The 72,089-nt window shown below is 32.5% G+C and overlaps 2 protein-coding genes across 2 annotated transcripts; both read right to left on the bottom strand.

Annotated features, from left to right (window-relative positions):
* Positions 1–10,951: 10,951 nt before the first annotated feature.
* Positions 10,952–26,323, bottom strand: LOC134680975 (ryncolin-2-like). The gene is made up of 7 exons (XM_063540300.1): positions 26,050–26,323; positions 24,617–24,700; positions 20,933–21,013; positions 17,756–17,889; positions 15,222–15,318; positions 13,680–13,841; positions 10,952–12,346 (listed from the first exon to the last, which is right to left on the bottom strand). The coding sequence occupies exons 1-7, from the start codon at positions 26,192–26,194 to the stop codon at positions 12,090–12,092; spliced, it is 960 nt and encodes a 319-aa protein (XP_063396370.1). The 5' UTR covers positions 26,195–26,323; the 3' UTR covers positions 10,952–12,089.
* Positions 26,324–36,186: 9,863 nt separating this feature from the next.
* Positions 36,187–67,864, bottom strand: LOC134727687 (uncharacterized). Its single transcript, XM_063592069.1, has 10 exons — positions 67,389–67,864; positions 50,078–50,170; positions 48,832–49,062; positions 42,554–42,661; positions 41,874–41,936; positions 40,117–40,221; positions 38,975–39,176; positions 38,510–38,602; positions 37,369–37,464; positions 36,187–36,624 (listed from the first exon to the last, which is right to left on the bottom strand). Exons 1-10 carry the CDS (start codon positions 67,862–67,864, stop codon positions 36,346–36,348), a joined length of 1,746 nt encoding a protein of 581 aa, XP_063448139.1. The 3' UTR covers positions 36,187–36,345.
* Between the last annotated feature and the right edge of the window lie 4,225 nt (positions 67,865–72,089).

The following is a 72,089-nucleotide window of genomic DNA, read 5'->3' as shown; positions in this document are numbered from 1 at the left end:
CTTACGATTTTGATCATGATTCAACTTTATTCTAGTATAGCATACGTTATACCTCTAGCAAACTTTATATATTATTAATGTGTCAATCATTTGCTTCAGTTCGATCCACTTTGCCCCTCGTCGTGAATATGCGTGATATATTTGCCACTGGACATAACGGGAGCAATCAATATATCAGCTTCATTTAGTGATGAATACTCATTAGTTCTCAGTTAATAATTGTCTACAACAGTTTTCCATTTTTTTGTGTATTTAATTTTTATTTATATTTGATTTTTTAAGCGTAAATTTTAGAATTTCTTTCCGCATTTTTCTCTTTGAATTTATTTTTTTGTTAACATTTAGTAACCGGCGTAGTCCACATCAGGGGTTACATTGTAGCCAGTCAAACTAGGAGGAAGGGAGAAGAACAGAAAAATCTCCACTGAGTACATAAAATAACTCATTTATTGAAACGTAAAATAACGGCAGTCTCGTAAAGGTGGCAACATTTGCTGTGTCAATATTTTTATTATATATATATATCTGGTATTGTTGTCATAAAAACAAAATCGAATGAAAAAAAGTTGGCAACAATTTATAATAAGATTCAAATTATTTTGGCCGTTTCGTTTATTCTATACTTATTGTCTTCCTGATCGGCTTTGTCATTTAAAATTGTTTATTTCATCTACAATTGTCCTTGCAAAAGGCGCAACAGACGTTTTAACATCAGCCATACGACTTATTTGAAGATTCAGGGTGACCTTTGTTGTTGTTGAGAAATTTCAATCGTAGATCGTATTTCCCCCTCAACGATTTATTCAAATGGCATGAAACTCTCACTATACCAGGCATCAAATATACGTCATTTTTTTCCGACCAAACGAGGCTGCAAATTTTTACATCCGAACAGCTAAACGGCCGCACCCAATTTTCTCAAAGATATACTGTCGGACGGGTGAAGTCCAGAGATGTCAATATTTCTATACCCAATCAATCTTTTGGTTTTGAAAACGAATATAAAGATAAACATCAATACGACAGCAACCCAACGACACACATCAATCAACACATTAAGAGTCAACGTACAGACTTTTGTAATAGCAAGAAGCTATATACAGAATAAAAAAGCCAAAAACCGCAACATGGTCCGAGACCACAATTATTTGTAGTGCATTTCTTTTAGAACATAAATGAAAATAAAAAAAATCCCACCTGCGCTTTCTCAAAGAAACTTTTACAGTGTGTTGTACTACTTTGTGGACAAATTATATCAAAATTATAGAAAACTTAATCGTCTCTAACTCAAAATATGGACAATTTTATTTTTAGAGCGTCTTGAAATCTTCGAAAGCTTCCGAATTGCTATTTTTCAACCTTTTTCACTTGGACCAAATCACTACTTTCCTTTAAAATTCTGGACCCAAATTTTTTTTCCACTGTAATTTCCCCCCCTCCCCCTTACTTGCAATTTGAGGCATTAAACATGGAGAAATACATTTGGAAGGGGTATACAAATTAATGGCAAGTAACCCACTGTCAACACTAGGGACTATATTTGTGGTCTCGGACCACATGACTAAATAATACGGAGTTGAGATTTTGGACAAGTGTTTGGTTGAAAAGTTTCCCATGCCCCTTTTCAATTTCAATCGGTGGAAATTATAGAAATGTAATATAAATCAGTATAAGAAAAACACTTCACTGTAGTTTAGTTTAAACATATTTATTTTGAGTGGATTGGGAAACAAGTTTTTGCAACTTATATTAATCCCTTTCCACTTTGCGGGTGCGGGTGCTGCCTTGTAGCGGCATTAGCCTACTCTTTTTCGAAATCTACAAGGCTGTCTTTAACGTGCAAGAGATATGGCTCTCTCTTAACACGGGTCAGCCATTTATCGTCCCCTTCCGATGGACTATCACTTCACTGTATAGAAGCGGTAAAATAAATAATGATTATGGATGACGTCCAGTGGCAAATTAAATGAATATTCAGGAAAAAACATGGAAACGGAAATATAATATGAAAATTAATCCTGCTTTGTACTAGACCGACAAACTGAGACGGATTTTTAACGTGTAAGTTCACAAGCTATCAGTTGGGAGGAAAAAAGTCACCCTTCGTTTGACCCGGTCGGGATTCGGACCAAAGTCTTCCAGCTCTCGAGGCGAACATACTATCACGAGACCAACCAGGAGAGCGGTCGCATATAGTCCGTCGGACGGGGACGATAAATGGCTGGCCCGTGTTAAGAGAGAGCCACATCTCTTGCACGTTAAAGACACCCTTGTAGATTTCGAAAAAGAGTAGGCTAATGCCGCTACAAGGCAGCACTCGCACCCGCAAAGTGGAAAGGGATTAATATAAGTTGCAAAACTTGTTTCCTAATCCACTATAAATAAATATGTTTAAAACTAAACTAGAGTGGTCGCAAAGAATATCACACCAAAAACTTCAGCATAATAAACAATACAGTTTCACAGAATTCTCATGGTTACTAAAATTTGCGAGCTAAAAGTATCTAACTTAAATTAGATGCGTTAAATGATATTGGAAACTACGCGTAAATAACGATGGTCCACATCAGAGTAGAATTAGAGGATCATCGGTTTCTGCAAATTAAAAACTCTGGCTCTAAGTTTTTTAGTGATCCCACTGTGGCGAGCTGTTGCAAGGCTAAATTTATATCTTTTTAAAATCTACCCTCATTTTCCAGTGGTATTACAAGTTTACGTCCAACCTGACTGTCGACCGACTATTGCAAGTCCTACCTATTGTATTTAAGATTAATGTCTTCTCGTCATGAACATGAACGAAATATTTGCCACTGGACGTGAGGCAAACAACAATGAATCAACTTCAAAAATGATTCCATGTGAATAGTACACGGAGACACGATCTCGTTAAATGCTGTTTTATCCATTTAAATCACTGAATGATAGTTCACACATTTTTATGTTATTTTGTGCAATTTACCACAAAACTGAACAGTTATATTTCTTTTAAATACTTCTTTACTATGGTACTTCAATATCTACCGTTTTGTTATTATTTATAATATACGGTTATGTCAGGCGATTATAAAACTAAGGAAGATAAAAGTTTTTTTCTAACTATGCTTCATCTATAGCCGTGTGAATTACGGACGACTAAAATAAAAGTGTTTGTTCTCATATATACTTTGTAATTCAATTGAAGAATTTTGAAAATTTCTCATTTATGCACGTTTTGATCGAGCCACTCAAACAACATCTCGCTGCTAAAGTTGTTACATTTAAGGTAGTCAATTCAATTGTATTCATTGATATATACAGGCGTAGTTTTTTATTTTAAGAAAATAAATTAATATTTATAAATTAATTGGACTGGACAGACAACACTAATTATTTCGCCTTTGCATGTAACGTAGTGTAGGAAAATTAAAGAATCAAAATACCTGAATATTGTGGAGGACCGTATGCATCTAGGTCTGTTCGATTAGAAGGTGAGAAATTAGCTGTTTAATAACGCATTGTTGGAAGAGTTTACCTACTGTTTTCATTTGGTCTGGTCATTACGAATCTGTTTCATGATTACTGACAAATTAAATACATCAAATATATATAACAAGACATTTTTATATAGAACATTCATTGGTCAGTTGTAAATGAGGTCTGTATAGGGTTTTGATTAATTCATTTATAAAATAAAAAATAGTTATTTAGAAAAGTTGGAATTAAAAAAGATAAATTTACCCCTTAATTGTTTATAAAACTATCCTATGGATTTATTTAAATGCTAAAATAGGATAACAAATAGACAATAAAATGATGTGCTGCCATTTAATCGGTCCGTTTCAAATGCAATTCGTAAACGGTTGTTTGTATATACCATCTGTGAGTACTATTTAAGTTTGATATATTTAGACTGGTCCAATTCAGGGGATAAAGGGTTCTGCAAGTGTTTTATTGCGTACTTTTCTAATGTTTTTGACGGTTTGTAAGTCAGTAAAAGTTCAATGATTAAGTTAATATTGACATTAAAAGACCTCCTCACAAAAAGGGCTGTTCAAATCCCCTCGCCCTTCGGGCTCGTGGATCTGAACACCCCTTTTTGTTCGGAGGTCTTTTAATATCAATATTAACTTATCAATGAGCTTTTACTATTACTTAAATAAATCCATAGGATAGTTTTATAAACAATTAAGGGGTAAATTTATCTTTTTTAATTCCAACTTTTCTAAATAACTATTTTTAATTTTATAAATGAATTAATCAAAACCCTATACAGACCTCATTTACAACTGACCAATGAATGTTCTATATAAAAATGTCTTGTTATATATATTTGATGTATTTAATTTGTCAGTAATCATGAAACAGATTCGCAATGACCAGACCAAATGAAAACAGTAGGTAAACTCTTCCAACAATGCGTTATTAAACAGCTAATTTCTCACCTTCTAATCGAACAGACCTAGATGCATATGGTCCTGCACAATATTCAGGTATTTTGATTCTTTAATTTTCCTACACTACGTTACATGCAAAGGCGAAATAATTAGTGTTGTCTGTCCAGTCCAATTAATTTATAAATATTAATTTATTTTCTTAAAATAAAAAACTACGCCTGTATATATCAATGAATACAATTGAATTGACTACCTTAAATGTAACAACTTTAGCAGCAAGATGTCGGTTTGAGTGGCTCGATCAAAACGTGCATAAATGAGAAATTTTCAAAATTCTTCAATTGAATTACAAATAGATATAGGAAGATGTGGTGTGAGTGCCAATGAGACAACTCTCCATCCAAATAACAATTTAAAAATTAAACCATTATAGGTTAAAGTACGGCCTTCAACACGGAGCCTTGGCTCACACCGAACAACAAGCTATAAAGGGCCATATATGAGAACAAACACTTTTATTTTAGTCGTCCGTAATTCACACGGCTATAGATGAAGCATAGTTAGAAAAAAACTTTTATCTTCCTTAGTTTTATAATCGCCTGACATAACCGTATATTATAAATAATAACAAAACGGTAGATATTGAAGTACCATAGTAAAGAAGTATTTAAAAGAAATATAACTGTTCAGTTTTGTGGTAAATTGCACAAAATAACATAAAAATGTGTGAACTATCATTCAGTGATTTAAATGGATAAAACAGCATTTAACGAGATCGTGTCTCCGTGTACTATTCACATGGAATCATTTTTGAAGTTGATTCATTGTTGTTTGCCTCACGTCCAGTGGCAAATATTTCGTTCATGTTCATGACGAGAAGACATTAATCTTAAATACAATAGGTAGGACTTGCAATAGTCGGTCGACAGTCAGGTTGGACGTAAACTTGTAATACCACTGGAAAATGAGGGTAGATTTTAAAAAGATATAAATTTAGCCTTGCAACAGCTCGCCACAGTGGGATCACTAAAAAACTTAGAGCCAGTGTTTTTAATTTGCAGAAACCGATGATCCTCTAATTCTACTCTGATGTGGACCATCGTTATTTACGCGTAGTTTCCAATATCATTTAACGCATCTAATTTAAGTTAGATACTTTTAGCTCGCAAATTTTAGTAACCATGAGAATTCTGTGAAACTGTATTGTTTATTATGCTGAAGTTTTTGGTGTGATATTCTTTGCGACCGCTCTAGTTTAGTTTTAAACATATTTATTTATAGTGGATTAGGAAACAAGTTTTGCAACTTATATTAATCCCTTTCCACTTTGCGGGTGCGAGTGCTGCCTTGTAGCGGCATAAGCCTACTCTTTTTCGAAATCTACAAGGGTGTCTTTAACGTGCAAGAGATGTGGCTCTCTCTTAACACGGGCCAGCCATTTATCGTCCCCGTCCGACGGACTATATGCGACCGCTCTCCTGGTTGGTCTCGTGATAGTATGTTCGCCTCGAGAGCTGGAGGACTTTGGTCCGAATCCCGACCGGGTCAAACGAAGGGTGACTTTTTTCCTCCCAACTGATAGCTTGTGAACTTACACGTTAAAAATCCGTCTCAGTTTAATTTGTCGGTCTAGTACAAAGCAGGATTAATTTTCATATTATATTTCCGTTTCCATGTTTTTTCCTGAATATTCATTTAATTTGCCACTGGACGTCATCCATAATCATTATTTATTTTACCGCTTCTATACAGTGAAGTGTTTTTCTTATACTGATTTATATTACATTTCTATAATTTCCACCGATTGAAATTGAAAAGGGGCATGGGAAACTTTTCAACCAAACACTTGTCCAAAATCTCAACTCCGTATTATTTAGCCATGTGGTCCGAGACTACAAATATAGTCCCTAGTGTTGACAGTGGGTTACTTGCCATTAATTTGTATACCCCTTCCAAATGTATTTCTCCATGTTTAATGCCTCAAATTGCAAGTAAGGGGGAAGGGGGGGGGGAAATTACAGTGGAAAAAAAATTTGGGTCCAGAAGTTTAAAGGAAAGTAGTAATTTGGTCCAAGTGAAAAAGGTTGAAAAATAGCAATTCGGAAGCTTTCAAAGATTTCAAGACGCCCTAAAAATAAAATTGTCCATATTTTGAGTTAGAGACGATTAAGTTTTCTATAATTTTGATATAATTTGTCCACAAAGTAGTACAACACACTGTAAAAGTTTCTTTGAGAAAGCGCAGGTGGGATTTTTTTTATTTTCATTTATGTTCTAAAAGAAATGCACTACAAATAATTGTGGTCTCGGACCATGTTGCGGTTTTGGCTTTTTTATTCTGTATATAGCTTCTTGCTATTACAAAAGTCTGTACGTTGACTCTTAATGTTTTGATTGATGTGTGTCGTTGGGTTGCTGTCGTATTGATGTTTATCTTTATATTCGTTTTCAAAACCAAAAGATTGATTGGGTATAGAAATATTGACATCTCTGGACTTCACCCGTCCGACAGTATATCTTTGAGAAAATTGGGTGCGGCCGTTTAGCTGTTCGGATGTAAAAATTTGCAGCCTCGTTTGGTCGGAAAAAAATGACGTATATTTGATGCCTGGTATAGTGAGAGTTTCATGCCATTTGAATAAATCGTTCAGGGGGAAATACGATCTACGATTGAAATTTCTCAACAACAACAAAGGTCACTCGAATCTTCAAATAAGTCGTATGGCTGATGTTAAAACGTCTGTTGCGCCTTTTGCAAGGACAATTGTAGATGAAATAAACAATTTTAAATGACAAAGCCGATCAGGAAGACAATAAGTATAGAATAAACGAAACGGCCAAAATAATTTGAATCTTATTATAAATTGTTGCCAACTTTTTTTCATTCGATTTTGTTTTTATGACAACAATACCAGATATATATATATAATAAAAATATTGACACAGCAAATGTTGCCACCTTTACGAGACTGCCGTTATTTTACGTTTCAATAAATGAGTTATTTTATGTACTCAGTGGAGATTTTTCTGTTCTACTCCCTTCCTCCTAGTTTGACTGGCTACAATGTAACCCCTGATGTGGACTACGCCGGTTACTAAATGTTAACAAAAAAATAAATTCAAAGAGAAAAATGCGGAAAGAAATTCTAAAATTTACGCTTAAAAAATCAAATATAAATAAAAATTAAATACACAAAAAAATGGAAAACTGTTGTAGACAATTATTAACTGAGAACTAATGAGTATTCATCACTAAATGAAGCTGATATATTGATTGCTCCCGTTATGTCCAGTGGCAAATATATCACGCATATTCACGACGAGGGGCAAAGTGGATCGACCTGAAGCAAATGATTGACACATTAATAATATATAAAGTTTGCTAGAGGTATAACGTATGCTGTACTAGAATAAAGTTGAATCATGATCAAAATCGTAAGTTAAGCTATTAGCCCGACCCCCCTTTTTTTTCTCCACGGACGACGCACGCCAAAAAAAGAAAACAACATGAATTTACAATCAATAAAACCCACTACAATTTAATGAGATATGGACAAATTTTGTAAATTAATTCCTATTGCAGCCATCATTTCCCTGTTTCGGAAAGGTTTGTGTTTCCACTCAATTATCGTCTAATTATTGACCGAAGATATTTTAAAATCACCCAAAAGCACTTTGATGGTATTTTTTTACCTATCTTATTATTTACCCCTTGATTTTAAGAGGGCGTGTCTAATTAGTCATGAACGATTAACTTTTAGTAAATTGAACCTGCAACTTAAAGACCTACACCGGGTTAAAAAGTTCGATGTACAACAAGTAAACAAAAGAAATGGGATCGTTCCAGGTATCTTAAATAATTATTTTGCGTTGAATAACAATGAAAAATGCACGATCAGGTTTGTAAGTCTTTATAAAATCATGCAATTCGACAATTAAAAGATTATAAACGTAAAACCTATCGAATGTCTTTTGTTGATTTTATAGCAGGTAATATTGTAACATAGTATGTACAAGTGGAAAGATAAATATAGATTAAAACAACTCGGGATATATATATAAAAAAAAGGTAAAACAACATTACAAGATCTATCTGTTTGTTTTCGAAATGTTGAGACACAGACACATCTTCAGGAATCAACCTGATATTATGGAAGGATGAACAAAAAGAAAGTTTTATCAAATTAGAATATGTTATTAATTCATAAAAAGTTGACAGCGTTTATGTCAGACTCAATGCCATGTTCAGCATTAAATATATGTCTTGTCCTCAGATCTTTGTCTTGTGACGTAATGACACTATATAAATAACACATAGATGAGAGGGTGATAGAGCAGATTGTTACCTAGAGAAAACATTTGTCAACCGCGGCGAAGCCAAGCTTGACAATGCTTTTTCGAGGGGTACCAATCTGCTCTATCACCCTCGCAGCTATGTGTTATTCAATGCAATGTCCTATTATACTCATTGCAGTTAAATAAGGACTTCAGAAATATTCCGAAACGGCATATTCAAGAAGTGGTGATAATCAGATGTGGATACTGAAAAATTCAAAAGAGTTATTGGTGAATTTACAATCTCAATCATTTAAACATTGTACCAACATTAAAACCTTTCATTTTTCAATTCTTTATACCACTATTCCACATACTAAACTTAAATCTCGACTGAAAGAACTCGTCAGCTTATGTTTCTTTAACAAAAAGGGCACTAGACGTTTAAAATGTCAGGAATTTAGTTTACGTTGTGTAAAATCATACAAAGTCAAGCAAAAAAATACACCGAAGAAGATATCACTGCCATGCTGGACTTTTTAATTGACAACATATTTGTTTAATTTTCTTCTAACAGACTATTTGAATCCCAATGGGTACCAATTGCGCTTCTCTGCTTGCAGATTTGTTTCTGTATTCCTATGAAGCAGAATTTATCCAAGGGCTTGTACAGAAAGGAGAAAAGAATTAGCCCAGTCTTTTAATTTAACCGTTCGGTATATTGATGATGTACTGTCTCTTAATATTAATAGATTCAGTGATCACTAACATTTAATATATCGAAGTTAACTTGAAATTAATGAGACTACCGATACAGATAAATCTGCTTCATATTTAGACCTCTTTCTCGAAACGACTACTGATGGTAGGTTAAATACCAAAATTTATGACAAACGCGATGATTTTAATTTTCCTATAGTCAACTTTCCATTTCTGTGTAGCAAAATCCCAGCGACACCAGCATATGGAGTATATGCGTCTCAATTGAAACGTTACTCTAGAGCTGGATCAAAGTACGTTGAATCTGTTGAACGAGGAATACTGCTTTCTCAAAAGTTGCTAAGACAGGGCTAAGAATTAATCAAATTAAGGTCATCACTCAAGGTTTACGGTCGCCATCATGACCTGATTGGCCATTATGACAAAAGTGTGTCAGAAATCATATCTGATATTCTTCCTCAGTCATATTAACCTTCCATCATTACCGAACTGTACAAAGAAATAACACGACGAGTGCCGTATGCGGTGCAGTAATTGCTTACCCATTCCGGAGCACCTAATTTCACTCCCGGTTTTTAGTGGAATTCCTGTTGTTTCTTATTTATTATCTATAACTGTTGATGTAAATGTCCTTTGGTTTTGTGAGACTTTGTTTACTCAATGGTTTTGATAGTCCCTATCAATGTTTTACAGATTAATTTAATTTTAAAAGTAATTTCTACGACGTCACATACATAACAACGTTACGAGTATTAGAATAAACAACAAAGGTGAGGGAAGATGTTTTGGTTTTTCTATTCTGACAGTCAAATAATAAAATCTTAACCAAAACGTAGAACTTAAGCATTGTATTTAATTACTTGATGTAAATTCAATTCATTGTCCTTTCAATTATCGACTTTCTGATTTGTCTTGACGAGAGGGTGACATTAAAAAAAAAATGTCACCTGCTCAGCCATGTGATAGAGTAAATTAACACCCACGTATTTGCCAATCAAAATATGGCATTTTAACGTGAAGTATAATATCAACATCTGTGGCCCTTTGTTCAGCATCAAATATGTGTCCGTTTACTGAGATATTTTTCCTGTAACATATTAAAACTCAAGTGGGGCCGCAAGTTTATTCAAATCCGTGTCCATTTCATAAAGTAGGCATTCAGAAATGTGACATTGGACAAGTACATATATAACTGGACAGGTACATATATAATGCGGTAGAGTTAAAGTGCTCAACTCTCGCCTATCTTGATACTGATGTACATAACACCTCAACAGAAGTTTAAACTAAATAAAATCAGTTGGAAAGGACTTTGCTTAACAGATCAGTACAAATCACGAAGTATTAAAGAAACAACAAACCAAAAGCGAAAAAAACATAAAGTAACGACCTATGAGTACTCAAATCTTTTCACTGTTTGCCTTTCAGTGATTTGTTACATATTTGTAGAACCCGAAAAAGCATAAAATAAAATGTTTCTTTTATATTCTAACTGTTATCGCTAATATTTCTTTGATTTAGAAATAATATAGTAGTTTGATAATAAGGTAACAACTGACTGACAAATAACAGATAGATAATGCTTCGATATCATAATTTATTGTAAATAGTTCAAAACGCTGAGGAAAATTCAAAATGGGAAAGTCCCTAAATTGCAAAATCAAAAGCTCAAACACATCAAACAAATTGATAACAACTGACATATTCCTGACTTATTTAGCGTCTTTGTTCTTCATAGCATCCCAAAATATTTTATAGATTCTTGTACAACACAGCTTAACCTCCAAAACTGTGTCTCAGATTTCCAAAAACATCAATAGAACAAATTTTGTACCCAATTAAATTTAGTGGTCTCTTATTTAATGAATGGCTATTATTTATTTTGATTTTATTGAACCATAAAACTAATTTTTGACTCTTCACATTGAATAATCCGCGAAGCGGATTATGTAAAATGTGAAGAGTCAAAAAATAGTTTTATGGTTCAATAAAATCAAAATAAATCATTGTCATTCATTATAAATAAATTTCTATCAAAAATAAGGCTCAAAGAACTTTTTATATTTTTCATATTAACAATAACAAGCGTACACACATGTTGGCGTATGAATACTCAACGTCAGAGTGGGCGTGTCGCCATCAAAATTGACAACATTGAAAATAAAACTAATAATTTTAACCAATCAGAAGACAGTAAAAACACCAAATTTATTTATTAATTGATGTTGCAAACTTCATTGAAGATTTATGAGCGAATCAAATACAATAGGAAAAATTTGAGACACGGTTTTGGAGGTCAAACTGTGTTGTGCAAGAATCTATAAAATATGTTGGGATGCTATGAATAACAAAGAATCTAAATTCATTTAAGTATGGACATCACAATATGGCAACTAATTACATAACAATTAATTATGAAATAATTTTGTGATAATGAAATTATCACAATTTGAAAGATTAATCTTTCTTCTTTCTTTTGGTACCTCATTTATAAAATTTAAAGAAAGATGATTAGAATTACATCAGTTTAAAGATGCCTGATTGGGGATGAAAAATCTTTGTATTGTGCTACCTTAATGCATGTGTTACAAAAGTATTAAATATTAAAGAAATAAAATTCAGTATAAATAATATTCATTATTAAGTTTTCTTTAACACTTTTTTCATTTAAGGCATCCACGAAGTTTGTCTTTACTATAAAAACCAACATGAATGCACAGATCACACTTTCCGGCGAAGCTTCATTGATGCAGTTTTCATGGAGTAGTAGTCACTCCTAAACTTTTCCCAATTGATACCCATGTTCTTTCCCGCGACACCATCGGTTCCTTTGATATATTGGCCATTGAGAGAGGAATGGCTACAATTCTCGTACCACCATGCACCTTTATTTGACCCGGCGCAATCTTTACGCTGTACATCATTATCTTGGTCGCGCGTACTGAACTGCACCTCGTGGTGTAAAGATAGACCATCACCTGCAAGGAAAACAAATAAAATGTATTTACTATTCATATTTTCTTTTATAATAATATAATTCATATTTCCATTTCCATTTCATTAAAATTCAGATCATTATAAATTAAGGATTGTATTTCTCCATCATGCATTGCTCTTTGTAAGGGTTGAACTTTACTTTTGATTCTGTTTGGTTTTATCAATTCTACAATGCATGTATCAGGTAAATATTTTTAATATTTTGGCCCAGAGCATCACTGAAGATATATTGCTTGTCGAAATGCTTATTTGGTGCAGTCAATTTGTATTATCAATTTTGTTAATACTGAATGAATATCCTCCCGTCAAGATTGATCAATCATCACAATACCAGCTATCCATACAAGCGCAACTGTAAGTTACTGCTCACTGATGATAACCCCGCCGGAATATTTCGATAAATAAGAAGTTGTTGAGTGATGAATCTGAAAACGTATTATATGGTATAGCTGACTTATACAAACCCTGAGTCCAAATTTTAGACTTCCTTGTATTGTAGTTCCTGGGGAAAATTTAACGAATATGTCAACTTGGATATCATGTGTGAATTGATAAAAATGTTCGGTAAACAGGAAGTTGTTGAGTGATGAATCTGAAAACACATCACACGGTATAACTGTCTCATATAAACCTCGAAACAAAATTTCAGAAATCCATGTAATGTAGTTCCTGAGAGAGATGCGACGAAAATATTCATGGGACAGACGGAGATAAAACAGTATACCCCACTTTTTTAAAGCGGGGGTATAATAATGAGCATGTACAGTCGGGAACAACACCGAGAAACCGGTACTATAATCACTGGAGTCATTTAGTTTACTGAATTAAACTATAAAGAAACGTTACATCACAATTAAGGATTATAATCCAGTCGATTTACTTTTCTCTTGTAAACAGAATAATATCGTGGTGGGAACCTCAAGTTTGCTCTATGAATACATGTAATATACCCATGCTCATTAATTATATCACAAGTGAAGATGTGAAAGACTGTAAACTAGATGGGTCAAAAGAGTAAGCATCTGCGTTTAAATTAAACGTACAATGATTCGTATTCAGGAAAATTTTGAATAGGAAAGTGAATATTTAGCACATATTCTTACTTTTATATGAACTGAAAAAAGCAATCGTAGTCGATTACATTTGAGTTTGATATTTTATCAAGATGTTAAACTCTCACTGTGTCTATTATTTTGTTACATCTTTAGGATAATGACTCATCAAAGTATATATCACACTTTTATATATATTCATAATTATCCTAAATTGGGATACTTCTTGTGAATTATTCGTAATAAAATCGTTTGATCTTACCAGCGTCTCCACTGTAATCCTCTACATACAGTGTATACTTTGACGAAGCATCACCGAGCCAAAATGTCGAGTATTTAGCGTATCTTTTCTCGTTGTCCCAGGTCATTACATCAACTCGAAGTTCTGTCGCTTCTTGTGTGAGTACATGTAGCTTTTTATTGCCTGGAATGTCAATTAGTAAAATAAATCATGCATATCGATACTGTACATTGATTTGTAACAAAAGCATTGTATAACAAATAATAATCTTCTCATTAAAAGTAATGACGATATATTGTTTATAAGAAGGATTACTCTGTAATTGGACAAAAGAACGAGCACCAGTGTAATAGACAGATATATTGTAACACTGTAATTACTTGACTATAAATATTACATTTACTAGTATATGTTTCAAGTAGAATGACAGCATGTACCATCAATAAATTTAGAACTTAGTTTGAACAAAAATTACGTTAAATATATTTCATTATTATACGTTATTTTTGATTGGCTAACAGCAATCTTGCGTCATTCTTTATTTCAAAATTAATTGTAACATACATGATGACACGTTTCCAAAATAAAGTGCACAGGTAAAAAAAAAACTTGATAGTAATCGTATTTTAATGGTCATAGCGAAAAAATGTAATTAAAAGTATTGAATACTTCTTTTAGTAGTTTTATAGGGTTGTAAATACACTGACCGTGCGTACAATTTTTAGAATGAAGCGCTTCATACAAAATGTACTTCGGTCAACGCTTTTACACCCCAATGCCTTTACAAAAAGAAGCATTTAATTCTTAATTAAAACAGAAGGCGTACACAAAATGGATGAATTCATGAACTGCATTGTAACTAATCGATCTAAAATATTTAGCAGATATTTCAAACGTCATTAACATACAACATAAAATATATATAACTTGCGTTTCGCATTTGCTTATAACCAGGTAATGGGATTTCAATTGTTTGTTATTTATTCATATATATGTAACAACATTCCAGCAGCTTCTTCATATCTAGATAATATTTCTCTCAGTTGATAAGATATTCCGGAGCTTTAGTTTTTTTTTTATTATCATAGATTCATTAACATAATGTTGCAAATATCATGTAAGGAACAAAGATCTAGAGTTCCTCGTTGTAAACTTGATATCAACTTCCGAAAGTTTAACGAATGTCAACACGATTCGGGTGGTCATTATGGAATATCTGGGACACAGATGACAACGAATATGTTCAAATTCTCGTTACCAAAATCCGGTCTTCTTTCCTCTAATGGGTCTCCACCGAATTAGACTTAAATAATATACTTGCATGCAGCCAGACCACGCTGGGTGCCAGAGTAGGAACAGAAACTCCGTACCCTTCTTAAACACAATAAGTCACAATTATAGTACTTACCTAGATACATAAGCTTTAGCTATCCTGTATAAGTATATTATATACATTTGTTGTAATAAATTAATTTAAAAATAGTATCATTATACAGGTTATGTTTTCATTGTAGCATTATAAACAAAGATCTAAAAACAATTCTGAATGTTTAAAAATATTACCTAACCAAAATTCACTATTGATGTCACCAAACCCGTTTTCATACGACACCCAATCTTTAAAAAAATCTATCGTGCCGTCTATTCTTCGTTGAAAAACCTGTAAAAACAGAAACAAAACTGTTTGTCCATATTTAAATTAATCCGTTGTTGTAAAACTCATCACCACAGAAACATATGTTCTCCCAATCTTTGCTTCATTTATTTTTTTTCTTTTTTTATTCATAGTTTGTATAATATCCAATAGGGTTAACCTTGCTACATTATGTCGGGCTTGTCCCAAAACAGGAGCCTGTGTTTGTCGTTGGTTTATATAATTTGATTTTCGTAAATTGTTTTGTACGTGAACTTGGACTTTGGTGTTCTCATTTGAAAAGTTTCATTTTTGATTATTTCGGAGCTTTTCATAGCCAACTATGCGGTGTTGGATTTACTCATTGGAAGGCCATTCCGGTTTCGTAGAGTCGATTGCATCTATGTGGGGTCTGGTTGAAATTTGACTTCATTGGCAATGAAACCACATCTTTTGTTAACCGTGTAATGTTTTTTAATTTTGAAAATTACTTTGTCCACAGTAGTCTCAATGACTTCTAGATTAGGTAGATCTTTATATATATTAAGCTGATCTTATAAGGTAACACAAAATAGGATGGCATTATTGACAACTTGCGCTTTGTAAACAGGAAATTGTTTCAGCAAGTATCAACAGATTGAACACTATTTAAATGCAATGTGTTTCTTCCATTTACCATTAGATATTTCATTTGGTTTTTGTTGCATAATATATTTTCGCATATTTCCCAATATTGCATTCCCTATACGCTTTCCTTCAAGTCATGTGCGAATTAGAAAGGACATGCGTATACTTATATTTGTACACAAGTAGCTGAGAAATGAACAAGTTGATGGAAATGAACATTGCGTTCTTACTTCAAGTATCAGGGAGGCTTTTTACGAAAAATATTACAACGAAATGTGATCACACGTTATACTGAAATGTTTATGACTTACAAAATGTACGATTTTTCGTGGAATTCATTGCTGATTTACATTAGACAAATAATCATCAATGGTCTGAAATATTTGGTAACGTGTTTTTTTTTAGAAAAATTTGTTGCAGTACTAATAAATAATTTTCCCGCACAGAATATCATTTTGCACACGCAATCTCGTGAATATCATATACTGCAGCTATAGTAAAGTTTTGAAGTATCAAAGTGGTTTATACTCGATTCTAATGCAATTTGGATATAACAATTTTTTTCATTGGCTAACAGTTGCCGTCAAATCCACAGTTGACCAGGCGTAACTAAGGAGAGACCCGCCATTTTGAATTGATGAATCAACAAATGTTCGATCACTACTATATAATCAAAAATAAAACAACACCTACCTCGAATTTGCCGTTTTAATGTAATTTTATCCAAATTTGAAGCGTACAGGTAACGAAATAACCTCCAGTTTGTAAGTTTTCGTTTGTATGACGTCACGTTTAGCCATGACGTCTTTGTGCCAAAATTATTCATGAAGTTTCGCGGATTTTTTTTTTATTTGACAAATTTAGACATTTTTTCAAGTTTTATCGATTTTTTTTCTTTTTGTAATGCATTAGAATCGGAATAACAGTACTGAAGTTGAAGAGTTGCCACCGTCAATTTTGATTTGACGGTCGCAAATCTCCGTTTTACTGTCTCCGCTCCGCGTCGCCAGTAAAACTGCATTTGCGACCGTCAAATCTACAATTGACGGTGGCAAATCTTCAACTACAGTACTGTTATTCCTTAAATTAACTTTAAAAAAAAAACCAACATTAGTAATATAGCAATAAGAATTTATGACATTGTAAGGTAAATTCAACATATGTTAAAAACTGTAGCTTTCACATGACCGGTTGTAAGAAACTTACTTGTACCAGTTTGTGTGTAATAATGTGGTTTCGGATGCATGAAATGTATAGAGTAACTCTTTGTGCATTCATGAGTGTTTTATGAATAAAGTAAATATATCATCGACAATAGTTTATTTTTAATCTCCAGAAACTAGAACAAACAAAAATAAAACAAAACATTCAAAAACAAAAACAAAAACAAAAATAATAGACAAATAAAATATAAACAAACTCTTTATATAGTTTTAGTTGGTGTTCCCGTTTGAATGGTTTAGTAATTTTATGGGGCCTTCATAGCTTGCTGTTCGGTGTGAACCAAGGCTCTGTGTTGAAGACCGTACTTTGACTATAATGGTTTACTTTTATAAGTTGTGATTTGGATAGAGAAATGTCATATTGGAACTCATACCACATATTCTTATATCTATCTAATTAATTTAGAGCAAGGAAGAAAGGGATCTAGTTTGGGTTGTAATTGGTTTAAAACATGTACAGAACACAGAAATGTACTGAAAGTAAGAACATAAATTAATAAAAATGTGCGAGGTAAGGGCATAGATGCCCTTCATCTTGCAGTAAATTTGTAGACATCGACTAAAAATCCGATTCGCTACTCATCTACATTCATAATGCATTTATAACTACTAACCAGCCATCCTCCACCATCAGTTGTCATATCACAGTACACATCAAATGGTGTGAATCCTATTGGTGTTATACTGTAAATACCATTTGTTGTCATACCACTCTGTTGCCAGTCAACACAATCTCTCATTACGTCATCTGTATAAAAAGGAATTTTAAAAGTGTGACATAGGACATTATAATGCATTAGTTCAACGTCTTCAAATTTATCCTTGCCAATTAAGGTCTTACTATGATAATGTCAGAGGCTCACACGAGCCTGAGTTGCTCCTTTCAAATAAACACTTGACATCTTCAGAGAAGATAACTTTATGCAAAGATAAGAAGAGTGGTATCGGAGAAAAAAATGAAAATAATGGCTTTCTACAATGTTTAAAATGGAATTATGTGTCACCAATTGTACCCGATCACCATTAATTTAAGATCTTTTAAAAATTTAAAACAATCCCCTTGTAGGAATGTTTCAATTGTCAAATCAAAATCAATGAGCGCAATTAGTGGCCATTTATTTATCCGATCCAAACTAAATGAGAATCGCGCGTAGAATTCTTCATAAATCAGTCTTACATTCTTGAAATTGAATTCTTCATAAATAATTTTTACATTCTTGAAATTGAATTCTTCATAAATTATTCTTACATTCTTGACATTGAATTCTTCATATATCATTCTTTTATTCTTGAAATTGGCCGATAAGTGTGATTTCTCACGGGGTACATTGATATAAACTATATAACCATAGTGTCTTAGTACTGGCAAATGCACTTGTCACTCTGTCAAAATATGACAATCGTTTAGAGATATTCAAATTATCAGCCTCCTAAGAAATTGTGGTTTAAAAGAAGATATGATTAAATCTCCTTATCGGAACCAGAGATTAACTCGTATTTTTCTTGGGAGTTTGAAATGAAAATACCACTTATTGAGAGAGACCATCAGCATATTATCCCTGCTAAGTTTTTTTGGAGGTATACTTGATGACCTCAGAGATAAGACAAATACGTAAGTAGGCTTAAGAAACTGGATAGACAAACAAAGAAGTAGGGTTGTAACAATAGCTAAGGCAAAAATTGGGGGAAAAAAACTCCAGGAAAATGTCTCTTTTCTGTTTATTATTGAGATGTCTTTTGGTCTTCATTGGTGCTCAGTAATTTTGTTACATTTTCGTTTCCTTATTTTTACCTCAAATAAAACAAAATGACAGTCAAGGGTACTAGCAATTTAGGCGAACAAATGTGTTAAGTAAAAAGTTTGGCGATTTTTGCTTCCATTTTAAAAGTCAAAAGTGATTTTGGTATGAAAAAAACAAGTACAAAAGAAAAAGAACCAACGGTTTTTGTTATCTTTCTAAAATAAAATAAAAAAAGGAATCATTTCATAAATGATTGATTGCTTGATTGCTGGTTGCTTAGAGTCCAGGGGAAGATATTTCATGCATGCTCAGGATGAGAATAAATTGATAATAAATATAAAAGGTAGGTTTTGTAATAGAAGTCTTCCGCGAAGAAGCTCGGGGAAATTTAGACTGTCACTTTATAATGTGGGTAGATTGGATAGGGTGAGGCGAAGCCAAATCCGATATAAATTTTATTGACCCTATAAATTCCGTATTAGGACAACTGAACACTGTGTAATGAATTTATCCTAATTTTGTTATATCACATATTATTATATTCAAATTCAATATTAGGACAATGTTAACCAAATATATTTTAAATATTTAAATTAAAACTGTGGAAAATTAAAAATACTAGGACTATAAAGCATCTCAATTTTTTTTTATTAGGTCAATGGTGAAAGGGAGCTAATTCCAATTGACGTAATACACAAGGGAGATAATTCCAATTGACTTAATAAAAAATTGTTCTGAAATTTATAAGGACTATATCAGGTAATCAAATTGCGAGAAATTACTCTAAATCAGGATAAAAAAAATTGTCACACCTTCTATACGAGGCACCGAATTGTAAACTAGTATCCTGCACTGCCAAACGTACGCTTTTTTATATTCACTGTTATAATGAAACTATGTTTACAATACGAAGAAACTTCGAAGAGGTAAAAACATAAATATATTTTTCACTCTGGGGTTTAAGTTCTCTCAAATTTTTCGGGATAAAAAGAATCTTGGAAAAGAATAATAATCACCCGTATGTTAATTTACAATTTTCTTTATTTTTTCCCGTTTTATGAAATTGAACCGCTGAGTAAAATAATTACACACATTCATGCGACTTCAATTTAACCCCTTAGCTAGAGTTTGACAATGCATGAATCGTGTGTGTTCTGTTATTCAAAGGAAAAGAATGTCAACAATGAAAGTGAAACAAAGGTAAATGATTTAATTGACTGTTTCGATCTTCAAAAAATCATTCTTATACAATTAAAAACGACGATAAACATATATTTTTAATCTATAATATGAAATTAAACAGACCTAGAAAAATCCAATTGTACGATTTCGCTTTCTATTAATATCAATATTTATGTTTATATCGCTTATATGATCATCGGAGGTCTTCGGATGTCAACTCGATAGTTTATTAGATGGCGGTAAGACCAGAATACGAACGAAACAAAGATACATGAAATCGAGCTTATGTCCTGTTAATTTATTATTTTATACTTTTTATAATTTAGATTTACATTATTTACATTGTTATAAATCAAATACTAGTATGAGAATTTAAGTCAAATCGGTGAACATGAATTTGACAGTTAGTGACCCTTTAAATTATAAACCTGTGACGTATTTTACAAGAAACTTGAAGAGTAATTTGTGTGCTTCAAACATTACTTTGCAGTGGACAGAAATTGTTCATACAAATTCGAAAATTAGTCTTAAACAACAATTTTCAGAGTTATGCCCCATGGGAAAAAATGTATGGAAACTAACATAATTTATCCCATTGTTGGCGATCTTTAAAAATATGCTACTGTTCTTGAAAGATATTTGTTTAAAAGTTAAAAATATTTTGTTTTTATTGTTGCCATTTGGCAGATAAAGTGGAAATATCTTTTTGACTTTTGTCATTTCGATGACTTTCATAGCTTGTGATGCGGTATGTGTTTAATTCATTTCGAATAGTTGTTTACTTCTATGTCATTTGGTGTCTGGTGGAAAGTGTTTTCATTTGCAATTTTACAACATATTCTATTTTAAATGTTCGTACGGGCTTACCTTTTTCGCTCTCATTTTTGAATTTGTGGAGCAAAGCAATAAGTTCAGCATGATCTTCTTTTGAGTAAAGAATATAATTATCTGAAAAATAAAATATAAGCTAGTTCCTGAAGAATGAATCTGCATGAAATGTCAGGGTGTTGAATACCTCCCTATTTTCATTTCTTTTTTTTTGCTGATCAAGTACATTTTTGTAGACTACCAGATCCAAATCGTCAACAATCCCTTGGTGTAACTAATGCGTCTATTGATTTACTTTGTTTGGTTATATTTTCATATGTTCACAATTAATATATGTGTTCCTGACCTAGGAGAATTAACTGAAGTAATCTATCTTCTTATACATAGCTCTGATTCGTTGTCATATTCTCTTTACCTTTGGTCCTTTTTTATTTTATCAGCTCTTCCATGTTTGTATTAGATATTGGAATTTAAAATAAAATTGCCTCGTGCATCACTGAAGATATATTAATTGTTGAAATGTGCTTCTGTTGCAGTAAAATTTGTACCGTCATTGCTTAAGAAATAATTGATGCAAGCTATACTTTATTGTAGTTTTAACATGGGTAGGCATTATATTCGTGATTATTTTTGCCCGAGCGATAGTGATTATTTCGATTCTGATAAGGACAATTAGGGTTATTTCTATGTCCGATTGTTTTAAGTGTAGCGTGTGTATGTAGGCTCTTCCACGAACCTCACTTTTATGTTTGTAAAACCAGCAAACGACTGGCAATGGGATTTTTCAGAGGGGGAGTTTTGAACAGCCAGCATCAACGGTTGTCCTTTCTAGGCCAAATACAAAATGTATGTCAATTTTCAAATGCAGACACATTACAGTCATAATAAATGATTTAGTAACAACATGGGCATCATTTAAGAGTTTGGACGTCTTTTAAATTAATGAAATATAATAAATGCTTGACTGTTTAATAAAATTCATTATTCTGCAGTAGTCGCAAACGCATGTGCAAACAAATTTTATTGGGTTTATTCACAAAGCGAAATAAGCATGTCATATTAGAATATCAAATACATGTTTCTCGAGAGAAAAAAATGGTATTCATGAATAATTACATTAGATGTATGTTTGATTATAATACTAGATAACACTAGGTCCTACAATAAAGTTTACAGGTGAATTAAATAAAAAAATTGATAAAATTCGTGTTTTCATTTTTCTAGCTAAAAAAAAGTAATTATAAGTATTGAATGCTTCTTTTTGTAATTTCATAGGGTTGCAAAAGCGTTGACCGTGCGCACATTTTTAAAATGTTTCATTCTGAGTTTCATATTTGTTTTTAATTCAACGGAACTTTTAAAAAACAAGGCAGATATCAAATTAACAATTATAAAAAATCTCCACTCGATTTATGAAAAAGAGAGCTAAATCGTGCATATTTTGAAATAAATTGATTACAAGACATCGTGTTTCAGAAAACACAGATGTATCATTGACTTATAACTTTAAAATTGAATGGAACAAAAAAACTGCCTTTTTGGTTCAAATGTATCAAATATTTTGATTTCAGATTTATTTTAACCAAATTATTTCTAGTTCCATCTACCTCGTATTAATTAAATATGTGGTAAAATCGGGGTAACACTATAAGTTATATGGTTCGCTACTGACCCCATACGGATCCATAGAGGGTTAGTAAAATCCATAGGGGGTGAGGCCGGAGGCCGAATCCCCTATGAATTTTATTCACCCTCTATGGATCCGTAGGGGGTCAGTAGTTATCCGTATAACGAATTTATCGGACGCTGGACTTTTTCTGCGTCGTTTTGTTGAAAAATCAACAACGAAACGCAACAATATTAATAGATGACGTCGCCATTAACGCGTCATGAACCCCCTATGAAACCTACTAACCCCCTACGGTCTCATAGGGGGTCACCACGTGACGGCGTTTAACCAATCACAACGTGATATTTCATCTATGGTCCGATAAATGTAATTAAGAACGATGCTATTAAAAAAATATCGAAATTAAGTACTCCTCGGTTGCAGTTTGGTAAAAATCACCCTTTCTTATCGCTTTATAAAATTATACTCTGATAAATGTAGAAATGATCTCACAACTTAAGTTTCAACTATTTCAGTAAATGTTGACAAATAGATTTGACTACTATATGTAGGTCCTGTTTGTTCTATACAATGTAACTACTTCGGTTGTTATGCATCACAGGCCGTGTTCACACCAAACGCCATATACAGTAAATATGTTGACAATTAGTTTAATGTAATGTACACTGGTTTCACATTAAATTTGTTCACATCTATACACCTTGTTTAATTACCTGTACATAAGATTTGTTCACACTTTTAAACTATATGTCATTTAAATGTTCATTACGTGAAACTAGTCCGTCGTAAGAGGACGATAAATGGCTGACCCATGTTAAGAGAGGCCCATATCGTTTGCACGTTAAAGACACCCTTGTAGATTTCAAAAAAGAGTATGCTAATGCCGCTACAAGCTAAGGCAGCACTCGCACCCGCAAAGTGGAAAGGGATTAAAAAAGGTTGCAAAACTTGTTTTCCAATCCACTATAAATAAATATGTTTTTACTACGTAAAACTGAATGCAAATTTTTCGGACAACTTTTCGAGCAGTTAGGGCACGACCATTTGATTTTAAAAAGGGGAGGAATTTTGATTGTTAGCCTAAAAAAACACTGAACTAAAACGTTCGTGCGAAAAAAAACGTTCTGACTCAGAAATCGAAAACATACCCCCCCCCCCCCCCCCCCCCCACACTTTTGTAGTTAAGAGGTTGCTCCTTTATGGAAGCTAGTCATTTTCAATTGATGATTTGCAGTAGTTTACAGACCATAACGATGTCGCGATTACGCATTATAAAATGTAGGCTACAGCAGCGTGCTGACAGACGAAGAAAAAAGGATGGAGATTAGTGTTTAGTTAACCACAGAGTTTTGGTCAATGTGAACACGGCCTCAGTCTTTCAAAGTATTTGACTTTTATCGTTCCTGATAAAGGTAAAATCCAGAAAGGCTCTTCGGGTACATATAATTATTTAGTATTGTTTTCATTTAATTCAGGAGCTTTAGCTTTTTATCAAGTAACAGTTCTGAATCCAGAGTTTCCCCATACATTATAGTGTTAATAAATATTGGAGAAAAAATTTTGAATTCTAGCATAAAAACACTGACAGACGAAGAAAAAAGGATGGAGATGTTAAGGATCACAACATTTCTATCTTTTCTGTTTGTTTCAAATGATATTACTTCTCTGAGTAACGTTTGACAAAGGGAGGTGGTAATGTTGTTTTTTGTGGGTTTTTTTTCTAATTGTAATTTGACAGATCTGAGATACTAGACAAACAATACAATTCACTTCACACCTTTTTTTTAGTGATGGATTTATAAGTGAATCGTTTTTTGAGTAAAGGACAGTGGCAAATATTCCTGTGTACGTCCAATCGATTCGGGAAGACCTTTTCAAATGACTTATGTGTTCCGCAATGATGATGCTTTGAGTTTTGATAAGTTGTTAATAAAGCTATGTAGAGTTTAGGTCAATGTGAACACGTCCATAGACGGTTGCATATTTTAGTAAACGTATAAAGCGTATTTGGATGCAGAATGTTGTTTGGTAAATTATTTGTTGCATTGATCTCTATAAAGGTCGTGAATATAATATTTAATTACAATATTTACCTCTTCCAACATGATCAACTAATGTTTTGTTAACGGAATCTTCAAGAGTGTTAAATCTTTCTTCGATTCGTTTGATGTTTGCTGCTGCAATAGAAATAAGAAATATTTACCTTGATTTTCATTTTGTTGCTTTGAGCTTTAATGGTGATATTAGATCCTGCTTAGTGAATTAACAAAATTCAGTGCCAGAAAATCTCGAACGAACATTCAAAAGTATCAATTTAAACAAGAGCTGACAACTTCTAGCTTACCCCGATACTTGACAAATAGACGAAGAAACAACACATTAATTTTTACAAACGGATTAATAAACTTTAAAAGTTTTACCAAAAAGAACAAAATTGCATCGCAAAATTGGTTTTAGTGCAAATTCATCGTATAGTTGTTTTGTTAAATGGTCTCAAAATGATTTAAGAACTAAAGCAAAATATTAGGGGCCACCGGGACTAACAGTTCACAATAAGTGATACAAATCAATCCGTAGTCATGCATGAAAATGCATGGAAACGAATCTGCCCTAAAAACATATATAATACGTAACGTCATAGTACTCAAATTACACCGAGTACCAATCTACATATTTCAACAAAAATCACTGCAGAAATCTTACAAGTTTTCTGTGAGACTAATACAATAATTTTTATTTTTATGATTAAAACCGTCTTAAAAAGGGTATATCTATGTGAATATACACAAAACGTTCACAGCTAGTTTACATCAACAAAACGTTCACAGTTTATATCAACAAATGAAGAATTCGCTGGAAAAGGTATATTTACGAAAACGTCGCCATACTACGTTCACCAGATGCCATCTTTTAAAAATGAGCAAAATGAATATGTTACAAGCATCCATTTCTTTAATAAAAAAAAATAATAGTAAGCATGAACTAAGGTAAAATACCTCTAAATATTGGAAGAAATAAAACAAGAAATCTGTTATTCGATTTTAAGAATGTGAATCTAAGCATCGATGCAGATTGGATACTTCTCATTAAAAATCATGGCTCGTTTGGAGGTCGGTTCATACTCATTATTATATGATTCAATATAGATTCAAAATTAAATTGGTGGAATCATATAGTTAATAATGACTCATCTACCAAATAAACACAGAACGAAAACTTTTGTCTGCATGACAAAAAAATGTAGCCAAAAAAAACCTGTCAAAATAGGTGCAATTTTGGTACTGTCACATTAAATAATTAGGAAAGTTCCGTTCTTCTGATCGCAATGGGCGAAAGGTTATGGCAAAATTTGAGTTTATATTAAAATTTAACAGAATGAAAAGGATATTTTTCCAACAAATAATATTAAAATCGTGAATTTTAGATGTTATGAAATTCATCTTAACGTTGGTGTTTACTTTCCGTTATTAAACTGTGTCATATCGACTCATTAATTGTTAAAATTTATTTAAATGAAAAACCTTACCATCCTCTTGTTTGAAGATTACTATTGAAACTGATAAGGCTATACCAAACAATACAGATGACACAATCACCACAACGAGGCATATTCTTATCAATCTTCTCAGTGACTGATTATCACTGCGAATCTCTACACTTTCTTGATTCATTACAATGTGTATACTATAATCCCTCAGTGCGATCAACTTTCAAAACCAAGGATCAAATTGTGTATCTTCAGTGCCTTAGCCTTCAAATTTTGTATTAATACAATCAGTAAAGAAGGCGTGAGGAAGGATGTATCCAATTATCACGTTCATCTTGATACGATATATTTAAGTCAGTTTTCCACGAGTAAAACACTATATCATCTTCATGATTTATTCATATACAATATATTAGGTCAATGTCAGAAAAATATAAACTTGTTTGTATGAGGCTGAGAAACTAGGGAAGGGCAAGGTTTTACCGAGACCTTCCCCAGTTTTGTGCCGAATATTTTTCTGACATTGACCTAATATTGTTTTTATACTGCAACTTAAATTAATACAGTGATAGCTTTTTAAATCGTAACACAAATGTCAAACTTAATTTCATCCCTTTATGAACCTCTGATTGTGTTCCATGTTGAAATTAACATTACACAAAATATGGCTATGTTACTATATTAAGGAAATAAACTAGTTGCAGTATAAAATCAAGTAGTCGGTATCCTGTAAGATGAGTGAATTTATAACATCAATTTGAAAGAGTCTTTATGAAAATGTATTATTATATTGTATAAAACTAAATTTAGTAGATGTTTTGCGCATTGAATATTTATAGTGTTTGAAAAGTCAAAAACATATCGATATTTGAGTCATTCAGACATAATGAATATAAGATGCAATAGATAAATAGCAAACAAAACCTATTTCCGATATCAAGGTAGCTTACAGTTTTACCGACCTAAAATTTAATACAAAAAGGTTCGTGTCAAAAATGTTGAAGGTGTCAGTTCATCATATTATAGTACAAAATTAAAAGGCATAATTCTGTTATTCTGACAATAAAAGCTGAAAATTTCAATAGAATTTTCTTCATTTTTAGAATTTATACATTTAAACAGTAAAAAGTAAAATAAAAAAACCATCAACTACGAAGAAAATTCAAAACGGAAAGTCCCTAATCAAATTGCAAAATCAAATGATAAAACACATCAAACGAATGGACAACACATGCTAATTGATAATCTAGTTTTTTTCTTTTCTAATAGTAAAGGTCAGCTGGAGTCGTTATCTCAGAATAAACTGGCTACTAAGATTGATTTTAAAAGTCATGAACAATTCAGTATAACAATTTCCTTGTATTTCATCCAAAAATTCACTGTTTAATGTCCGTTTTTTTCGAGAGCAATTATGAAACCGGACGGGTTATTAAGTAAATTGTCTGGGTTTTTTAACGAAAATTTTATTAAGAAATAGTTTTCTGAAAAGTGTATACTAACCACTTTGAAAAAAAGTATTGCAATACTTCCCTTGAATACAATGTATAATGACATGATTTTAGAATGTGTATTATTTGGGTTTTACCAAATACTTTTAATCCATTTATGGTATTTAATTGAATTCATGGTATTAACTTACCATACGTATAGTTTATAATTGTAATATATTGAATAAAAATATAATATATTCCAAATAAATCAACGAAACATATTACAACGTTGATGAAAATCAACCTTTTTTTCAATTTAATTCTAATTTTCTGTTCGCAAAACATTCTACAAGAATTTTCAAGTACTAAATTAGAAATTATTCGATCCTTTATAAACAGGTCTTTGGAATATAGTGCAGGGCATTGATATTTTCTTTTCTAGTTCACTTAAAGGTTATTTTGTTGCCACAGTTAATGACATTTTTCGGGGTGAACCCCGGAATTTTTATACGGTACGTATTATGGTATACCGTTGTCCGTCAGTCGTCAAAATGTCCTTCTTTTTCAATTTGATAAATGTTAGATTGTACGTTTTTGAGTTTTGAGATTTTATCAAACAAACTAGAGGTTGCGTCGCTCACCTTGCCCACGTCTATGTGCTATAGTGCGACACTCTTTAACATAGACAAACATAGAATTCATGACAAAATTCTCTGTTTTGCAATTTTGGAAACTTGCTTCTAGATCTTTCCTCACTGAACAATATCGCTGTTTACAGTTATCTCTATTTATAATGATCATTGCTAGTAGTTTCAGAGGAGACGATATTTCTCATAATTAAAGAACGACGACGACGGACAACGACGAACGGCAAGTGATGGGAAAACCTCCCTTGACCTTTTTGGTGATTTTACAGTTTTCAAACAATATATTTAAAGTGCTTTGAGGAGTTTTCATGAAACTTTGATGACTGGTTTATATAGATTAAGGTGACCTCCTTTTAGTTTTTCATAAATTTCATGACATTGAGAAAACTAAGGTTTCATAATAAGTGAGAATGGATATCGCTTGATATCAACTCGAGATATCTAATTTAAATATAATAAGTTCGTCTCGTTTATTATTACTATTTTACTATTCGAATTATATAACAAGAGTTGATATCAGGCGATATCTCATTCTAACAAGTTTTAATCCTATTTGTCCTATGGTCTCCACTCACAATGTGCTACATTAAACATTCTGATAATGGTTGGTCTATTATTTTGCACACAAAATGTACATGTCGTAGCCTTTGAAGGTCATCAATGACCCAACGAATAGCCAATGGACATGCTGTAATATCGTCCTATGTGCTTGATAAGAAAATCTTATTACTGCAGATTTTCGTATCACTTTTTCGTATCACGATCCGTGCAGTGTGATACTAGAAATTTCTATTGATGCAAGTTATAGAAAAAAATCCACAACCACAAGAGAATGAACTTTATTCTTTGAAAATGTGACGGGCTTATCATACATCCATGGCGGTTTATTGAAAAAAATGGAATACTGGACAGTAGGGAAAATAAGAAATTTGCTCTTCTATTAAAATAGGTCTGCACCCTGTCTCACAAAAAATTATTATAAACACAGTTAATCTGACCAGTTTTTGTCCCTTTTGACAAGAAAATTTAAATTAAATTGCATATATAGTTACATTTGTAACAATGAAATGAATAATTTATCAGCTTTGCACACTACATGAACAAACGTCTCTATCCAAATTGTCTATGCGTATATTAGATTATTGATCATGAAATCGTAAATATGTCCTGTACTTGTAATTAATTATTATATGTGAAAAACAACAATATATACAAATGAACGATACATCTTTATAAAGTGTCAGTTATAGTACACCATTATCAAACTGATGAGTAAATTGTTTGCGTGCCTTAAAAAGTACATAATTTGAACCATTTCTAATTGTTTTAAAAGTAAATACACTGACACATAACATTGTACTCGTTTGGTTTTATAACTATTTTGATATGAGCGTCTCTGATGAGTCTTATGTAGACGAAACGCGCGTCTGGCGTACTAAATTATAATCCTGGTACTATTGATAACTATTTAAGCTATATGATATTTGTATAATCACTCGATAAAACACAGCCGTGTTCACATTGACCTAAACTCTGCGTTGTATTAGTGTAACTCACACATAAACTAAACATAATTACGTTCCAATTAATAAAACTCAATGTTTATATGTAGTTTAAATCATGTTTTGTCTACATGCAGTCGATAGTCGATGTAGGCCCTGTGTAGGTTAAGTGTACACAAAACTAGGCATTCAGAACTTTAATTTTCCCATGTATATTTTAAAAAGAAACGATGTTTATATAAAATTGATACTTATAACACTTATTGATAAAGTTCTTTACAGAAATATTTGTCTAAACTTGTTATATTTATTTGTTATAAAAACACTTTAATTTAGCCTTATCAACCCCTTATCAAGACAGCAAAGACTCATCCATCATCATTGCCGAACACATAATTCATTTGAAAAGGTCTTATCAAATCGACCACTGACAGAAATATTTGCCACTGGTCTTTACTCAAACAACGATTCACTCATAAATGCATTACTGAAAAAGGGTGAGGTTGATTGTTTGTTTGTGTAGTATCTCAGATCGGTTAAAATACATTAAAAAAAAAAACATTACCCCCTCCTTTTGCCAAATACTCTTTGGAGAAAAAAAGCCCATTTAAAATAAACAGAAAAGTTTAAAATGTAGTGATCCTTAACATCGCAATTCCTTTTCTTCGTCTGTAAACAAGCTGATGCATCTCACGTTTTTAATGCGTAATCGAGACATCTTTGAACTACTGCAAATCATCCAAAATGACTTTCTTAAAAGAGCAACCACTTTACTTTAAAAAAAAAAAAAAAAAAGGAGGGGGGTTCTGAGTCAGAATTATTGTTCGCGCGAATGTTTATATATGTATTTAGTTTTTTTTCGATGGTACCAATTCAATATTTGACACTATAATGTATGGTGAAACTTTGGATTCAGAATATTTGTTCATTCTTATCATCTGTATGACCCGAATATTTTTAAATCAAATTCTGGGGATAAACGCCCCTTTTTTAAAGTCAAATGGTCGTTTCCTTACTGCTAGAAAAGTTGTTCGAAAATTTGAATTCTGTTCTACGTAATGAACATTTAAATGACATAAAGTTTACAAGTGTGAACAAAACTTATGTACAGGTAGGTAAACAAGGTATATAGACGTTTTAATGTGAAACTAGTGTACATTACATTAAACCAAATGTAAACATTTTTACTGTACACGGCGTTTGGTGTGAACACGGCCTTAGTCTCAAAATGTCATTGCAATAACTATAATTTTTGAAAAGTGTCTGTATGTCTAAGGATATAAAGATTCCATATAGGAATTTCCATGTTTCCATCGACATTTGCATTGGTATGTGTGTTAAAATGGCTTTATTTTCTTTTTAGGAATAAAAGCATTGTAATGCTAAATTCAACTGTTTTAACGAAACATAAGGCCGTGTTCAAATTGACATAAACTCGGTATTGTGTTAGTGCAACTCACACGTAAACTAAACAAAATTACGTTCCCATTGATAAAACTCAATATGAACATGTAGTTTAAATCATGTTTTGTCTACATGCAGTCGATAGTCAATGTAGGCCTTGTGTAGGTTAAGTGTGCACAAAACTTAGCATTTAGTACATTAATTTAAACATGTATATTAAAAGAATAAAGTTCTTCACAGATATATTTGTATAAACTTGATATATTTATTTGTTATAAAAACATTTAACGTAGATTTATTAACCCCTTATCAAGACTCAAAGCATCATCATTTCCGAACAAATAATTCATTTGAAAAGGTCTTCCTGAATTGACTGGACGTACACATAAATATTTGCCACTGGTCTTTACTCAAACAACGATTCACTCATAAAATGCATAAATGCATTACTAAAAAAAGGGTGAGGTAAATTGTTTTCTTTGTCTAGTATCTCAGATCCGTTAAAATACGCTTAGAAATATAAAAAAACATTACCCCTCATGTTGCCAAATACTCCTTGAAGAAAACAAAATCAACAATAGAAAAAGAAATAAACAGAAAAGATAGAAATGTAGTGATCCTTAAAATCTCATTCTTTTTTCTTCGTCTGTAAGCACGCTGATGCACCCTACGTTTTTTAATGTGTAATTGAGACATCTTTTGAATCTTTAAACTACTGCAAATCAACAAAAAGGCTTTCATAAAGGAGCAGCCACTTAACTTAAAAAAAGGAGGGGAGAAAAGAGGGGGGGGGGGTTCTGAGTCACAAAAAATTCGCGCGAACGTTTTTATTAATTGTTTTTTTTCGATGTTAGCAATATTTTTTTTTCAAATATTTTTTTTCAATATTTAACACTATAATGTATGGGAAAGTTATGGATTCAGAATAATTTTTTTAATCATCTGTATGACCAGAATTTTTTTTTATCAAATTGGGGATCAGAATATTTTTCAAGGAAAAATCCTCCCCCCCCCCCTTTTAAAAGTCAAATGGTCTTTCCCTAACTGCTAGAAAAGTTGTGCGATTCGGTTCTACGTAATGAACATTTAAATGACATATAGTTTACAAGTGTGAACAAATCTTATGTACAGGTAATTAAACAAGGTGTATCGATGTGAACAAATTTAATGTGAAACCAGAGTACATTACATTAAACTAATTGTAAACATGTTTACTGTACATGGCGTTTAGTGTGAACACGGCCTAACATCTGATTGATATTATCTTCTTATCTCAATGTTATTCACGCGCATGCAAGAGTTGAAATTGAAGATCATGTCTTACCACAGTGTAATAACTTATCATTTACTAATGTACTGTGTATATATACATTTTAGATATCAACAATGTAATATGTGTTTTTGATTTATTGGGAATATCTGATATTTTCATTCATTATATTACAGCTATAAACTATACACTTGGAAAAAATGTATTGCAATACTTCCCTTGAAAACAATGTAAAATGACATGATTGTAGAATGTGTATGATTTGGGTTTTACCAAATACTTTTAATCTGTTTATGGTATTAAATTGAATTCATGGTATTAACATTTTTTTCATCCAATATTAATATTACATTCATAGGATTTAACAGCTGGTCTGAAATAGTTTTTCTCGCTTTTCACTTAACAGGACTCGTTTTTGCCAAAACATTAGTTCTGCAAAATTAATACAGTTTTTTATGCATGAAACTCATTCAGAAATGTTTGAAATGACTAGTTCAAAACACATTTTCTGTATCAGATGTTGAGTTTGCTGTAAAAATTACTTTTATAAAATGTCGGAATAGAAGACAAGAATTTTTTTTCAGTACAGCTCTAATGATGCGTTTCGCTATTCTTAATTTTGCCTGAAACGTAAGTTAAATACACAAACTCAATTTTAAACCATAAACAGATTAAAAGTAAACACATTTTACAAAACATTTTTCTTATTAAAATTTTTGTTAAAAAACCCAGACCATTTGTTTAATTTCCCTGCCGGTTTCATAGTTGCTTTCGAAAAAACCCGGACAATATTCAACAGTGAATTTTTGGGTTAAATACAAGGAAATTGTGCCTCTTAGTTGTTCAAAACGTGTTTAATATTCAAAAATTAGATAGGTAGTTATGTAAAAAACTATTATAATTACGAAATAGCAGTTTATTGACCTGATGGCATGTTTTTTTCACTCGTAAAAGCCTGATAATCGCTCGAAAAACTACGATCCTAGCCGGACACTATACCTACCGTATTTAATGGTCACAGGTCCAATAAATTGACCGATACCGTGTGCCTTGATCTCCTTTCATAAATGGTTTTATTTCTGAAGAATAAACCTTGATTTATATAATCAATTTTCGTGCGATGTTTCACTTATTATATTTAGCATTTTTCGTATAATTGGAAATGAGAATTTTCAATATTTCACCTACTATTTCAACAGTATTAATTCACACATGATAATCTTTTTCGTTGATCGAAAATTGATATAAAATTTCATCCAACGCAACATTTCGTTTGGAAATATATATCATATATAACCTAAAAGTCAGGAAATCTGGCCCATGCTGAGTACAAATTTACCTTCTAGGTATTTTTGGAAATATGACTTATTGACCAGAAAAGCCTAGCCTACGATCACTGATATATATATAGGAACTCGGATCTGGGAAATATTTGTTTATTTTTGTTCACAATTGATTATTATAACTTTCATTTCCTAGGTTTTTTTCATCGATTGTTTTCCACATACATATACGCGTAATATAGAGATAAAATGAATCAGTACCAGAACGTACAATGATTATAAAATCAAACTAAATGATTTCTTAGTTCAGCAATTCTTAGAAGTCGTGGATATGGTATTTATTTCATACCTATAATGTTATCTCACTACTGTTTTTAAGGCTTATGTTCTTCCATTGTTTTCCAAATACGCATGAGAAAGAGCTAATCATAAACAGTACACAGGTGAATAGTTCAATATCGAAAAATACAGCATTACAAGTTTTATATATCCAAGTGATGACTGATCCAGATAAAAAGGTTGCTGTTGTGAAGTACTTAAAACAAAAGATACATAAGTAGGTGCCTGTTCCTAGTAAAGACAACGGCTGGGGAAGTTTACTAGTAAATATTGAATTGTTTTTTTCTTTCTGCAACACGGTATTGTCTTGCAAATCTATGATAAGTTTATTCATCTCCAGTATATTCTGTATTCACAAAATTATAGACTCGAACCAATGTAGAGATTAACATATTTTACAAACCTGAATAATGTAAAAGACTGTATTAGACAGAACGTATTTTTGCAAGTTAAAAAGTAATTTGTGTTTTGATAAATTATTGACGTATAGTTAGCCAAAAAAAGACTCTGTCCTGACAAAAATGAAATACTTTTTAAAATGAGAAAATTAAAAGCCTGATATTTATATAAATTTCCTGTTTATAAAACTTTAATTTTTTTTTCGAAAAACTAAGGATTTTCTTATCCCAGGCATAGATTACCTTAGTCGTATTTGGCACAACTTTTTGGAATTTTGGATCGTCAATGCTCTTCAACTTTGAACTTGTTTGGCTTTATAAATATTTTGATATGAGCGTCACTGATGAGTCTTATGTAGACGAAACGCGCGTCTGGCGTAATTAATTATAATCCTGGTACCTTTGATAACTATTAACATCACTGGGTCGATGCCACTGCTGGTGGACGTTTCGTGCCCGAGAGTATCACCAGCCCAGTAGTCAACATTTCGGTGTTGACATGAATATCAATACTGTGGTCAATTTTTATAAATTTCCTGTTTATAAAACTTTAAATTTTTCATAAAACTAAGGATTTTCTTATCCCAGGCATAGATTACCTTAGTCATATTTGGCACAACTTTTTGGAATTTTGGATCCTCAATGCTCTTCAACTTTGTACTTGTTTGGCTTTATAAATATTTTGATATGAGCGTCGCTGATGAGTCTTATGTAGACGAAACGCGCGTCTGGCGTAATTAATTATAATCCTGGTACCTTTGATAACTATAATAACAACACAAGTTACGAAAACCAAATATGAGGTATGAACCAGCAACAAACACTGAACTACAGACTCCTCACTTTGGACAGGCACATTAGAATGTAACGCTAACATTCTACTAACCTAGGACAGAAGTGTTATGATACAACATCGGAACGAACAATAAAATAAGTTGAAAAGGGCTAAACTTATTAGATCGATACAAAGCTAAAAAACAATTATCTCAAAACACAGCCTGGACGTCGGAGAATATTTTTACATTCCTGAAAACAAAACCAAATAAGACACAAAGAACAAATCGGAATGTATTTGGAATTACAGCTATTCTAAAACCAATAACAACTACTAAAAATATTAAACTTAAGACTGACATATCAATCAGTACACATCCTACATCAAATGGATCTAGTGTAAAGACGTCATTTGAAGACTTGACATCGTGCAATAATACAGTTATCGACAGTTTGTAGTACCATATTCAAAGATAATGTTCAATTGATATTGAAAGACAGCGAGATTAAAACTACTGTTCAAAGTTATTTAAGAGGCAAAATTCATTAAAGGAATATTCAAACAATTATTGACAATTTGATAGCAAAACATGACGAAAAGACAAAATGACACAAAGCATAATGTACACTATAAAGACTGAGCAACACGAACCTTGTCAAATCCGTGAGTAGCACATGTTTCTGAATAAAAGTTAAAATCAATATGTCATTTAACATTGTAAAATTTTAGTTAAAGGCAATCATGTCATATTATGTTTAAATGTATAGCAAGTCTTAAATCAACCTCTTGCAATACTATGTGGAGGGACAAAAATCGTCATATCGTCAGAATTGTCTAATTGCTGCTCGTCTCGTATCATTTACAGCTATGCTATCTCTTGTAACATCAACAAAAATAAGCAAAGCGTTTTTGTTTTATTTTACTATCATTGTTAAAACACAGTCTCTAAAATTATGTATAAAAATCTACAGTTTAGTTAGTTGGCTGCAAATAATTCAATTGTCTGAAGTTTACCTTTACTACAAACATATTTTAAAACAGTTATGTTATCACAACAATGCGTTGACAACTAAGTTATAAACAACTAATGCAATGTGTATTTCATAGAGTTAAAAGATAAAAAAAAAAAAAAAAAGGTATCAGTATGTGTTATTTTGATACTACTTGGAAAAACAAATAATGACTAGTAACTATAAGTGATACATATTGTTTTTTTTTAAATGTTAAATTTTATTGAAATAAATATTATGTGTCCAATCTGGATCCACGGTCTGAACTGGTTTATTTTTATTTTCCTTGTGCAATGCCTTTGCTCATTATGGCTCCATTATCACTGAGATACATCACAGGCCAAACCACGTAATCAACAACGGCACCCGACTTTGTAAAAGGAGTGAATTTGTCATTATTAAAAGCATCTCCACTTTTACAACTAAAATCAAGCACGACCGGTGGGTCATGGATACACATATATAAACATAGTTGTAAACATTCAGTGATGAACGCATCACCGTTTTTGCCGCCAACTTGAAGAATTGTTTTTATTTCTGGAAACTGTTTGATATTCTGCAAAAAATGATTTTGTCACTTAAAAGAAATAATATCTTTGGCCTAGATAAAACACATACATGTACTTTATAATCATCCAAAACCTGTTTCAATTATGATAAGAAATATCGAATAGCGGGTTATTATCGCGGGGTGTAAATGTTCGCTTATTTCGAGGGGTGTAAATTTTCGCTGATTTTCGCGGTTAGAACACAATCGCCAAAATAAATTCCGCAAAATTAAAAGTGTACATGCAAAGGTATTGATAAAAGTTTTAAATCCGCCAAAATATTTCGTAAAGACGAAACTTGGATGAAATTCGCGAAATTTTACACCCGCGAAAATAACCCGCTGTACGGTAAGTTCAAACTCTCAAGTTTGATTAATATGAATAACACGTCAAACAAAAGTTTCATAGAACATGTTAAAATCAATAATCAAGATATAGAATCGTGCCAGAGTATCAAGGTTTGCATGTGTACTCCTAATTCGGCGACATCTATTTGAGTATCAATAAACTCATCATAGATACCAGGATTTAAACTTTGTATTTGCGTAAGACGCACATTGCGTGTACAAAGGTTGGTCAGTGACGCTTGAATAACAGAAAATTAAAATGACAAATTAACTACGAAGTTGAAGAGCAATGAGGTCCACAAATTCCTAAAATATAGCCAAAATAACGCACATAATTTTTTTTGTGCAAGTTACTCACGTTATAATTATGACTATCAAGTCTACACGTATATTAACACACATTACCTTTGTTACAGCTACACTTTGGTGTGTCACAGAGACTTGGATTAAGTCTTTCAATGTTTTTAAAACAGGATCATGCCCTTCTGTTCCGCCGGCATACTAAAATTGAAAATAAAAACAAGAATAAAATTGAGAATGGAAATGGGTAATGTGTCAAAACGACAACAGCCCGACCACAGAGCAGACAACAGTAGAAGACCACCAATGGGTCTGCAATGTAGCGAAATAAACTCCCGCACCCGGAGGCGTCCTTCAGCTGGCCCCGAAACAAATATGCATGCTAGTTCAGTGATAATGGACGTCATACTAAACTCCGAATTATACACAAGACATTGAAATACAAAACATTATAGACTAACAAAGGCCAGAGGCTCCTGACTTGGGACAGGCTCAAAATTGCGGCGGGGTTAAACATGTTTTTTAGATCTCAATCGTCCCCTTAAACCTCTAGCCAATATAGAAAAACAAAGGCACAACAATACGCACAGTAAAATTCAGTTTAAGAAAAGTCCGAGTCCGAAGTCAGAATATGAAACAAAAGAAAATAAACAAAATGATAATAACACATAAATAACAACAGACTATAAGCAGTTACTGACACGCAGCTGCAGACCTCAATTAAACTGATTGAAAGAGTATGTCTTCATCATATGAATATCAGGCACAACCCCTGATGTTAGGGGTTTAGTATTATACCATCATGAAATATATGTGAAGAACATAACCCGTGTCATGCCAACAACTGGTTTTAGAATAAATGTGTTTAATTCCGATGCAAAGACCCTATACGTAAATAAATATTAAAGCCAACATATGCAATCTTTAATGACCTGACAACAGTATCGTAACTATATCCCGTCTTAATAAGTCTGTTTAAAAGTTTTGTTAGAAGAAGACAATAACATAATGCAGTAAATAAATAAAATGTCCCAATGATATAAGTTAATTAAGATTCACTTTTTTTAATTTATATTCAATATTAAAGAACAAACATAGGCGAACAAATTCAAAATAGAGGATAAAAAATTTGTTAGCCAGCCTAGCGTATCGTCTACAAAAGTTCATCATCACTTGTGTTTTAGAATCAAATATTATGAAAACAAAAATATTTTTACTCTCAACAAACTTCACAAAAATATATTACCGGTTTGTCAAAGCAGTCTTCTGGATATCCAACAAGTTTTGCAATTTCCCTTTTATTGTTTGTAATTGTATTTTTACAGGTATCATACATCATCTGTAACAGAGGTTAAATACTAGAAATGACACATACACATGTGATTATAAGAATTTAAACGTAAACATCGTATACAGTGTGGTTCTGTGATTCTTGAAATTAAAAAGGTAACTGTGTCAAATACAAATGATGTGTTTCAGACAAAATATCAAAAAAACATAATTTGCGTTAAATGTTAATGGTATGTTTTAGGAAAACATATAAATAAAAGTTATTATGATCTGTATCAAGTACAAACGGTGTGTATAGAAAGCAATATAAATTACAATTTTCCTGTAAAACGATCTTTTATCTGCACTATGTTTGAAATACAACAAACATAATTTCGCTTTAATACACAAATTTGTTTGTGAGTACTCCGAAAGTGCAAACCATTAGTGCGCTGACGATTTTTTTGATGCAAATGTCATCAGAGTCACCAGTCTTCTCATTAATATCGTCTAAAAGGGTAGTCCATGCATTATCATAAATTTCTCGGAATTTTTCCGATAATTTTTCTGGTCGGTTAGGATCACTCAAGTCAGCAATAGATGGGTTGTTGTCTTTCATTTTCATTCCAGGAACCTTGCTCAATCTACAAAAGTATTACAAATCTGGTTAAATCCAGTTAATGATTGTAAACGGTCAAAATGCTTAATAGAAAACCAAAGAATACGTGGTATCCACCAATGACACAAAATCAGTTCATGCTCAGCAAAAAACTGCTGTTCTTCATCTCAAAGTCACAGTGAGGCCTTAAAAAACATGACACAGTATCTACCCTATTAATGTGGTAGCCTTAGTGATATTTATTTAAAAAGAAAAATAAGGTAAATGATTTCAGCATACCCAACATTCCAAAAAATTGTGTCAAATACGGCTAAAGTAACCCATTCCTGAGATAAGAAAAATCCTTAGTATCTTGAATATTAAATAATACTTTTGCTAACAGTTGATTTATCAAAATACCATATAATTGATATACATGTCAACACCAAAGTGCTGACTACTGGGAATATGGTACCTTCGGGGACGAAACATCCACCAGCAATGGCATCAACCCAATGGTGTAAATAGTTATCAAAGGTACCAGGATTTTAAATTGATACGCCAGACTCGCAAAGAGTTTAATTTGTTTTATTTGATTCTAACGTTGAGATGTTGTACCACTTTCAAGGTTTCGAGACGTTTGAGGAAGTTATTGAATAGTAAGCATAGTTAAACCAACCATATTATGTGTGTGCATGTCCCTGTTCATGAGCATGTAGAGCAGTGGTATTCGAGGTTGATTTTTGTTATATCTATTTTTGTTGATTGTTTTATTGTAATCCAGGCTGTTCGTTGTTCTAAATTTAGTCATGTCTGGGATTTTAGATAAGATCGCGCTTTACGGTCGCCTTTAGTTGCGGAAATCCACGACATGTGGTCTCTGTTGTATAGCTAATGATACCAAACAACATTTGTTTTACTCTGGTAAAATTGAATTAAAAAGTCTCCCAAGTTTTATTTAAATACAATTATATTTCGAGTCGTACCTTTGCATTAATGCTTCTTTTTCACATTTGAGTGTTTCCACCATGGTCTGCATTTCTCTATATTGTCTACTTTGGTCAGTTTGTGAGCGTTGCATATTGGCAAGTCTAAATGAAATAAAAATGCAAATGACTTGTTTTCACAAGAATCAAAGAACCTAATATACCAACAACCTCAATGAAAAACTGTATCAATATTTTATGGGATACCTCAACATTTATAAATAAAAAAACCATATAAATGCAATATTTGAATAATGATAAATGATAAATTTTATTTCTTAACATTTCCTGATTTTATCCATTTTTTGTAAGAAAGCTTGCAACCTTGTAAGTTGCAAAGAAACCTAAATGGTGCAATAATGTATTGCTATTGTGAACCCTACAGATGAAGTGTTGGCTACTGGGCTGGTGATACCCTGGGACGAAACATCCAGCAGCAGTGGCATCGACCTAGTGGTTAAAACAGTTATCAAAAGTACCAGGATTATAATTTAGTACGCCAGACACGCGTTTCGTCTACATAAGACTCATCAGTGACGCCTATATCAAAATAGTTATAAAACCAAACAAGTATAAAGTTTTAGAGCATTGATTTACCACTTTGTTGAAATGAACATATAAACATAAACCTGGAAATTGCTATGTGAGTCATGACTGTAGAACTATTTGATAGTATAACAAAAATTTATAATATATTTTGTTCAGGGCTTCATAACTTATTGTTCCAAAGACATTGGACGTCTTATTTATAGAATCGTTTACTATATGCCTACAACATCAAGCCTTCTGTTGGCCATTACAACATAAAAAAGAGATCCGAATCATATGATTTGAAAAGAAAACCCTGAAACTATACTAAGGATTAAAAATAGTTCATGATGGATAATGAAAACGACGTAAAGGTCAATGAACCAAACCATTGACATGAGATAAGGGTGAATATTCCTATTATTTACAAAGATTGCATATTTTTACTATTCTTACTTCTGTTACTTGCGGCAAACACAAATTAGGTATAAATGCATGTATGGCTATATATTCTCACATTCGGCAGCATTAGAGACAAATATTAGCATACCTGCATCAAATTTTCAACTACTAACAAAATCTCTACTGACTCTTTTCCATTACTTTTGTAGGATTCAGTTGGATACTCTTTCAGTAAACCAGAGTTACCTATACATTCATTACAAAATGAGAATGCCCGAATAAATATTCGTATTCATATCGAAAGCTCATATGGTTTAAAAAGAAAACCCTAAAACTATACTAAGGATTAAAAATAGTTCATGATGGATAATGAAAACGACGTAAAGGTCAATGAACCAAACCATTGACATGAGATAAGGGTGAATATTCCTATTATTTACAAAGATTGCATATTTTTACTATTCTTACTTCTGTTACTTGCGGCAAACACAAATTAGGTATAAATGCATGTATGGCTATATATTCTCACATTCGGCAGCATTAGAGACAAATATTAGCATACCTGCATCAAATTTTCAACTACTAACAAAATCTCTACTGACTCTTTTCCATTACTTTTGTAGGATACAGTTGGATACTATTTCAGTAAACCAGAGTTACCTTTACACTCATTACAAAATGAGAATGCCCGAATAAATATTCGTATTCATATCGAAAGCTTTAAAAATAAACTAAAAAACGATTCATTAATTCAGAACGGTTATAATCAACCCACCGCCCTTTTCGGTTATACGACCACTTGTGGTGTCGATTAGAATTTTGAATACCTTTCTGCCTGAGTCTGGTTTGTTTTCTGCTGTTTCATATAGGCAGCTTTAAATTTATCACACCTGTAAAATACAAGTTTATTTGTTTTGAGATTGTGACATAGTGATGACTGCTGTACCCATATTTTTGGATTATTCCAATGCACGATCGATGTATTAATTGCAAGGAAGTTTTTGTAAAAAAACTGTTTCTATCGTGATAGCAAAACATGTAGTCTTGTATTTATAGTTGTTCAAGCTTCTGTATTTTCTTCTGACCATGATGTTATCGGTTTTGCTATTGATGGTATTTGACTACCACGAATGGTCCTTTACTTTTCAACTAAAATAATTGGTATCAACAACTTCATATGAGAAAGTTTAATCGTTTTGAGGAAAGTCTAAATGAATAGATGATATATTTTTTATTTGTGTATATTATAATGTCTATGCATTATAAATATTTAGTTGGAAATGTTTGAAACAAAATGTTTTCAGAGTAAAATGTGATGAATTCCCTTCGTTCGCATCGTACCATTTACCGTTAAGCATCGTAAAAATAAAACTTAGAATATTTCCCCAAAAGGTAGTCATTTTATCAATTTTCATACTTGGTGTGTTATTTATCATTCTGAACTACTTTTATAACTTGCAAGTACTCTGTTTATAAATTGACAGATAAAAACAAGTATTCAATTTACATTTCTGACAGGTTCTCCTTCTGTTTAACTTCCTCATCTAACTTCTTCTGTAAAGACGTTACCATCTTCTTCGTTTTTTCTGCAGGTAGTTGGAGAACTTTCCAGATTCTAAATTATTTAAAATAAGTACAATATAATTATCAATTCTTGGAATATACAAACTCACTGATATGGAAATGTGCGAAGTTTATATATATACCAGTATTTTGTTTATATATAATTCGTCTAACAGCCAAACAATGTTAGATTTGTTAATTTTCAGAGGCAAATTGTGTAATTCCCTGGCTAATATTCAAACTCATGATACTGAGAAATAGTGGCACCAAGTCGCTTTGCACTTTGCCCGGCGCGCTCGATCATTCGACCACATAGGCTCGACAAAAATCAAGCTTTCGGTGACCGGGTGTTACCATTTCTCGTCAATTTTTATCTAGCGTCGTAACACACTACATAATATATATGGCATGAAGATAGAATATTACAGATCAGTTTAATTATCTATTGTCGAGGATCTAACAAACTAATTTAGGACACAGTCATTGAAATAATTATATTATAAGTACGCCTGAACCAATGACATATATATATATAAATTGTTACATCTTGTGATGAATTTTATTTGGCAATCGCCAATGGCAGTCAGCAGGGTTAAAGAACATCAGTTGTTCGACCTGTTAGTCAAATGCGTTTTGTTTAAATATACTTTTTCACTTTTTTTTTTTTTTGGAAAATGTTGTTTGTGCTGTTTTTAGACCCTTCTCATGGTGGGTATGGTTGTCCTGCAAGAGAACGTACTGTGCTGGTGATTAGGTCCTGACGGGTGCTGGTGATCAATGAAAAAATGTAAACAAAGACAAAAATGATGATTTTTGACGTTTTCACTCATAAAAAATGGAAGAAAACAGTTGAGATTTTTCAATTTCGTTTCTTATGGGTTCATATATAAACCATTAAAAAAATGACCCTCTAAACTGTTTCAGTAAGCGTAACACAAAAAATGCTCATTTTCAGAAAATCTCGAACTGGGAAAATAAAACAAAAATGCTCATAGAGTCCGCTTTCTATACTGCAATCCACACGACAAAACAATTTTGTGAAAAAAACATTGCATTTTATTAAAATTTAGCATTTTCTCAATTTATTCATGCCCATATTCTGTGCTGGTGGGTCCTGTCATTGTGCTGGTGGGTCCTGATACGGTGCTGGTGTTTTTGGATAAGAAGTTCGTCATATTTGAAACAAATGTTACAAAATCAATAAAATTAGCCAGATAATTGTTGCCAACAGGATCTATGGCTCCTATTTTAGCTCTTTTGCATCCATTTGGCTGTTTAATATGTGTTTTCAAATGATCTGAACTTGTATTACATAATAACATAAAAGGGCAACATCTTTCGTCCAATATCAGATAACAATATATAGTATCAAAAATAAGTTAAAAATTCCACAATACTATATAATTCATTTTATGTGTCAATTTGTTCGAAAAAAGTCGAAAAGAAGAGACTTTTTTTAATGTCATGATTATATGTCGCTTTCTAGATCTATGCTTAGCATTTATTTCAGATGACATAGACTCCTCACCCTGATGACCCTGCTGCCTTTCTAACTTTATCCGTATACATATATTAATAGTTAAAAAAAAAGGCTGCATACAACACGTATTTTTGTATTTAACATGATTCGTTGTAACGAGAATATTTGTGGTGAATGGAAACTGTGAGGGTCACAATCTTAAATTGCTTATAAATGTTGATGGAACCAGTTTCGTTATCTGATCTGAATTTACAGGCCACAGGAGGGGTCATAAACCGTACACGAAAAGATAGAATATTGATATAAGTACTGAATATGCACCTTTGAACCCCCACCCCGGCTTGTTTTTTAGGAGCCTGGGGTGTCTAAAAATGGTCGATTACAGACAGCCGAGTACGCATTTTATTTTCCAGGCGTGTTATTGTTGATTGTTAAAGCCCTGAAAACGGATAGATGGAAACAAAAATGTTTGATATATCTGGCTTTAGATTCAGTTTTTTTTTAAATATAAATTAAGGCTACATTTTAATATAATAATTCTATGAATTCACCATATAAAAAAATGCAGAAAAAAAATGGGTGAAGTGAAATATCTTAGTAATGAGTCATTACTACAGAGATGGTGTGTTTGACACACAAAACTTAAAAGCTTAGTGATATTACCAATATTAAAATAAAAGTGTATTTTAGTTGAGTATTTTTTCCATTTACTCATTTTCAATTATAATCAAGGCACATTTTATTTTTATTCATGAAAAATATTTATATATAGAAAAGAAGGACACATTGTTCACTTCTTTATCAAAAATATTTATTTTGAATATTTATTTTAAAATCTTAATTTTATTAGTGTTCTCTATGTTATCTCGTTTTCATTCTCTGACATATTCTAGACTGCCCTTTCATAAAATAGTGTTTTTATTTAAGTGTTCTATCGAACTTTCGAAAAAAAAAAAACTGATAACCGCTTAGACAAAAAATATGTGTTGGAAAAATCTTACAGCAAGTGATTCTTAATAGCTATAAGATACATTTTTTTTTACAATACAACTTTTAAATCTTACCGGAAACTATTCCAAACTTTCACTGTAACCTCGCTCTAACTTATCCCCATCCCGCCCCCCCCCCCCCCCCAAAAAAAAACCCCACCAAACAAACAAACCCGCAATACTATTGTCATTCTCATAGTCAGCACTCAATGTTCACAAACAAATGTGTTTTAAGCTGCTAAAGACATGATTCAAACGCTCAGAAAGTCCTTTGTTCTATATTTTTGCTCTCCATTTTTATGCAAAACCTTTTACATTTTTATCTTATGGGTTATTGTTGAAGGTCGTACGATGACGTATGGTTGTTAACACATACTTCCTTTGATTTCTCATGGAAGTTTGTCCATTGACAACAAACATACCACATCATCTACTTTATATAAGTATTGTATAAATTACAACGTATTTTGGTGATTTTGCAAAATGATCGTAATCCCGAAAATCGTAAACATATTTTCTTATCTTAAAAGGGGGCAAGAAGGGTTCGATTAACAGGCCAATAAATAAGATTACAGTAGGTTTAAAAAAAAAATAAAAAAATAGGGGTATTTTTTCTCTCATAATAACAGTAAACAGATTGACAACAATGTCAATTTCAAGAAAGCAGACAACAGCTAATAAGTCAATAACAGTACAGCATCAATGATCTTGAATATTTGCCACTTTTAACTAAAATATAAAAGCACAGAACCAGGACATAGGAGCACAGAACCAGGACCGTTTTTCTTATCACCAGCACAGCGTCAGGACAATTCCGTTTAACGAACTTGCACGACTTTTGCAATATAATATTGTTGTAATATACTTTGCATGGTACTTATGACACATCAGAGATAAATTAAGCAACAAAACAGTCGTTTTATTACCGTTCTGATACAATGTAAACAAACCCACCAGCACAGAATCAAGACCCACCACCACCCGTCAGGACCAAATCACCAGCACAGTACGTTCTCCCGCAGGACAACCATACCCACCGTGCTTCTACAACGAAATTTGTTTCACATGCACACGTAAAAAAAATTTTATCCGACGCAATCATAGGTTTGAACGTAGTTTTCAATTAAGACTATATACAACACGTCTAAACATCAACCCAACAATGTTAGATCTGTAAATTTGCTTTCGCAAATTTTTTGTTCTTCCCTCGCCGGGATTCGAACCCATGCTACTGTGCTATCGTGACACCAAATTGCCTGCACTGCAGCCGTCCCGCTAGACCACACGACCACCTGGGCTCTCAAATAAAAGAGCTTTCGCTGGCCGTGTGTTACCTTTCCACGTCAGTTTTAATCTAGCGGCGTACTACAGTACATGATAAATAAGGCAAGAAGATGTTATTGTTACAGATCAGCTAAATTATCTATAGTAAAGGATCCTACAAATTAATGTAAGATACAGTCACAGAAAATAATTATATTTATAAGTACGTGTACTGACTCGTCCGTAATTATTTCATGATGTATCCGAAAATTGACTAACATTTACTATCTTCTTCGTTACTTTCCCCTCTTTTGTAATTTCCCCATATTTACATGCTCACGTTGATGATTCAGCATCATTTATTGATATACCTGCCAGATTCCGGCACAGTGTAAGTTTATAGCATATTGACAATCTGAAGAACTGTTTATTGTAAACATATATAACATGTATTGTGTTTTGATGACGTATAAAACGTTGGGTAAATGACAATGATGACAAAATATGCCACGTCACTAGATTATTTGTTTTATTGTTTCACAACCGTTTGTTATTACTTGCAAACACATAGAGACAACATTTACACTATAAAAATGTTGTATAAACATTCAAATACCCTTTTTGGTAATTTTTGTATGATTGATAGCACCCCCCTCATTTCGATATTTTTAAAGTATGGAAAGCAATTCGTGTCATAATTTGCATACATAATTGTTTATACTTGTCGAGTTTTCAACACATTAAAAGCTATACACACTCAGTTTTGACTCACAGTTATGTTACCAAACTTGATATATTGTTAATACATGTACTTGTATTTTTTTATGTGAATGTATGGAACACAATTAGTGTCATAAGCCAACTTTGTATTTTTGTATGTTTTGGCAAATCTTTTTGATTGATAGGTTTTATATTGAGTTTTTATTTGTTCTTTCAGCTTTTTACCGTTTGATGTTCACGTTCAGTTTGGAGTTATACTTACCTGTCAACATTTGTAATCATTCATTGAGCACCAGCATACCTTTGTTATTCATGCTACATTGTGTTAATAGAGTGGATTATATGACAATAAATAAAACGGTTATCTTTAATGAAGTCCATTATTTAATGCCCGCAAAGAATAAATGGGAGTCATTACAGTACGTCTGAGTCAGTGACAACTCTACAACAGATGTATCCATCGGATCGCCATCAATGATGGTGATACATGGCTGTGTACATAATGTATATACAACTCGTCTAAACATCAACCCAACAATGTAAGATATGTAAATTTGCTTTCGCATATTTTAATTTTTCCCTCGCCGGGATTCGAACCCATGCTACTGTGATATCGTGAGACCAAATCGCCCGCACTGCAGCCGTCCCGCTAGACCACAAGACCACATGGGCTCTCAAATAAAAGAGCTTTCGCTGGCCGTGTGTTACCTTTCCACGTCAGTTTTAATCTAGCGGCGTACTACAGTACATGATATATAAGGCAAGAAGATGTTATTGCTACAGATCAGCTAAATTATCTATAGTAAAGGATCCTACAAATTAATGTAAGATACAGTCACAGAAAATAATTATATTTATAAGTACGTCTGAGTCAGTGACAACTCTACAACAGATGTATCCATCGGATCGCCATCAATGATGGTGATACATGGCTGTGTACATAATGTATATACAACTCGTCTAAACATCAACCCAACAATGTTAGATCTGTAAATTTGCTTTCGCAAATATTTGGTTCTTCCCTCGCCGGGATTCGAACCCATGCTACTGTGATATCTTGACACCAAATCGCCTGCACTGCAGCCGTCCCGCTAGACCACACACACATATATATATATATATATATATATATCAGTCTAAAGATTTGCACAACGGTACTGATATAAGGTGTTATTAAACGAAAATGTTGTTATAAAATCGTGTTGACAAATATTTCGGCTCAACAAATGGCCTTCTTCTTGTGTCACAAGTTTTAACAATACTGATACATAATGTATAAGGTGTGAAAATAGATCAGGTGATAATACAGGTATGTTTTGGTCGATTGATTTTAATCCTGAATATCATAATTTAAACAAAACACTTTAAATCAATATACGTGACTGTGTATATTAACAATAAAAATAAGTGAAAACAAAACTGTTAGTATTTCTTATTGATGCCGTTTGGGTGATGTACATTAAGTTCCTTTATCCAAAAGCTTTCCCGAACCTGTCGCTGTGCATCACTCCAGTGAAAGTTCTGTTCAATCACTAGAATTTTCATGCGGTTAAAGTCATCAAATTTGTGATCTGACTGTCTGAAGTGCTGAGAGACTGGAAGAAGTGGCTTCTTAGATATATCACTCCTATGGCCATTGAGGCGTTTGTGGAAAGGCTGCTTTGATTCACCAACATATTGGAGGCCACAAACCGAACATTCTAGTATGTAAATAACATTCATACTTTTGCAGGTAACATTGCAAAATATCTTATAAATATTTTCGGTTGCCTTACTGTGAAATGTTGACGAATGCTGCATCTGTAAACAGCATTTGCAGCGTTTTCTCCACACGAACGACATTCTCCAGGAGTACTTCTATTATCAGACACTTCAGCCCGCACTAGTAGGTTCCGTAGACTACTAGGTTGCCTAAAAGCTATCATTGGAGGCTCAGGGAAAATCTTGGACAGTTTGGAATTCTTTTCAACTGATTTCCAATGCTCACGAATGACACCAAAGCTGTTTTTGAGAGATGGGTGATAAGTTAGAACACATGGAGTCCTTTTGCTTTTCTTTTTAACTTTGTATTCCAATAGTTCACTCCTCGAAATTGACTCCGCTTTCTGAAAGCTTTTTTTGATATTTCTGTGTTTGTAGCCCCTTTTCTTCAAGCGAGTTTCAAGTTTACGCAGTTGTCTTTTAGTTGTTTCTGTGTTGTATATATACCACGTCTCCAAGTGTGACACGAAATTTATTAACTCGTGACGGTTAAATTTTCCAATTTCAAACCCGAGAGACGCTGAGCGTTTTAGATATTAAAAGTGTAACTGTCCGGAGTAAATAACATCGTGTTGCAGGAGATTTGGTGGTGGAATCTGTTTCTCTAATAATTTTTTGACGATAAACAGGCAATCGTTTTAAAATAATGCTTCTTTTACGAAAGATCTGCAAACAGGCGTGTTCTTTCTTTGACTTTTTGTAACGTCAGCAGGCCTGGTCACCTTGATAACAAATTCAGAAGAAAGCAAAAGAATCTGACGTCATAATCGGGTATCGACCAATCACGAACTGCGATCAAACGATCCACACGTTGATTGCAAAAAAGTAAACAAAAGTATAAATCGGTAAATAATAGAGAAATATTTGTATTAATGTATTTCGTGTATTGGTATGTTAAAACACAATCATCAACTGTATTTTTTTGTAACTTAAACATATTTGAGAAACAAAACAAACTAATTTGTATTATCAAACGGTAAGTTCTATTTCAGATTTAAAGTTGTGTGTTTGTTTTGTAAGAATGGAGCTAATTAAACATAGATTTGATACATTTAAGATTCGAACTGACAATTTAAAGTCGTTAATATCAAATGCGAAATGATTTCTATTTTACCAAAGTTGAGTTTAATGCGTGATGCTTTAAATTTTATGAGATACTCTCATCAAAGTAACGTATAAAGTAAGCTTTAGCAATGGGAATTATAATTACAGATCTAAATGTTTTAATAAGTATGCAAATAAATCGTATTTTCACCTCTCATTTTCTTCTGTGAGACTTTGGAGTAAGCCATTGAAGTCATTCAGTTGATCTTCTAGGTCTTTGAATGACTTGTATTTTTCTTGAATTCTAAATAAGAAAAATAATAGTAAATGATTAGGTAGAATAAGATCAATGTTTTACCTTTTTCACTTAAATGAATTACGATAGCACTGACAACAGTATTTCTGAAATACAACATTAAATTCGTTTAAATATGAGAAATGTTTATTTTCTAGCATAGATACACTGTTTGAAGATACCAGGCTTATAATATAGTACACCAGAGTCTGGATTCGTCTACCAGGGACTTTCCAAATTATAACAAAAGTACGAATTTGAAGAGCGTAGGGGCCAATCAATTCCGAATGATTATGATAAATCTAGCTTTAGTACATTATTTCTCAGGTGAAACTCCTTAATCTTTCGAAAAATTGTAAGTTTTATAACTGGTTTATTTATAATTATGACCATATCAATTCTAATCGAAACCAAATTACTTGGCAGGTGATACAATCGGCAAGAAAACCTCCACCAGCAGGGACATCTACCGATAGTCAATATACTGATCATAGATACTACACAGCTACTTTTGCATAGGTACTATTTCTGTTCTTAAAAATCTGTAGTACTGGAAATTTACTTGTAATATTTAGTACTATTTCTTAACTTTAAATTTATTGTAATATTTAGGTACTTGTATTTTCCAGTACTTGATTTGTACTCAAAATATTGGTACAAAAATGATACCAACAATGGTCACAGTATTCCATGTTTGAACATCATAACTTCATGAGATTTGAAAAAGACAAACGTTCAAAATGCTGAAAATGTAACCGTGCAACCAAAAATCTGTAGTACTTAAATTTCAAGTACAAATCAAGTACTGTAAAATACAGGTACTTAAATATTACAATAATTCGTAAGTAACACAATAGTACTAAATATTAAAAGTACATTTCCAGTACTACAGTTTTGTGGTACATAAATAGTACATACATAGTACCTATAGATGCAAAAGTAGCTGTGTAGGATTATTATTTGTACGCCAGACAATTGTTTCCTTTACCAAAAAAATCCTCTTGGACGATCCAAACAAAATGAATTTAGAGGGTCAAATAAAGTACAAAAGTGCAGCGGCTTAGGTCTCAAAATTTTGACAGGTTAACAAATTCATAAATAGTAATATGATCGAGTATGACAACAATATATTATAGGACGTCGGCTATGACACAAAACAGAGAGGGGATACCAAATGAATAATCAAATTCATAATCGGAAAAGAGAGCGTAAAATGCCTGGTTAGAATAAATGCTCCAATGCATGTTTATGGATATTGACCTAGATAATGGCATCCTGACTTTTATTGGTTTTATTGCAAAAGCCACCATCTGAAAAGTCTGTCACGAATATTATCGAAAATGAATTTTGCATATTGTTAATATACTTGACTTATATATTCAACATGTTCAATATTTGTATCTTGTAATTTTCAATTATATATTACCATGGAAGTAAAATGAAAATGAATAACTACGATGTATTAGCCTGCATTGATGACATGGAGAGTTCTATACTAAAATTATTGTCTCAGTGACAAGACCCCTTTAGTTACTATCTATGACACTGCGATTGTAAAATGGCATCTGGAATGTCTTATCCGTCACGTGATTTTATCGAGTACGGTAATTATTAAGTACCTGTTAAAATCCCTAGTAAAGTAATAACAATATGGCGCTTTAGCATATAAAACCTTCAAAAAGAAAACAAACGAAGTAAAATAAACTTGAAAACGGACCAGAATTGTTTTATCTATAACAATTAAACATGTGTACGTTTGTAATAATTTTGGCATAGTTATGCTTTTTACCTTTTGTTTTAAACTGCTTTGAATGTATTTTCCGAGTGAAAGCGGCTCCCGAGTAAAACCGATAATACCAATGAAGCGATCAGGTTTTAAACGATGTTAAACAAAATAAGGTAGACAGATCTAGACAAAGATTAATTTACTATTGAAATGTGCGGAGTTTACCGAGATTTATCATAAGATATTTACTTTCAAGTACTTAAGATTATGTCTTTGTAATAAATGTACATCATTGATAACATTATTACAGCTGAACAATTAAAATCTGGATAATATGTTCGTTAATCATACTAAACTCATAATCTACTTAAAAAAATCTTGTATTAATGTAACACGTAAGGCCACGTAACAGCAAATTGATAAAACAAACAAACAAAATGAGTTTGACGCTATCTTCCTTACCGCAAATGTATTTCATATGAATCAGTTTATTTATAATTCAAAGAATAGAAACCTTTTTAAATGTGAATATTTTAATTGACTGTTATACATAACAGACATGGATTATTCGTATTTAGGAAAAGGGAATCGAGTCATGTTATGTATATTCATCTTCTAAACATTCAGAAATGGCTTTAAATATTAAAATTGAACATAACCTATCGTGTTTCACCCATATCATTGTTGATTACAGTCGGTTTAAAACATCAATATCGAACAAGCATAAAGAAAAAAAATAGACTATAACATTGAACCAATGTCTCTATTCGGCAGTGTACGGCATTAACGAGCGAGCTATTCGGGTTACTTCGAATGTATATACGACAACAATAGATGTGTTCGTAATTTACCGTGAGCACGAAAATGACTGACAAATATCAGTGATTTGATTGATGACATGTCGAAAATCAGTTACCGTTCTACATTGTTAACTTATTAACTAGTAATCAGGAAATAGATAGTACCGCAGATGGAACGCTGGATCTGGCGTTGTTGTTATTCCTGTCAATATACTTTTCCATGGTCATACGTTGAAATATGAAATTAAGAAATGCCAGATACCAATAACTTATCTGAAACATTGAACCCATTATTCGCTCAAGCTCAATACATATTACGAAAAAAAAAGAAACCAGACAGAAATTTGTTCATCAAGAAGATAATTAAAGGTCGTCATATAAGAAAATCTTTTCATACATAAAAAAAATGCCTGTACCAAGCCTGAAATATAACAGTTGTTATCCATTCGTTTGATGTTTTTGAACTTTTTATTTTGCCATTTTATTATAGACTTTCCGTTTTGAATTTTCCTCGGAGTTCAGTATTTTAGTAATTTTACTTTTTTTTAATGAACAAATAAACAGAAATGTATAAACACACACAACACTAAAAATGTATGTCAGTGTCAGAAATCGGCCTGAGATTTATAAATAAAAATATCTTACTTGAGTTCAGTATGCTTTTGATTCACTTAATTCAGGAAAGGAAAAAATAATGTGTATTGCCTGGTCGTCAAATTGGGATATGGTCACATTTTTTAAAAAAACGGCAAAAAAGGGGAAAAAATATAAGTCATAATTTGACGATATTGTTCGAAAAATGCAGTTTAAAAACAAATGCATCTGCAATATAATATGAAATAAATCATTTGATAAACTATAGACTATCTAATTTTTGTTTCTGAAATAAAATTTAAAAAAAAGTGTTTAAAAATATCAATAAAACTGTATTAAAACATATCGCAAAACTGCTTTAAAGCGCATATTTACCATGTTTACAGCACAGTTAAAAATATATGTTATTTTTGTCTCCTGTTAGTTCGACGGTTATAAATGCATTATGATTTTATTGTCTTAAGCTCGCCAAACACGTCAAGTTCGAATATCATTAGCAAGGTTGGTTTTTTTTTTATTTTTTTTTAACTACCAATATCATCGCATACGGAACTTAAGTACACAACCATTTATTTCAGCTGGTAGAGTAATTCCCAAACCCCAAATGTTAATAATATACATATTTACATTGAATAACAGTGAGGCAAATTAAACTTTAAGTTGCCCCTTTGCTCAAATGTTCTTTTGCTATTAGTCAATGGTATCGTTTTTATCTTCATCTTCGTCATTCATTTGATCTTCGAGGTCGATGTCCTCTTCAGAATATATATTTTGGCAGGTATCACTACCCTGACATGGACAGAGATCAGTTCAAGACATCTGCTGCTCTCGGCAAATACATGACTTGCTACATATATATTTTCCCTTGCAAGAACATATTAAATCTTGCAGGAAATCGGACGTCATCAGGCCTAAAAAGAAGACTGAATCCGGGCCATCCATATTCATAAGGAAACAAAGGATTTGGGTGATCGAGATGTGAGTACATCCAAATTTTCGTTTGAAGACATGACCGCAAAACATGTTCTTTGAATCCAGGTTCGCTTGTTTGCAATCGCAACAAACTTGTGCTTTTCATATTGCAAGTTTAACACGTACCTTGTTTAAGTCAACAGGTGATGAAGCGAATTTGTATTTTGGTTCATAAAAGCCTGAAATAAGGTCTGCTGACAACGATGTGGAAAAATCAATTTTAAAAGGAGATTTTCTTATCAACCTGAATACAGTCTTTTTATCAAACCCAAATATAGCGGAAGTGGTATCACAACCAGTTAAAGCATGAACTGCAGGGAGAATGTAAGCTAGTAAAGGTGAAAGAGATTTACTTAAATCATGGATTGGTATGTACCTTCTACCGTCCCTAAGTGAATTAGTTGACCCCGTCAAAATCCACATTTGTTCAGAAGACACAAGAACCTTGAAATAATGAACACATAGCACAAGAACATCTGTATCGGAACACTGGACTATGATTCGTCCCCTTTTATTCAACTGCCGATAGATTTTATCAGAGTGTATAACATGAAGCAAGATTCTTGTGTCTGTTTCTTCGTGCGACCAGAAAAGGTCTGGGAGATCGATTACATGCTCATTGGAGAGTTGTCGCACTATTTCTGGATTGAAAAATGCACCGGCAAGAACTAAAGATTTATTTTCCTTTTGGAACATATCTGACAAATTGCTGCTCAGATAATCACCAAGGAAATTAATCTAAGCTTTTCTGTTTTTGTTGCTTGATAGAATTTTTTACCAGTCTGGAACAGTTCGGCCTTCATCGATTGATAAGTTTTTTGCGTAGTTTTTGTTGTCGATCGTCTATGTCGCTCTGCTGGTTGTATGGAATGTTTAGTGTCATAGCGATTGAAGACATCAACAACCTTGACTGTGAATTGGAAGCATGATTGTACCAGCATAATGTAAGATTTGGTCAAGTCTCCAAATGTGGACATCCTTTTAACATGTTTTTCATCCCTTTTCATTGCAGCTGGTTTTGCTTCATCGTGATATTGGTCATCAACCTGGACAAGACACGCACGTGCTCTCATTGCCGATGTTATCTGACTAAGCACATGCCTTGTAAGATTCCATCTTATCAATGAAGCCTTCTTCCTTGTTAAACCAACAATGCCTCTAACGTATCAACCTCACTCAAAAACGATTTAAACACATCATCTGGTCTTTGCCTTACAGCATCCATTAAGGTTGTAAAACCTCTATGAGTTGTCATACTGAAAGTCTTTTGTGTAATATTATGACATATTATACAGCGTTGCTAATTTATGGACATGCGACCGCGCTTCATTAGAGATGGCACACATTTCACAGAACTTGGACACTCATCCATGATGATTAATTATGATAATATTTAAGAATATACTATTCTACAAAATGCAGTATGTTGCTTACATATCGTTAGTAATGCTTAAAATGGTCTTTCGGTAACACATATACGAATATTTATTTAGTAATATGTTAAAACCCGACTTGTGTTTTGGCAACTCAAATGTTACCTGTGCATATTAGATACTCGTTTTAAATAAATTTTGTGCGTCTGAGATAAACACGATACAGATCCGAAATACCGTTTAATAATGCAGATTTTAGAGAAGTCGTCAAACATTTATTATCCATCATTGAACTTCGATGTGTGTTGCAATCTTTTCAAGGTATATGGCATTCATAAAAACAAAACATATGAGAGTTTAAATAAGTCCTTGACACTGACAATCTTAAAAAATATGATATTTTTTTTATAGTTAAGGGTTGGTCTGACAGATGCCTCTGAATTAATTAATTTTTCATAAAATCTTCTTTTTTTTTTTTTAGATTCGATGTCTTTTTAGAATGTAGTCAAAGCTATCTTAGATCCAAATGAATAATATATTTTCACCAATGCCAATATATTCAATGTTAAATGTCACCGTATAATCCAAAGCATTTCGACATGTCTGTGTTCTCGTGAGATTTGCAAGAAACGTGACCATAGTGAACTGTGACGACCACCCAAATCGTATGTTCTAGAAGTTTTTCTTTCAATTGATACCAAAATTAGCTGTGTGTTAGATAGGTGCATTAAAAACCTTAACGAGAGGCTTTTTCTCAAATCGGCGCTCGCCTATATAACAGTGAGCACTAATGATTCGTAAAGTACTAATTGTTTACATCTAAGCTGTCATTCCGTTAAAATACTAGCACTTCTTTCATTTCCTAAAATATGATGGCATAACGTCACTGATGAGTCATTTTTAACAAAAACACGCTTCTGATTTTTGTATTATGCTCATTTCATGAGTGAGTGTTTGTACTTTACAATCAGTTCATATAAAGCATGATAGCGTATTGTTTTAGGTCTTGATCGTGTAAATTATGCTCGATCGTTACCGACCATCTCCAAGATATGACTTTTCTTCCCGAACATCACCCACAGGTGGCATTGGAATTATAAAATGATAATTTCACTGTACGTAAGCCAGCAAATTTCTTTCTAATAAAACAATTGATCAGGCACAAAAAAACAGAAAAATGCAATTGTGAAGGGCGATGTTGGTGCCATTGGATTTACCGAAGATCCAGTTTAGACAAATGGATGGTAGCTTGACCAGGAGTCAGTATACTAGAAGGTGAATTTGAAAGATCTTGTCGTTTGGGTCATTTGATAACAGACGAACAACCTAATGAAGACTCTACGAAAACACAAAACGATGTCTTTAACAGCTTTGAAGACTTTGTAAAGTGATGAACGAGTTTGGAAATTCATTTCATGAAGAGTCGTCAGATTTGTAAAAAAAATTCTCCATTTAGGAAATTGTTGAACAGGTAAGACATGTAAATAAACTCCAAGATATTGGTCCAAACAATACGAAGATCTTTTGAAGCAAATGCAAATGAAGGAAAACCTGCTTTTTTATAACCAAATTAAAAATAACAACTTCTTATTTTGGCCGCAATATGAAACTGGAAACGTCTTTGTCAAAAACAAAGCTAGAGAACCTTAAAAGTGATTGCGATATCTTTCCCAGACTTTTCAGTTCTTTTCACAGTGGACAGTTTTACTTGGAATATTTCTTTTATCAATAAGAACCAAACGTCTCCTCCGTCTTTATCTCAGGATGTTTCTTGAAAAAGTGGTATTAAATTGCTGCAAATAGGTTGAATTGAAATATTCTGTGATTTTCTGATCCGGACGCATTTATCGTTGGTTGGGCAGCAATGGTTAATTAATTCCCGGTCACAAAGTTGGTCAAAAATATTTGATGATTATGCAAATGATGTAATACTGCTTTACATAAAATCTTGCATCGATAAGTATTCAAGAGTAGACATTGTATTTGATGTGTACTAAATGAATAAGTTAAAGGCTGTGACAAGACAAAAGCAAGGTTTTTGTGCCAGATGGAAATGTGTTGGTTCTGGTAGAACACCAAGGTTTTTGAGTAGTGTTCTCTGTGAAGATGACAACGAAACGAAATTGTTTAAGTGTCTTGCTGACAAAATTGCTTCTTAAGAGACCTATAAAAATATGTATGTTACTCATGGTGAAAATATTCTTTGCAATTTCAATAAGGATACTTCCTATCTACCCCTTGTAATCATGAAGAAGCAGATACACGAATGTTTGTCCATGTTCGGCATGATTATGAAAAGTGTTGTAAAATGTAATTTTAGTTCATTCTGACACAGATGTAATAGTATCAAGAATTACAGCAATCGCAAAACTAGGTAGAACACATTATTGATAGGTTATGGAAGGAATAAAGACTTTTGATGGCGTCCTGTTCGTGACATATTAAATGCGTTTGGTCCTTGTGTAGTTGCTCTTCCTTTCCTCTATGCATTTAGTGGATGTGACACTTTGTCGAATTGTCGTAGGAAAGAGAAGAGGTCGGCTTGGCTAACAATGGAAGGTTTTTCAGATGTAAAGGACGTTTTTGTTGGCTTAAGTATGAAGCGAGGCACGATATGAATTGTTTGCCAGGAAGAAGTGGCATTGTGATGCAATTCCGTCTATGAGAGGTTCTTTTCCAGAGCACATCAAAAGAGAATTAGATCAAGAAGGAGTTGTTTGGGCTAAGCCTGATTCATGTATTCGACAGGTATATATACCAAGTCATGAACACTGGGGTTGGATGAAAGAAAGAATCAATGACAGTTGGAACCCGAAATGGACTTCTGTAACTGCCGTTGCATCCTCGTGTCAGGAACTTTTGAAATGCAGAGGCAAAACTCCAGCTGTGTTGGTAACTGTAAATGCTACCGTTCTGGCCTTCCTTGTACGGGTTGTTTAGGCAACTGTCAGATAATTATAAGATAAGCAACCTGTCTTTCTAACCAAACTTGGCATTCAAACTTATCACTTGGTAAGTTGATGGAAATTATAAAAACATTTTCTACGTATTTGTCTCCATTTTGGAACCGGAAATCACTATTTTTCTTCATTTATGTGTTGTTTTGTCGTACTTAGGACCTGTTTTTAACGCTTTATCATAACTTACATTGGATTATACCTATAACACATCTTTCAAGGATTTACATCCCTTGTGAAGTTGCTTGAAAGTATAAAAATTGAAAGTTTTTACTTTTTTGCCAACATTGGATTTTACATATAACACACCTTTCAAAGGATTAACAAATTATTGCCAATTTGTAAAGACGCCATTTCCAAAACGTGTGGTGGCCATCTTGAAAAATTGACTTTTTTTTCTGGCCAGCAGCGGATTTTTTATAAGTATCATTTAGTCAACCTTTATACCAAATTTCATGCTTGTAACTATGTCCATAATATCTCCCACTATTACTAAAAAATTAATGTCTTTAATGTAAAATAATACCAAATGGACAATCAACATCTCATACCATGAATCAAATAAACTTAAACCATGAACAAAATAAATTTAAAGTCCAAGAGACCAACAATAGTCCACAAAACACAGCACAGCATGCAAAATGATCACTGCCTGAAACAGCGAATGATCCTATAATGTGAAGAAGGGTATTCAACTTTTTCATTTTTTTATTTCACAACTGCTTATAGTTTTTTACATACACAATGACCGCCATTTGTTTTTTAAAAGCTTATGTTGAAAATACTCAGAGGATATTTTATTCAAATAATTAAAGAAATTAAACGTCTAAACACATTAAATATGTCTAGCACGATTTTAAACTAAATAAGAAGCAGCAGCATTATACATTTATTTAGTTCGTTTTCATCCCACTTTTAGACAACCAAGTGTTTCTAAACAAAGTTACGTGTTTCAATGTTGCCTACGATTTAGTCGCAAGTTTAGTTGCATTTAAACATGATTACAAAAAGTAAATAAGTTTGACTTCGTTAAAACATGGTTTTACCTCAATTAGCTCGTTTATATTCTTTTCGAACTTAAAATATCCCTTCTTTTATTATTGAAAATCATTCTCCTCTCTTATATTGACAATTAGCGATGTGCTATCTTAACATAGAATAACAAAATGATCGGTATTTGCAGATGACAGATTTTTGGGCAACTGCAAACACTTCAATAAAAGGCTTATTTATGTTAAATAATTAATAATTGCTTCTTAAAATCACAAAAAAATATTCCTTTACCTTAAACATATACATTTATTAAATTTTTTAGTATACAAATATCGATCTCACAAGATATATTTTGCTTTTGAACAATTTTTCAATTTTTGAGGATTTGTATTAAATTTCAAGTTCGGGAAATATTGCGCATCTAACCTCTTATTTTTTGTTTCATTTGGAAATTATGTATCATGTTATATAAAGTTCATATGATCTTTTGGAAAATTTTATGGTACAAGAATTTGAAAATGGCTTTTTTGTTTAGTTATCGCAAACATTGGAATGTTCATTCAAGAACCTTTGACTTTGATTTAACAGAAAATGCACCGTACGACTTTTTTTACGACCGGGCAAAACAAAATGTGCAGATTATTAGCTTTCGAATGATATACAATACAGCCGTGTGTTAGGTGGGTGCATTAAAGTTGTTAACTAAGCGTCTTTTTTTTAAATAAGTTACTCACCTATATATAGTGTGCATAAGTTAGTTGTATCAACCAGAGAGTCATACGTTAGATAAACAAACATTAACCTTGAAACTTATCTGTTAGAAAATGTGATAGAAATCATGTTTTTCAACAGACGTATGCCTCTATTATATTTTGAAGATTTTACCTGTCATTTTCATCCTTTAGATTTTTTATTGTTCCGTTCGCTTCTTTTAATCGACTCTCTGTGTCCTTTGATGGAATTCTATTTAAATATAGTAATTCAATAAAATTTCAAAAGATGGATATAATATTAAAAATGCACAATAAAATAAAACAAAGATTGTCCTGACTATAAAGAAAGAAAAACACAAATTAAAAACAAATTGAATGTTGATCTCTGAAAGTTGCTTTGGTTTAAGCGTCTTTAACATTGAACATTCTTACTTGTGTCAAAGTACCTCATCAGAATACTTTAGCTGTATTTGGCAAAACTTTTAGAAATTTTTGCCCTCAATGCCTTTTTAAAAAAAAAATCGGATTCGAGCGTCACTGATGGGTCTTTTGTAGACGAAACGCGCGTCCGGCGTAAAAACAAAATTTTATCTTCTAGATATACTATCTACCCTCATGCTTATATGGCAGAGCTTACAAGAAATGATATGTATGTCCTTTGGGTTGACATTCTCTGGTCTCCTATCAGTTTCTGTTTATAGCGTTCCCCGTACGTTAAAGAAGGTAAGCACACAACACGACGTAATACAATGACTATAAATCAGTTTTTAAAAGTGCTCACATATTTGTGGACATGATCAACTGTTTCAGTTTATAAGAACTTGAAGGTGGTACTTAAAGCTTTTCTTTTGCTCTTTAATTGGAGTATGTAAAGATTTGGCATATGTTTTATATTCCTTCCTTATTCATGTTATTTTCAAAACTGTATCTAATATTTATTTGCAATTATAAACTTTTGTGTTGTAAATTATAATCATGAAATCGAATTGCGAGATATTTTCATGCCACAGCTAAACCTCACATGTATGAAGTCACATACATTATATTATATTGACTATTATATTGACTGTGTGAACAAAGAAAACAAACATTATGCAACAATGTCAAAGATAAGGGTACAACAGTCAACATTTTTTTCTAATCTTAATCACTATAAAAAGAAACAAATATGTCAACAACAAACACCAAATTTTGTATTTACGCCAGACGCGCGTTATGTCCACAAAAGACTCATTAGTGACGCTTTTGACCTTTTTTTTAGAAAAATGGCAAGACGTCCATCGACATACCCCTGGTCCATCAACTTTTTGCTCAGACACTGGTGACGTTTTACATAGTCTGAGTGGAAGCTGCAAGCTCTTGAATACCGAATAAGTTGTATATTCCATATGGAGGTGAAGTTGGTATATCTATAATACTAAAATAACGAGGTCAAATTTGTCAGTTGTCATCGGGTTAAAAAAGTACAAAACAAAGAATTCAACTTTACATATAGCTAATATAGGATAATAGTGTTGATTAAAAATAACATCACACCAGACCCTTTTGTTTTCCACATAATTAATATTGCCAATAATTAACAAGTTCCAGGTCGAATCCGATATTGATACCAATAGTATATTCACCTGTTACCTATTACCATATCTCTACGTTCCGCATCTGACAGTCACACCTCCACACGGTGTATTTAGGATTTTGCTATAAATACGGGTCATAATCACAGGGTTGACACTACTAAATTTAGTAACAATAACCATTGTTATGTTAAATTGTTCCCTTTTGTAATATTTTAATCAGTAAGACTTTCTAAGATGACCATACGAATACTACTAATCTGGACTTGAAATAAGGCGTATAGGTACAGTTTTCAATTTGTTAGCGGGCATGACGTGAAACAGCGAATCAAAGAATTCAACTGTATTTATAACTCATATAGGACAATGCTGTTGATTGAAAAATACTCCATTCCATGACCTTTTGTTTTACAAATAATTATTATTACCAATAATTAATAAACTCCAGGTCGACGGGTTCAAACCTGAGATTACTATACTGTGTTAAAGTAATCTCAGTTCAAACAGAAAGATTTTCAAAGCAGATAAAACTGTGCAACTTATAATCGGCATGACTTTATCAGATGACAACACCAATACTAATAAAAAGCTAACGCATAGTTATATAATTTAATTCAGTCACGGACCCGAGATATCACGGGTGTGTTCTAGTTGCTACTAAGTTTGGGGAAAATTGATAATTTCAAAAGTAGAGTTGTCTCGTTTGTCATAGATTCTGATACTGAGATGACCGTGTATGTCAAATTATCGGTATATAAAAAAGAAGATGTGGTATGATTGCCAATGAGACAACTATCCATATATGTCTAAAAATGAGGCAGATGAAGCTGTGTCTGTTGATATCTTAATTTCAAGTTCTGGGGGATATATCAATAGAATCTAATCAAACAAGTTGTGTTTTTTTTATGAAAAGAACCTCATCAACATATCTGAGAGTGAAATTTTAAATGGCCTTGTGTCTTTGATCTTCTTGTTTTTGATAAGTGTCTAAAGGAACTCCGATTCATATGAAAATAAGAAGAGGTCGGCAAGGAAAGGCCCACATTTCGTTCCCATAAGAATGACAAATAAGAATGTAAGGACTGGACTGTACCAAATTTGAAAAAATGACAGTTATTTTCTGTTCTTTTGATGGGTTAGAGTGTTTTGAGTATGCTTGGGTGCGGGAATTTCTCGCTACATTGAAGACCTGTTGGTGACCTTCTGCTGTTGTGTGTTTTTTTTTATTTTGGTCGGGTTGTTGTCTCTTTGACACATTCCCCATTTCCATTCTCAATTTTATTTTTTACAGAGTTTGTCTTTAGTGCCGTGTGGAGGCAGTAGAGTGCCTCCCCGTGCTACAGGTTTATGCTCTTATAATATACTAGATTATGGAGTGTGTGTCCGAGCGAGAACTGCTCTAGTTCATTACTTTAGGAATGTTTATCAAAAAGTAGTATTTCAATATTCAGCCCCATTCTACAAATTGGTCAGCCATCAGTCATACCCTGATATACACTATCTTTTTCGGGTAATTAATACTGATAGCGTTCGACATTTTCAGCCGAACAAATTTATCACTTTTACTTAACTTAATTATTGTATGCTGGTTCATATTCTGGACGCCAATCTTTGCTCCTTTATTATGTAATTCACTAACAAAACAATTATGAAACTAAGAAACGGAAAAATACTAAATACTAAACTTGTTCAAAGGGTATCTACACGTCTCAATTTTCAAAATCGGTTATCTAAAAATACTACCATCGCTAACATTTTTAACAATAAAAATCGTGGTTACCCTTCTATCGATAAGTGTCATGCCAAAAAATGACTTACATGTCCCCGTCTTTCCACCAAAAATACGGTAAGGTCCACGTTTAATGGTCGCACATTTTCTTTAAATTTTGAAACTGATATTACTTGAAAAACAAACAGTATTATTTATTTACTCACATGAAACAAACCGGGATGTGGTATTCAGTACGTAGGAGAAACTGGAAGATATTTATCAAAACGCACTCAAGAACATCTGTATCGTTTTAAAAGACCTAATAAATTCAAAAGTATCATTTACCAACACCTTAAGAAGCACAACCATCCTTTTAAATATTTAGCAGTTCAACCTTTAGAAGTAGTAAATAAGCAGCCTGGTGAATCGCATTCAAAGTTTGTACGATCACGGAAAATAATTGAATTAAATTGGATTAAAAAATTACAGACAGTTTACCCTCTCGGTCTAAATGATAATATCATGGGAATTGGTAATATATCTAGAACCAATTCCGTTAACATTTTGGATATTGTTTCTAAAACTGTTCGTAAAAACCGTTCTCACGGTTGTAGAACAAATCGCAATCAAAGAAAATTTAGGGCCAATCATACCAATATTTCGGACCTAATTTCTATTTCAAAAAACAACGGCAGACATTATCTGTTAACAAAACTCTGTTCGTTACCGGTTAATAAGTTAAATAAAATTTTGGAGGATTGCAACACAATTTCATATAGCAGTCCTAAGTATGAAATTGTTCAAATTATTATGGCATATTGTTATTCTAAATTATTTCCCAAAATTGATCGCCCTGAAGATCATAAAAAACATTTTATTAAAATTAAGTATGTCAATAAAGGCTTTGATTTTGTAAATATTGCCGGTATATTTAACGACCATTCTGTTAAAGAACAAATTCCTGGATATTTTGACAATAATGAGCTACCTCTTATTTGTTATATTTACAAGAAATCTACCCGGAAATTTGTGTTTAATTATAGTCAATTGTGTAAAGATGTTAATATCAGTGAAAATACACCTACTTCATGTAACTGCAGTAATTCCGAATATATTTATGGACCCATTTCCCATGTTATAACAGGAGATCTTAACATCGTTCAAGACCGAGAGTTAAAATCATTTCTCAGTAAAGGACCTAAATATCGTCCCCCGTCAATTATTAATTGGAATGAGTGTCGTAATATCATCCACGACTCACTCCATACTTACTGTATGAAATGGATAAAACGGGAAAAAGCTGACAAAAAAATCTTTGGACTCTTTTTTTAATTCAGTAATGAAGATAGTTGATATACGTATTCAACATTTTAAAGAACATTTTACTATTAACAATAACCACAATAAACCTATTTCTCGTATCAAACATAAACTAAAAGAACTAGCCAAGGAATTTGTTTTTGTCCCGGCCGATAAAGCTGCTAATAATATTATTATTGTTTGACGTAAATTTTACATCGAGGTTCTGAAAAAGGAAATCACCAATTCACCAACATTCCAACTGACTCCATTTTCAGAAAACGAAATCTGTAACAAACATAAACTTTTAGCCACCGCTTTACAAGCAGAGCCAAATACAATGAAAGTTCCAACTATGTATTGGCTTCCGAAGCTACACAAAACCCCTTACAAATATAGATTTATTTCGTCTTCAAGCCATTGTTCAACTACTAAATTGTCTATTATTCTTACCAGCACACTTGGTACAATTAAAAACCTTATAATAAATTGTTCAAATAACCCCTTCGAAAATAGTGGAATAAATTACTTTTGGAGTGTCAAGAACTCGTTGGAAGTACTTGATAAATTGCATGCTTATATTGGTGATTTTGAATCTGTTCAAAGTTTTGATTTGTCTACCCTGTATACCACATTGCCTCACATTCTCATTAAGAAAAAATTCACACACCTAATTAAATGGGCATTCAAAAAATCAGAATGTGAATATATATGTTCAAACTCTTTTAGGTCATTTTTTAGTAGCAATAAACAAAAAAACTATGTTAATTGGACATGCTTTGATACTATATATGCCCTTGAATTTTTACTAGATAACATTTTTGTTCGCTTTGGGGATTCCGTATATCGTCAGATTATCGGAATTCCAATGGGGACTAACTGTGCACCACTTATTGTGGACCTCTTTTTGTATTGTTACGAGTTACAATTTATGACAAAAATAAGCAAAGACCCATCAAAACAACATCTGATAAACAAATTTAATAATACTTTTAGATATTTGGATGATATTTTGGCTCTCAATAATGACGACTTCAGTATGTATATTAATGAAATTTATCCTGGTGAACTCACTTTAAATAAAGCTAATACTAACAATGACCACTGCCCTTTCCTCGATCTTGATATCTATATCACTAACGGAAAGCTGAATACTAAAATTTATGATAAAAGGGATGATTTTTCATTTCCTATCGTTAATTATCCGTTTTTAGATGGTGACGTTCCCTTGTCACCATCTTACGGTGTTTATATATCTCAACTTGTACGATTCGTTCGTGTATGTAACAATGTTTTAGATTTTAACGAGAGAAATTTATGTATTACTGAAAAATTATTACACCAGGGTTTTCGATATCACAGACTAGTCAAAACATTTACTAAATTTTATCATCGGTATAAAGACATCATTCGTAAATATAGCTCAACATGCAGACTTTTTATACGTTCAGGTATTTCACATCCAATTTTTTATGGAAATATTCTTTATAAAGCACAAAGGTGTCAGTATTCACCTCATAAACTTACAAAACCTTTGAATAGACTTATTAAGAAGGGATATAATTACGATACTGTTGTCAAGTCATTAAAGATTGCATATTTTGGCGTTAATATTGAGTCACTGATAAGGTCTTTGCGTCGGAACTAAACACATTTATTCTAAAAACAGTTGTTGGCATGACACGGGTTATGTTCTTCTCATATATGTTATGATGGTATGATACTAAACCCCTTACGGGAAGGATTGTGCCTGATGTTCATATGATGAAATCATAATCTTTCAGTCAGTTTAATTGAAGTCTGGAGCTGGCATGTCAGTTAACTGCTAGTAGTCTGTTGTTATTTATGTATTATTGTCATTTTGTTTATTTTCTTTGGTTACATCTTCTGACATCAGACTCTGACTTCTCTTGAACTGAATTTTAATGTGCGTATTGTTATGCTTTTACTTTTCTACACTGGTTAGAGGTATAGGGGGAGGGTTGAGATCTCACAAACATGTTTAACCCCGCCGCATTTTTGCGCCTGTCCCAAGTCAGGAGCCTCTGGCCTTTGTTAGTCTTGTATTATTTAAATTTTAGTTTCTTGTGTACAATTTGGAAATTAGTATGGCGTTCATTATCACTGAACTAGTATATATTTGTTTAGGGGCCAGCTGAAGGACGCCTCCGGGTGCGGGAATTTCTCGCTACATTGAAGACCTGTTGGTGACCTTCTGCTGTTGTGTGTTTTTTTTATTTTGGTCGGGTTGTTGTCTCTTTGACACATTCCCCATTTCCATTCTCAATTTTATTATTGACAAGGAAAGTTTCGACTTGAAATTTCTTTTGAGTTTGGTTTATTTGTTATTTTATTTTTTACAACATCTAAGCCAGCCTACAGTTGCGTTAATGCTTTGATTTGTTTTCGGTTAGGGATATAGCTTTTGAAAAGGTTTGGTATTGACTGTTATGCTTCCAAATTCTGTTTCAGGAGTAATTTCTAACGTTGCCCACATGTAAAACAGTATTTTTACCTTAGAGTGATTTCATTTGCAATTGTTGATAAAATTGCGCTTCTGTCAAAAGATTTCAATCGTTTTTCAGATTGAACTGACGGCATTCCCTTCAGATTTTCCATATCATCTTGTAACCACATAAATCGCGTCACGAATGATCCATCATGCTTTTCTTTCTTAAGTTCTGTTAATGTTTTAATGAAAGTCTTATATCCGTTTTCTGTCATCTCGACTTGCTGGAGTTCTGAATTACCTATATTATCTAGTTTAATGAGATGTGTTTTTGTTGTCGCTAAATATTTGTCGGCTACACCTTTTACAATATTCTGAACATCATCAATTGAACCTGTTAAATCTCGCTCTATAAGATTGAAAGCCTCTGAAAGGGTTTTCTTCTGATTTTGTATACAAGTTTTAAGGTTAAATAACATTTCCATTTCTCCTTTTACTTTCAATTCCGTTTTTGAAAGGTCCATGCGATAGCCGTGAGCCATCGTTTTAATACTTTTGACATCATGACTTTTGTGTTCATCGATAACACACTCTGCACAAATCAAAGAGTTGCAGTTTAAACAAAAACAACGATTTTCCTGATCATGTGTTATGCACTTGAGTTTCTCTGCATAGTTTATGCAGGTTACATCTCGATTATCCACAATTGTGTGTTGTTTATTTGCAGAAAATTTATCGTGGATTGGTCGGCAGATCTCACATAGTTCTTGATTACATTCATAACATAGTAATTTACTATTATTTTCCCAACAGACTGTACACTTCTTTGACACTACTTGAGCCATCTTCAAACAAGCTACTAGGAAGTCAAATCATTCTATTCGGAACTCTTTTCACTGTACGATATCTTAATACATTAATATATACTTGAACTGATTCCGGGTCGATAGTAACTTGTGTACCTACATACCATATCAAAATTATCAACACAGGTATTGATATGCAAATATATCTCTTTTAAACTGACATTTAAACTAAAACTAATGACCGAAATCAATAAAATATACTCAGTCTATAGAAGAAGCGAATCGATAAAAACTTTTCTTATATCAACGAGCGATATTGTCTTATATCAACGAGTTGCATAGTGGGAAATTTCAGACGAATGTTAGCATTTGTACGAAGAAAGGCAGATTTCTCGGTATAAAGTAATGACTCTTTTCTTAAAACAGGGTGACATTTAACATGCCACACGTCTGCTGTTTAATTTCCATTAATTGTTTTATGTAATAACAAGCAAGGTGTATTTAAACGAGAAAATTGAATTGTTGAATTAATGAAACATAAATGCACGATATATCATTTGTAGATGTACACATTCAATAAATATCATGTAGCAAATTCAGTGGAATGCAATTGAGATGAATTCAATTGTTTGCTAAAAATCGCCTATAAGTCAAAGATACTGCTATATTGTATAATATTGTATAATAACAATGCGATGTTTGTCTTATATCATAGCGATGTTTTTTAATATCAAACATTTATGAATGCGATACTTTTTTAATATAACTGCTATAGTTTTCTAATATAAAACGAATACGATAACACGACACGTCACAATGCATGTCAAGAAAACTGCAAACATAATTCACAAACTTGGCTTAATGTTTGACGATCAATATCACTAAAATTTCGTATCTGTAACAAAATTAACGCTTACATGAACTTATCATTTCGAAAATGTTGCTTGACCCTTTTGATAGTTGAAAGTGTTAACAACCTGTTCAGTCTAGTGTTTTCATTCACATGGTTTAACCGACTAATTCTATTTGAAGTGGTGATGCAATAGCGGAATTTAAATGCGGTTGTAAATAGTCTACCGACCTATTAGATTCTAATATAGGTCCACTGGCGGAAGCCGGGGGGTACGGGGGTTGGAAACCCCATTTTTTGACCGATTAATGCATTTGAATGGGGACATATGGTTGGATCCCCCTCCTTTATCCTGGGTTTGGAACCCCCTTTTGAAAAGGGCTGGATCCGCCATTGAGGTCACACTGCTATAGCCTATCCACATGGGTAATATCGAAATAGACAAAAAAATATCATTACTTAAAAGAAAAAAAAACATTCATTCAAACAATCCAATCCAATACAGCTCCAAATAACAATGAATATTCAAATGGTAAAATAAATATTCCAAACAAATTAAAATGTACAATTGCTGATGTCCCGATCTTTGAAGATACCAACTGAGTAGCCTCATACTATAAATTGAACAACTTCAGATACAACGAAAATCAAAAATCTTGTCAAACAGAAAATGTATTAATTATTAACATAGAAAGACAAAAATTGAGAAGGAAAACAGTTTCCCTTTGGATATAAAAGACTTTTCCCGTTGGTAAATAGATATCTCTATGAACATAATCAGCTTGCCGCGTGGACGTTCTTTTACATCGCTATCACCGTGAGGGAATTCCGATGAATTGTTGCCACATTGTTGACTTCCGTTTTTTTTACTAGTAACCGATCGTATAAATACGCAAACATTTCTTAGTGCAAAATAATAATCCGTTTCACTTGTTATAAATTCATTTCTTCAATGAATACTAAAAAAAATGTTTACAAAACAGATAAATAAGATGTAAATGTCTGTTGACGTTAGAAATGTGTATACATATTTTCTATATTTATAAATTTAGATCGTTCAGTGCTGTTTATTTGGTATTTTTATTGACGTAAGCGCTCTTGTACCAACATAACTGTAACTGTTACCGTTAAAGCTTTAGAAGTGTGCAAGTTCATATTGCACTTTACAAATGATTCAGCACCCAAATGACGTTTTTGGAGGACTGGAAAGCAGCTATTTATAAGGTGAAGTTTTATAGATTTAACGATATAAGAAGGCGGTGCATGAGTTCAAATGAGACATTTCCATGAAAGTAATAATTTGTTTCAAGTAAACCATTGTAGATCAAAGTAGGGCCTTAAACACAGAGCCTTGGCTCACAGCGAACACCACGTCATATAGGAACCAAAAAATTACTAGTGTTAAATAAAAGCAAAAGCAGTGTACCGATGTTCAAAACTCATAAATCCATGTTCCATTCAAACAGGAAACCCAACGGTCTAATTTGTATAAAAAAGAAGATTCAAAATTACAGGTCAGATTTTGTCGAATCAATCTGAACGAGGACAGTATGATTCCTCTTTGTCACAAGTTAGTTTCATTGTTATCAATAGAGAAAGTCTTCCATGCGTGAGTTGCGAGCATATCAGATATATATTATTTCGGCGCGTTCATTATAAATTTGCTTAATATTATATATGTGAACAATAATTTTGATACTTAGCTATTTGATTACGACATCGGTACTGGCATTTTTAACTTTTGAAAATGATGAATTGAACCTGGTTTTATAGCGCTCAACCTCTCACGTGTATGACAGTCTCATCAAATTCTGTCATATTCACAACGATGCGTGAACAAAACAGACATAATAGGTAAAAATGTCAAAATATGGGTACAGCAGTCAAATATTAATACTAATAAGTACTAGTATTGATATAACAAAAACACCGCTATGATATTTTAAAAGTATCGCATTGATATTAGAAATAATAGCATTTGTATATTTATGTATATAAGAAAAACACAACACTTCAAATTTTGCACAGACATAAACGTTTGCTTCTAACTGACTTTTGAATGTATATTTAGACTCAATTGTTGTTCATATTTGAACAATAAGTTTTAAAGTTAGTATTTTCTTAATTTTTCGTCGCAAAAAACAACATTTTCCGCATGGAATTTCTGCATATTTACAATTGATATTAGTCAATATCGCTATTTGATATAAAAAAAAGTTTATATCGATTCGCTTCTTCCATAGACTGATACTAGTCAACAAAAGAAACGATACACGACTTTGAAATAAAATTTATCAAAAAATTTCAATATAAAACAAAATGAGATGCACTATTTTAAAAAGCTTTCATTTGCAATGTATGCATATATGATAATGAAAATCAAAACCTGAAAAGTAACTAAATTCTGTGAAAACGATCATCGGATGTAAATTATTTTTGCGGAAAGTTGGATAGAAAATCGTCATAAAATTTTCTAATTACTAAAGGAATTTTCAAATTTGTTTAATATCCAATATGCTTATCAAGTTAAGTTTATGTTGTAACTAATGCGTTGAAATATTGTTTATAAACAATTTTGTAAAAAAAAAGTGTTTTTTAAAATCTTAAAAAATGCACAAAAAAAATATTTTTTCTTCGTCTCAAATCAATGCTTTAGATATGGAAATAACACACTATAAATTTGGAACCTTTTGGATAAGTTTTAAGATTGCTACCGCTTTTTTAAATTCACTTTACGCATACTGTCTATGGCAAATCAATTGATAATGTATACGTTTTAACGATTTTTTTATGGGGCCGAACTTTCCTTGAGAAATAAACGAAGAAACTGTATGATTTTTTAAAAAAGAATTGATGGCAAACATTGTCTTTACCTTAAATGAGAGGTTTGCATCATTAGTTGGAACTTCTTTTTTTTTAAATTGTCGTTTTATGTAAATTTGGTCAAAAAGTTCAATTTCGCCAAATGAAAGCAAAAAATGTTGTTTTTTAACGGATTTATATGTCCATGGTCATTAAGTATTACTACCTTCAATATTGGTCCTTTAAACGGAAAACTTTAATTTTAACTTAAAAGTTTCTTTTGTTGACTAGTATAGTATGATACAAATC

This window comes from Mytilus trossulus, chromosome 8 (assembly GCF_036588685.1).
Source record: "Mytilus trossulus isolate FHL-02 chromosome 8, PNRI_Mtr1.1.1.hap1, whole genome shotgun sequence".
NCBI classification, from domain to species: Eukaryota; Metazoa; Mollusca; class Bivalvia; order Mytilida; family Mytilidae; genus Mytilus; species Mytilus trossulus.
The sequence above is the reverse complement of the archived record's forward strand: the minus strand, read 5'-3'. Positions and strand labels throughout refer to the sequence as shown.

Excerpts from the sequence above, each read along its gene's own strand:
- LOC134680975 (XM_063540300.1), bottom strand. The coding sequence starts at position 26,194 with ATGAATCAAGAAAGTGTAGAGATTCGCAGTGATAATCAGTCACTGAGA. Across the intron at positions 24,701-26,049 it reads AATCTTCAAACAAGAGGATG|CAGCAAACATCAAACGAATC; the intron begins GTAAGGTTTTTC and ends TTTCTATTGCAG. Across the intron at positions 12,347-13,679 it reads GGATTACAGTGGAGACGCTG|GTGATGGTCTATCTTTACAC; the intron begins GTAAGATCAAAC and ends TTTTCCTTGCAG.
- LOC134727687 (XM_063592069.1), bottom strand. The coding sequence starts at position 67,864 with ATGGCTCACGGCTATCGCATGGACCTTTCAAAAACGGAATTGAAAGTA. Across the intron at positions 41,937-42,553 it reads AAGGAGAACCTGTCAGAAAT|GTGTGATAAATTTAAAGCTG; the intron begins GTAAATTGAATA and ends TGTATTTTACAG. Across the intron at positions 36,625-37,368 it reads AAAGTGTAGCTGTAACAAAG|AATATCAAACAGTTTCCAGA; the intron begins GTAATGTGTGTT and ends CATTTTTTGCAG.